The 71750-nt window shown below is 41.3% G+C and overlaps 1 protein-coding gene across 3 annotated transcripts, besides 7 other annotated features; it reads right to left on the bottom strand.

Annotated features, from left to right (window-relative positions):
* Positions 1-24800: 24800 nt before the first annotated feature.
* ABRACL (ABRA C-terminal like) lies at positions 24801-39358 on the bottom strand. 3 transcript variants are annotated; one of them, XM_047419197.1, is made up of 4 exons: positions 38791-39004; positions 34248-34354; positions 33882-33948; positions 24801-25384 (listed from the first exon to the last, which is right to left on the bottom strand). In XM_047419197.1, the coding sequence occupies exons 1-4, from the start codon at positions 38948-38950 to the stop codon at positions 25200-25202; spliced, it is 519 nt and encodes a 172-aa protein (XP_047275153.1). In that variant the 5' UTR covers positions 38951-39004; the 3' UTR covers positions 24801-25199. The 3 variants fall into 3 exon arrangements, with proteins under 3 accessions (XP_047275153.1, NP_067066.1, XP_016866640.1); NM_021243.3 differs by lacking the exons at positions 34248-34354; positions 38791-39004 and adding an exon at positions 39228-39358; XM_017011151.2 differs by lacking the exon at positions 34248-34354.
* Positions 37575-38394: an enhancer, noted in NCBI's record as "NANOG-H3K27ac-H3K4me1 hESC enhancer chr6:139350846-139351665 (GRCh37/hg19 assembly coordinates)". NCBI's record gives its function as "activates a minimal SCP1, AML or CMV promoter by ChIP-STARR-seq in naive H9 embryonic stem cells {active_cell/tissue: H9 hESC(naive)}" and the evidence as "EXISTENCE:reporter gene assay evidence [ECO:0000049][PMID:30033119]".
* Positions 37575-38774: a biological region, named in NCBI's record as "Sharpr-MPRA regulatory region 12009".
* Positions 38165-38355: a silencer, noted in NCBI's record as "fragment chr6:139350885-139351075 (GRCh37/hg19 assembly coordinates)". NCBI's record gives its function as "represses an EF-1alpha promoter that drives an FKBP-Casp9 reporter gene in an ReSE screen in K562 erythroleukemia cells {active_cell/tissue: K562}" and the evidence as "EXISTENCE:reporter gene assay evidence [ECO:0000049][PMID:32094911]".
* Positions 38217-38511: an enhancer, noted in NCBI's record as "tiled region #12009; K562 Activating DNase matched - State 4:PromP". NCBI's record gives its function as "activates a minimal TATA promoter and a strong SV40 promoter by Sharpr-MPRA in K562 cells {active_cell/tissue: K562}" and the evidence as "EXISTENCE:reporter gene assay evidence [ECO:0000049][PMID:27701403]".
* Positions 38405-38774: a silencer, noted in NCBI's record as "silent region_17604". NCBI's record gives its function as "represses an Ori minimal core promoter by ATAC-STARR-seq in GM12878 lymphoblastoid cells {active_cell/tissue: GM12878}" and the evidence as "EXISTENCE:reporter gene assay evidence [ECO:0000049][PMID:35858748]".
* Positions 39035-39194: a silencer, noted in NCBI's record as "silent region_17603". NCBI's record gives its function as "represses an Ori minimal core promoter by ATAC-STARR-seq in GM12878 lymphoblastoid cells {active_cell/tissue: GM12878}" and the evidence as "EXISTENCE:reporter gene assay evidence [ECO:0000049][PMID:35858748]".
* Positions 56741-57493: an enhancer, noted in NCBI's record as "NANOG hESC enhancer chr6:139331747-139332499 (GRCh37/hg19 assembly coordinates)". NCBI's record gives its function as "activates a minimal SCP1, AML or CMV promoter by ChIP-STARR-seq in naive H9 embryonic stem cells {active_cell/tissue: H9 hESC(naive)}" and the evidence as "EXISTENCE:reporter gene assay evidence [ECO:0000049][PMID:30033119]".

Raw genomic sequence — 71750 nt, 5'->3', positions numbered from 1 at the left:
GGGGTCAGGCACAGTGGCTCATGCCAGTAATTCCAGCACTTTTGGAGGCCAAGGCAGGCAGATTACTTGAGCCCAGGAGTTGGAGACAAACCTGGACAACATGGTGAGACCCCCATCTCTAGAAAAAATACAAAAATTAGCCAGATGTGATGGTGCACACCTGTGCTCCCAGCTACTCGGGAGGCAGAGGTGGGAGGATTGCTTGAGTCTAGGAGTTTGCAATGAGGTGAGATTGTACCACTACACTCCCCAGGTGACAGAGCAAGACCCTGTCTGAAGAAGAAGAAGAAGGAGGAGGAAGAGGAGCAGGAGGAGAAGGAGGAGGAGAGGGGGAGGGGAAGGGGAGGGGGAGGGGGAGGAGGAGACTTGAGAACCTATTTTCTTAGCTTATTGGGCATTTATTTTTAATTATCATATAATTCACTTAATTGAAACACACTTGCAAAAACAGGGCACAATCCTCCAGGCATAGGGTGGCAAACATATAAAGAGAATAGAGGCATCTGCCCTTGCTCCTCAGCACGCATAGTATAAAACTGAGCCCAGTCAAGTTGCTTCAGAAAGAGCTTTTTCTTCCAATCCAATACAGAACTTTCTTCTACTCCTTCTTCCTTCCCATGAGGGCCACCGCTCAGTGTCCCCTTTGCCACTTCTCATTCTGCCCACTAAGCACAGTCTCCAGCTTTTATTCCCATCAAGTGCCTGTCTGGGAACAAGATCAGCAAGACTGTTTGAAAGAGGGAGGAAATGGGAGAAAGAAGTAGAATAAAATGGACCAGAAAATTAGAGGGACCAAGAAGACAGAAAAAGAGAGAGTCCTTCTCCCCATGCACCTTCATTACGGAGACTCTTAAAGAGAGAGAAGGGGCTGGAAAGATGAGGCGAAACTGCTCCTGGCTCCTCCCTCACCCCATCTTTCAGGGCTGCGTCCCAGAGCCACTACTCTAAACACTGTCCCAGAGCCCTAGCCCCAGCCTCTTGCCACCTAAGTGTAAGTGTAAACTCTCACCAGGAGATGGAGGCAGGGAAGACCTGCTCTCACTGCCTTGCTGCTGAAAAAAACTTGCAGCCAGGATGGCAGGAAGGAGAAAGCAACAGAGATAAAGAGGGAAATGTAGAGGGGAGGAGAAGAAAAGGAAAAGGAAAAGGAAAAGGAAAAAGGAGGAAAGGAAAATGGAGAGAAGGAGGAAGGGAGAAAGGAAGACAGGTAGGCAGGTGGGCAAGGAAAGGAAGGAAAGACAGGGATCCCAGGAGGTTTAAGGAATGAGGCCTTCTGCCGGGCGCGGTGACTCACGCCTGTAATCCCAGCACTTTGGGAGGCCGAGGCGGGCGGATCACGAGGTCAGGAGTTCAAGAACGGCCTGACCAACATGGTGAAACCCTATCTCTACTAAAAATACAAAAATTAGTTGGGCCTGGTGGCACACCCCTGTAATCTCAGCTACTCAGGAGGCTGAGACAGGAGAATCGCTTGAACCCAGGAGGCGGAGGTTGCAGGAGCTGAGATCGAGCCATTGCACTCCAACCTGGACAACAAAGTGAGACTCCATTTCAAAAAAAAAAAAAAAAAAAAAAAAAAAGGAATGAGGCCTTCTTCCTCCATGGGGAAGGGGGTTTAAGGAATAAGGCCTTCTTCCTCCAGACCTTGTGGAAAGGGATTTGGCAACTCATGTGCTGGGCATGTGTCCCTTAGGGCAGTAGCTACAACACTATGTAGACTGTTTCATCTTGGCTGGCAGGAGGAGGGAAATAAAGACCTTAAAGCCCAATAGCAGACACTGGATCTGTGACAGTAGCCCTAGCAAGGTGACAGCTACAGGCTGTCTACGACAGAGGTCACAATTCAAATGCCTACAGTGCCAGACTGATAACATGACAGTAAAGCCAGCCAAGGGGTGGCTCTGGGGACCCGGGGAGCCCAAGCCCCAGCTGTCTTTACTTTCCTCCTGCCAGATCTGTTTTATTTTTCTAAGAGAATCCAGGAATCCATGTTTTTTGAGAAATCTCCTGATTTTTACATGTCAACAACTAATTCTTACTGTTTTTAAACATATGCATCAAAAGGAAATACTTCTATGGGCCATATGTAATCAATAGGTTCAAGGTCAACTAAACATTTTTTTCTGTTCATATAACTTTGTGGCAAAAGACCTGATCACCCATTTTTGATATTTTCAAGAGGTCTAGGAAAGGGAAATAGGCAATCAGGAAATTAATTGTGAAAACAATTACCTAAGGAAATGGTTAAAATTACATAAATAGGGATACCATCTATGTCTTTCTGTGCACCTGGGAACATAATGTTATTTTGGAGGGGAAAAAAAAACATTTTTCAACTTCCAATAACAACAACAAAAAGAAACAAACTTTTGGAATTCGACCCCTTCATTGATTGAAGGATACTTTTATATGCAGTAGTTTGATCTAGGAGGGTTTGCTATACGTTATGATCTAAAGACATTTTGGAGAATTCCTGAAGACTTAGCTTGCTATCTGATGTTCTTGATATAACATAAATATCTATTCTCCGCTATAACTAAGCTACTTCAGCCAAGATTAGTATGATTGCCCGTGGCCCATGCAACACTAAACCATAAGATCATATATCACTTGGAACAGGATATAAATATCTTCCAGAAGATTGATGTGTTCTGCCTAAATATATAGCGAGGGCCATTTAAGCTGAGTACAAAGCTATTTTAACTCTAAGCAGGATTTATAGATGCTGTGATGGTTAATTTTATGTGTCAACTTGCCTGGGCTATGGTACCCAAATAGATGTTGCTATGAAGGTATTTTTTTGATGTGATTAATTTTTATAATCATTTGGATTAAGTAAAGAAGATTACCCTCCGTAATGTGTATGGGCTTCATCCAATCAGTTGAAGGCCTTAAGGGTAAAAAATGAGGTTTCCCAGAGAAGAAGGAATTCTGCCTCAAGATTGTTAGAATTCCTGCCAGAATTTCCAGCCTGCATGCCTGTCCTAGAAATTTCAGACTCACCAGCCTTGACAATCACATGAGCCAATCATTAAAATCTCTCTTTCTCTCTTCGTCTCTCTCCGTACATATATATGGTCTCTCTCTATATATATATACACACACATACATACATATATACACACACACACATACGTATATATATCATATCTTAGGTATATATATAACGTATCTTAGCTATAAAGGAGACTAGATATTTATGTTATATCAGGAACATCAGATAGCTAGCTACATTTCAAGAATTCTCCAAAATCTTGTTAGATCATATCTCATATATATGTATGTGTGTGTATATATATGTGTGTGTATATGTATGTGTGTACATACTTGTGTCTATATATGTGTTTATATGCATGTGTGTGTCTACACATATATATACACACATACATATAAACACACACACACATACATATAAACACACACACATATATACACACACAAAAACTTATTGGCTCTGTTTCTCTCAAGCATCTTTACTGGCAAAATGCCCATCAGTGAGGTCTGGAAACTGCCCTTCCTCCAGTTAATCTCTCCCACCTATTCATCAGTTCTACTCTAAAGCATTATTTTTCTAATGTAAGATTTATATCTCGGACAAAATGTGAACATGATGAAGTTAATACTTTATAATGTGGCTTTTTTCATGCTGCATTATAAGTTCTAATTCTACCTGCATTATAAGTTCTAATTGTATCTCTTACTCTATAGTGAAATAAGAGCAAAGGACCTAATCTTTATTCAGCAGATACTTTTTTTTTTTTTGAGATGGAGTCTCATTCCATTGCCCAGGCTGGAGTGCAGTGGCGCAATCTTGGCTCACTGCAACCTCCGCCTCCTGAGTTCAACTGGTTCTTCTGCCTCAGCCTCCTAAATAGCTGAAACTACAGGCACACACCACCAAGTCTGGCGAATTTTTGTATTTTTAGTAGAGATGGAGTTTCACCATATTGGCCAGGCTGGTCTCGAACTCCTGACTTCGTGATCCACCCACCTCAGCCTCCCAAAGTGCCGGGATTACAGGCGTGAGCCACTGCGCCCAGCACAGCAGATGCTTTTTATACTTTAGTCAACCAAACTTCTGAAGTAGACATTATTTTTATTATTATCTCCATTTTTACAGAGAAGAAATCCATTTCTAGTGCACATATCTATTTACAGCTTGATGAATTTTCAGTCTGAGCACATGTGTAGCAAGCAGCTAGATCAAGGAACAGAACGAGACCAGTACCCCAAAAGAGTCCTCAAGTACTACATTGTGTATGTGCATGTGTGCATATAAAAATGTATGTGTGTATGTATATGAATGTATATATATGCATGTACACATACAGATATCCACATAAAACCTGCATTTTAACAAGATCCTCAGGTGATGTAACTGCTACCCAGATCAAGACAGAAAATCTTTCCAGGCCGAGCACGATGGCTTACACTTGTCATCCCAAAACTTTGGGAGGCTGAGGTGGGAGGATTGTTTCAGCTCAGGAGTTCAAGACCAGCCCAGGCAATAGAGTGAGACTCCAACTCCACAAAAAAATTTTAAAAATAGCCAGTCATGGTGGTAGGCACCTGTAATTCCAGTTACTTAGAAGGCTGAGGTGGGAGGATTGCTTGAGCCAGGGAGAGTGAAGCTACAGCGAGCCCTGATTGCACCACTGCACTCAATCCTGAGTGATGGAGTAATGCTCTGTCTCAAAATAATAATAATAATTATTATTATTTCCAGCCCTCCAAATAGGCTCCACTTGAATCTCTCCTAGTCACTACCTCCTCTCAAAGGTAATCATGATCCTCACTTCCAGTAGCAAAGATTAGTTTTGCTTGTTTTTATACTATTTATAAACAGAATCATACAGTGGGTGTACCCTTTTTGGCTCCAGCTTCTTTCCCTCAGGCTTATTGTAGGATTCATTTACATTGTTAACATAAAATTGCAGTTCATTAAGCTCAGACTCAGAGATTGCAAACCATCACTTAAATCATATAAGAAAGTTATTTGACCAAGATCACATAGCTGTGGTAAGCAACAGAGCCAAGATTCCAACCCAAGAGTGTCTTAAGCCAAAGTCCATGGCTTTCTTCTGCTCTACCAATGTTTACCAAAATAGCATATGGGAAATAATTTTAGGAGGTGCATGGGTGAAGATTAATAGTTATGCTTTTCTTTTTTTCTCTCTTTTTCTTTTCTTTCTTTTTTTTTTATTTTTTTTTTGAGACAGAGTCTTACTTTGTTGCCCAGGCTGGAGTGCAGTGGAGCAATCTCAGCTCACTGCAACCTCTACCTCCCACGTTCAAGCGATTCTCCTGCCTTAGCCTCCCGAGTAGCTGGGATTACAGGTGCCTGCTACCATACCCAGCTAATTTTTGTATTTTTAGTAGAGATGCGGTTTCACCACGTTGGCCAGGCTGGTCTCAAACTCCTGTTCTCAAGTGATCTACCCCCCACCTCATCTTCCCACAATGCTGGGATTACAGGTGTGAGCCACCGGGCGCAGCCTTACAATTCCATTTTTATGAAGTTCAAGAAGAGGCAAAACTAATGTGCATAACAGATGGCGGAACAATGATCACGTGAGAGAGTGATATTCACTGGGAAGGGGCATGAGGGAGCATTCTGGGGCTAAGAAATGTTTTCTATCTTGATGGGGTGGTAGTTATCTCTATGTGTGGAGGGGGTATAAAAATTTATGGGGCTATATACATAAGACTTGTGCACTTTATCACATATTCTAGAAAAATCAATACAATTCAAAACAATAAATGCATTTCCACTTTTCTTTTAAATTTGTTTTAATTTATTTTTTTGACTTTTATTTTAGGTTCAGGGGTACATGTGCATGTTTGTTATATAGGTAAACTATGGGAGTGACATGGGGGTTTGGTGTACAGATTGTTTTGTCACCCAGGTACTAAGCATAGCAACAGAGAGTTTCCGTCCTTCCTTCCTTCCTTCCTTCCTTCCTTCCTTCCTTCCTTCCTTCCTTCCTTGCTTCCTTTCTCCCTTCCTCCCTCCCTCTCTCTCTTTCTTTCTTTCTTTCTTTCTTTTTTGAGACGGAGTCTCCCTCTTGTCGCCCAGGCTGGAGTGCAATAGCGCGATCTCAGTTCACCGCAACCTCCGCCTCCCGGGCTCAAGCGATTCTCCTGCTTCAGCCTCCCAGGTAGCTGGGATTACAGGTCTGGGATTAACCACTACACCGGGCTAATTTTTGTATTTTTAGTAGAGACGGGGTTTCACCACCTTGGCCAGGCTTGTCTCGACCTCCTGACCTCAGGTGATCCGCCCGCCTCGGCCTCCCAAAGCACTGGGATTACAGGCGTGAGCCACCGAGCCCGGCCCAGATAGTTATTTTTTCTGATCCTCTCCCTCAACCTACCCTCCACCCTCAAATAGGCCACAGTGTCTGTTGTTCCCCTCTTTGTGTCCATGTGTTCTCAATATTTAGCTCCCTCTTATAGGTGAGAACATGCGGTATTTGGTTTTCTGTTCCTGAGTTAGTTTGCTAAGGATGACGGCTTCCAGTTCCATCCTGCAAAGGACATAATCTTGTTCTTTTTATGGCTGCATAATATCTCATCGTGTGTATGTACCACATTTTCTTTATCCAGTCTACCAGTGATGGGCATTTTAGGTTGATTCCATGACTTTGCTACTGTGAATAGTGCTTCCGTGAACGTTCATGTGCACTTCTCTCTCTAGTAAAATGATTTCTATTCCTTTGGATATATACCCAGGATATATAATAGGACTGCTGGGTCGAATGATAGCTCTGTTTTTAGTTCTTTGAGGAATCACCACACTGCTTTCCACGATGGTTGAACTGATGTACACTCCTACCAGCAGTGTGTGTTTTCCTTTCTCCTCAACCTCGCCAGCGTCTGGTTTTTTTTTTACTTTTTAGTAATAGCCATTCTGACTGGTGTGAGACGGTTATCTCATTGTGATTTTGATGTACTTTCTTTAACGGTTAGTAATATTGAGCATTTTTTCGCATGCTTGTTGGCTGCATGTATGTCTTCTTTTGAAAAGCATCTGTTCATGTCCTTTGCCCGCTTATTAATGGGGTTGTTTTTTGCTTGTAAATTTGTTTAAGTCCCTTATTGATTCTGGATATTAGACCTGTATCAGATGCATACTTTGTAAATATTTTCTCCCATTCTGTAGATTATCTGTTTACTCTGTTGATTGTTTCTTTTGCTGTGGAGAAGCTCTTTCATTTAATTAGATCCCGTTTGTCAATTTTTGCTTTTGTTGCTATTGCTTTTGGTGTCTTTGTAATGAAATCTTTGCCAATTCCTATGTCCAGAATGGTATTTCCTAGGTTTTCTTCCAAGGTTTTTAGAGTTTTATTTTTATACATTTAAGACTTTAATGCATCTTGAGTTGATTTGCATACTTAAAAAGTGAATCTACTTAATCAAAAACCCTAAATGAAGAACATTTCCAGTGTTCTATAAGTATTGTGGGAACTAGGAAGATGTGAGTCACTTTGTAAGAGGTATTTGGGGCACATTGCCCTAGACCACAGCAGCCTGTAGCAACAGCAATGCCTGAGAAAGGGAAAGGGGATGTAAACTTGTTTCTCAATGCATAGTCTGGGGGCCAGCAGTGTTGGCATCACCTGGGAGCTTTTTAGACTTGCAGTATTTTGTGGCTCACTTCACACATATTGAAACAGAACTTGCACTTTAACAAGATCCTCAGATGATTCATCTGCCCTGAATGGAAAACAAAAGCACTGATAGAGAAAGTAGGAAGACTAATTGTTTCACTAGCATCAATTTCATCCTCCTAACTGGATTGTAACCTTCTTGAGGACAGCACTGAATAGGATCGGAGCACTCAGATTCCCACTTATGCTTCTTCCTAGCAGAATAACTTTGGCGTTTACTAGATTCCCTTAGTCTCAGAGTATAAAGTGGGAATAATAAAAACAGTATCATTATTAATACATACCTCATTGGATGATGTAAAGATTAAATAAGATAATGTTTGTGCATTGAAAGTACATGTTTTAAAAGAGCTGTAGGCTTCCATGGCTAGATGGTCTGTTAGAGTCAGAAATCTGAACACTGTCCTTTTATTCACACAGCATGCTTGGAGAGGTTTTAAGAATTCCAGCCCCACAACAGATGCTTGCAATACCTTTTGGTGGGTAAGATTCCTAAGAGAGAAAAAATTAGGTCCCCTCATTTTTACCCTCTGGAACAGTGTTTCTAAAACTTTCACATTCAGAACAATCAGCCAGATAGCCTGTTATGACAGATTCTTGAGTTCTATCTGCAACGTCATGCTGATCCTGGCAGTCGGTGGATCAGAGTTGGAGTAGCATTTATCCACTGTATTAGTATACTTTGTACTTGGTGTTTGTTCAACACATTACTTTCCTTAATTTTTTTGTTTTTTGAAGACAAGGGCTTGCCCTGGAGTGCAGTGGCATGATCTTGGCTCACTGCAGCCTCTAGCTCCTGGGCTCAACTCAGTCCTCCCACCTCATCCTCTTAAATAGCTGGGACTTCAGGCACGTGCCCCTACACCCTGCTAATTTTTTTTTATGTTTTTTTTGTAGCCAAAAGGTCTCACTCTGTTTCCCAGGCTGCTCTCAAAACTCCTGGGCTCAAGCAGTATCCCTGCCTCGGTCTCCCAGCGTGCTGGGATTATAGGCATGAGCCACCACGCCTGTCCGCTATTTCTTTATAGTGACGATTAAACATATATAGGCAATGTATAATTGGTAGAACATAGTCTACGAAACAGTGTGTTAATTGTGGGCAGTGAAGAATCATTGAAGTTGTGAAATTTGTATTTTAAGTAGATCATTGTAGTATGGCAAAATGGTTAGGAAAGAGAAAGCTATTTTGACTAACTGTTCATGATATGAGATATTGACTGTGATATACTTGTACGTTCAATGTTTCTTTAGGTATACTTGACTTATTCATTGAACTCCTATCCACTAATCTCAAAAGTATTCCTCGGGATAGTCTCCACTCCTATCATTTGTCCTCCTATTCATGAGACGGAAAAATTATGACCATGGTACAGAGTTGTATCTAGGAAATGAAGAACTAGAACATTGAATTGAAAGGTTTTGAAAGGGTTCATAATTTCTTTTCATTTTCTATTAATGTCTTCCTTTAAATTCTCTTAATAATAAAACTCTTTTTTCTAAAAATAAAAATAATAATAATAATAACATTTGTGGCCAGGTGTGGTGGCTCATGCCTATAATCCCAGTACTTCAGGAGGCCGAGGCAGGCAGATCACGAGGTCGAGAGATTGAGACCATCTTGGTCAACATGGTGAAACCCCGTCTCCACTAAAAATACAAAAATTAGCTGGGCATGGTTGCACACACCAGTAGTACCATCTACTCGGGAGGCTGAGGCAGGAGAATCGCTTGAACCTAGGAGGCAGAGGTTGCAGTGAGCCGAGATCATGCCACTGCACTCCAGCCTGGAGAGAGAGATGGTCTCAAAAAAAAAAAAAAAAAGTTTGTAAAGTAGCTAGTACATTGCCAAGTACGTAGTAAAATATTAATAAACGTTAGCTATTATTATCACCTCCATTCATGATGAATGAGGTGAAGGACATTTGTTCATTTGTTCAACAATTTTTATTTAGCACCTATTATGTGCCTGGTATTGTTTTAGTCACTGAAGACACAACTCTGAACGAAACACACGAAAAAAACCCCTGCATTGTTGGGGCTCCTGTTCTGGTGTGAAGGATGGTGGTGTGCAGCAGATGAGACCCTCCAAAGAGAAATATAGGAGGCTCTCAGGAAAATCTCCTAATTGAGCCTTGAGATATCTGGCATCACTGTGTACTGATTTTTCCTCCCAGATGGGCTGTGACCACCGTTAGTAAAGTTAGTAAAAGAAGTGTGCCAAGATCTTTTCACACCTTCCCTAGAGACAAGCTGCAATGAAAGAAAATGTAGCACCTGCAAATCTCTGGCTTAAAAATTCTTTTTAAAGACATCTTTCTTGTTCTTTTGATGTTTGTGTCTCTATAAATAAATTCGGAAGAAATGTCTCTATTTTATATCTCAAATAAAGAAAAATAATGACAGAACATCATATGGGCCCATGATTTCTGCCCCAAGGAGGTGATAACAAGGTCATAATCCTCCCCACACAACTGGAACAGTTGCCCAGGTGGGCAGAACTACCTTGTGTTCACCCCCTGTCTAAATGAACCACACCTGCTCTGGGATGCAGGCCTATCACAGCTATCCACGTCTGGAAGAGGGCTGAAAGCAATGCAGATAATACTTGACTATTTAGCATTTGATTTGATGGGTAACAAAAGGAGAAGGAACTCTTTCGCACTTCTCGGTCTCTTGGTGTTCTTCAATTTTTGTCCTATTGTATTTGAAAGAAACCTGTAGTCTAGCCCAAAATGAAGAGTCATCTTGGATTCTGGCAGATCCTAAAAGAGAGGCTAGTAAGTTGCTTTGGAGGGCCTTTTTCTAGTCTTTTCTCCCTGCTCCTCACCCCCATCTCCCATTACATGGGCCACTGCATAAAAAGCCTCTGAGAACACCTAAACCTGTCCAGAAAATCATTCCTGGGCTCAGACCTTCATTCCCAGCATTCTTGTCCCTCTCTTCTCATGTTGTCACCTTTCAGTTTGGGTTGGGTTGAGCCCTGTAGAAATGCTAACAGCAGGGAGTAATTAGACCTAGAATATAAATAGTCTAGGGCCATCTATGTTTTTGCTCAGTTAACAATCTAGGAATCTGGACTCAAATTCTGGATTCAAGTAACCTCCAATGTCAGACTATTTGGATTGCAGGAATTGATATCCTAATTCACTCAATTTGGAATTTCCCACCTCCCCAGATACCACGTTCTTAGAAACCCAAGCTATAGGGTTGTTTGCTTCCTTAGCCCCAGAATTACCAGATCCTTGCTTTCTCCTTTTTCCTCCTGCTTCACACTGGTCTATCTGCATGCTTTGCAGTCAAGTCTTCCTGAATCACGACACCTACACTTCCAAGTATTTGATAATAAAAGTGAAGTTAAGATTTTTACAGTAACCTAATAATTTTCAATGGAATTTTGGCTCTTTAGGACATTTCCCTAAATATCACCAACATACAAGTAGACACCCTTTGTTAAAAGTTTTACCAAGCTATTTGCTTGAACATTGTTTTTATTTATTTATTTATTTTTAGTGACAGGGTCTCACTCTGTTGCCCACACTAGAGTGCAATGGCACTGCCCTAGGTCACTACAGGCTTGAACTCTTGGGCTTAAGTGATCCTCCTGCCTCAGCCTCCTGAGTAGCCGGGACTACTGGTGGGTGCCACCACACCTGGCCTTTTTTTTTTTTTTTTTTTGAGATGGAGTCTCACTCTGTTGCCCAGGCTGAAGTGCAGTGGTGCAATCTCAGCTCACTGCAATCTCTGCCTCCCCGGTTCAAGAGGTTCTCCTGGCTCAGCCTCCCCAGTAGCTGGGACTACAGGCACGTGCCACCATGACTGGATAATTTTTTTGTATTTTTAGTAGAGATGGGCTTTCACCGTGTTAGCCAGGATGGTCTCGATCTCCTGACCTCGTGATCCACCCACCTCGGCCTCCCAAAGTGCTGGGATTACAGGCCTGAGCCACTGCACACGGCTATTTATTTATTTATTTATTTATTTTGTAGTGACAAGGTCTCACTATGTTGTATACACTGGTCTCGAACTCCTGGTCTCAAGAAATCCTCCCACCTCGGCCTCCCAAAGTGCTGGGATTACAGGCATCAGCCACCACACGCAGCCTAAACATTGTATCTCAAACTATTTGGACTATAGTTCATCCAAGTAAGGAAAATGACTCCATGCTCTACCAAGTCTGATTTTCAGTAAGAGAAAGAACTGAGTGATAAAAGTAAGCCATCACTCTATAAGCAAACACAGTGGGTTTTCTCTGTACAGCTACTCTAGCAATAGAGTATGAATTATCTACATCTCGAGTTCTAGTTTTGGGAAAAATTAAGCCCCAAATAGCACTGCTACAAATATATGTCACTACTTGCAAATGTCTAATCAACCAACCAACAAATTTAAGTAACAAAGCTAAATTCAGTTAGTCACTAAATAGCCAGAATGGTAGCAGCTGAAAATCATGACCAATTCAAGAAAACGATGATGATACACTGTTAACAAAGAATCCTTTCAAAAAACTCTAAGAATTCCAACCATCATCATGTGCATATGCAATACAAGCTCCACAACATATACACATGTGGTATTGGGAGTCAACCAGACTTGTCAGTAGACTACTGAATTCAATTTTTCATCAACTCTAATAGTACATTACTTTTAGTTTATAAATAGCTATGTTTAGCAACCCTTAGCTTTCTTAGTATGTTACTAGTGAGCGCCTCTTACCCCTAAGTAAGATGAAAGTCACTTGTACCTAAGCACCAAAAAAATAGCTGGCATGTTTCGATCAGTTTTGAGCTCCTCAAGAGGACCCTACGGTGGACCCCATTTTGAAAACCATGGCACTAACCTAGAATATGCAAACTAACGCTTCCTTGAGGCCACTTGCTGCCGCATTCCTCCTTTATTGATATCTCTGCTCCAAACCTACTACATAAACTCCCCTTTCTTAATTCACTGTCTAATTTTCTCTTTGTTATCTAGTCTCTCTCAACCCACAGTTTGAGGCCTCTCTAAACTTCCACCTTTATCAAAATCTTCCATTTCTTACTCTTATTCTTTAATTACCTGGGGAATGTTCTATTCAACAACAGCTTCATCAGCCAGACCTGTCCGTGCTGGAAACCCTATCAGCTACAGCTCTCTGGGAGAACAGCTACCACCCTTTCTCCCCCTGCAGCAAACTCCTGTGTGTGTATGGCTCTTGTTCCCTGATTCGCACATACCTAAGACTAGATTGTTCTTTATTCATCCCCAAACTTTTCACTTTTGGCAAAGGTTTATTTTTATTTTTCTAATTATAAAACATTGCTCTAAAAATTCAGCAATGAGATGAAAGGTTTGTTATTTCATAAAATATAGGAGACGTGTTACCTTTCTGCAACAAAGTAGTCATTTATTATCCAAACATTGTATGATAAAAGCTGCCAAAACACTAACAATTTTTAAAAAACTACAGAACACCCCCAATCAAAGAAAAATAATTGCCAACCCATATTCTTGTTATTTCAAGCTGTAAGTAACCATGGCACATGAACTTCTGATGAGCAAAACAGCAACCACAGCAAACAAACTCTTCTGCCTCATTCATTCATCCATCCATCCGTTCATTCATCCATTCATTCAACAACTATTTATTAAGCACCTAGTATTTCTAGTGCTGCTGTAGTCATTGGAGGGTCATCAGTAAACAGTCTTTGTAGGATAGACAAAAGTACAGTGAGTTATGAGAGACAGAGATTTGGCCTTCAAACAAAAATCCACCAGAGGAGAAGCTAACAATTGTAAATGTGTCTCTGAATTTAGTCCCATAACTTTCAGTAACCTTCGTTTCCTCCCCTTGAAGGCAGATGTAGTTACACCTTGGCCAGTGACTACCTCCTCCATTGATTGTAAGTCGCTCTCAAGGCCCAGGTTATCTTCAGAACTTCATGAAACAAATAATGGTAACAATTACAACTCCAGCAACAATTTTCCTACCAAAAGAAATAATAATAACAACTAACATTTATTGAGCAATTACTATATTTCAGACGTTTAATCCCCACAATAATCCTAAGAGTTAGGAATAATTATTTTCTCCACATTACAGATAAGAAGAGACCAAGACTTAGCGGTTATTAGATTTATCCACCATTCCAAGCAAAAGATCTATTTTCTTGATCTGCTCAATGCTTCCTGGCTGGTATGGAGAGTCCTAAGCTCTGTAGTTGACTCCAGCTCCAAAAATATTTCATCGTTATCAGGGCCCTTTGTAATAATACTCCTTGCTTCTCTCTGCAGCCAGCTGTCAATAAGCTCCTTTTCTGCAGATTACAACATCAACAGACAATAAATATTGAATATACGTGTAGACTGTTTACTATTCTAATCAAATAGTGCATTCCTCAAAGTTAATTTGGTACCTATTTTAGGAGACACATAATTGATATTGAATTGTATGGCAATAAGATAAACTGTTCCAATAAATTCTGTGATCCTCCCCCAAATAATTATCTTGTGTTTTTATTCCCATTTTTAAAAAACTTTCCAAGATCTATCATTTTCTGCTATGATGTGCAGTTTCTTCACCTTTTCTTCCTACATGTCCTCTTCTGTTTCTTCAGAACACACTCATGTGAAATAAAACATAAGGAGCCTAGGTTATATTTTCCAGTGGCCTAAATCCCACATTTCCCAGTGACGAGATCTTCCTGGGTTTCTCCTGGCACACTATACCTTCTTTCTTGATCCTCCTCTCTGCCAGGATGCCCTAGATGCTGAAGGATTGAGAGACAGCAGAAGTCAGGCAGAGCTTGCCTTGAGAGGGCTATAGATGTTTAGTATGCTGGAGAGTCACATGACAGTGATCTCCACCACCGATGATGACAAAGTGAGCTAAAAATGAACTCTGGATTGCCTGCATTTGCGATCTGGGAATCTAAGAGCAAAAAAATTAGAGAAAACATTTTGGACTGCAAAAAGGAGAGGTTTTCCAGATAAGTATGGCAAATCAATTAGCACTTTAATATTCTGTTTCTCCTGAACCATTTTTAAATGCAGCAAATACATGAAGAAAGTCACAAATTCACAAGGACAAAGAAAATATGAGAGGCGACAATAGCTGATGAGCAACATCAATAATCTTTTGAAGTTAGGAAAGCAGACAGTAGAGTAGGAATAGACTTAAGAAAGCTGCCACCTAAGCACCTATGGGTAGGGATACCAGTAGGAATTGAGCCAATCTACCCTCACAGATGCCTAGTGAGGCTCAGAACCCTTGTATACCTGGTATTTTCAGGGAACTCTCAAGGCAGGAAAAAGATATGTGATTGGAATTAGGGGGTTGGTTGCTCATCTGTACACTACATTGTTAGACCTGCCCCCGGTCCCATTACCCTTCCCTTGAATTCAAGTAACTCCTCCTCCTCCTGACTACACACAGAGATCAAGGTCTCCAAAAAAATGGAGAGAAAGTATTTCCATACCAGAGGATCCCAGGCACAGTAGACAGCAAGTGTGGGAAGCAAAGCTGAAAAGAGAGAAGTGAATACATTTTGTTGATTGAACGGTAGGGCTCCAGTTTCTTCCCCTGCTTCCAGAATGCCTGCACCCACGAGATATACCCAAGCAGAAATTAGCAGAGCTCTTCGGAAACAACCCCAAAACCCTACAATTTTGATGTTTGGAATTTTCACAATGAAAAGCTTGCTTACCAACTGACTACCATATAACAAAGCTCACTAGTATCTGTTGGCAAAATCTGGCCACCAATACAGAGCCTCGGATCAGTTTCCCAGTGACTCACTGTTATATATGAAGAGATAGCCAAAGATCTCTAGATATTTGAGGAAACATTCAGCATAAACACACAAAAATAGAGATACAAACAAATAAATTGACAAAAAAGGACTTCATTTGAACAGACAGGAGGCAGTAGAAAACATCAATGAAGTCATGATTAACATCCTCAGGGAGATGAAACAAAAGTGTCATATTCATGAAACAGGAACAGAATGCTATCCTTTAATAAAAGTGATGGAAATTAAAATTCAAAAATGGAGTTAACTCTTAATTTTTAACAAGAAAGCAAAGTAAATTTCTCAGAAAAAAAGAACAAAAAACCCCACAAAAGACAAGAGGGAAAACTTAGAATATTAAAATACCAATTCAGAAGTGCCAACATCCAACTATTAAGAGTTCCAGGGAGAAGAAAAAAGAAGAAGAAAATGGAGAGAAATAAATTATCAAGGAAATAACATAAGAAAACATCCCTAAACTAAAGAACATAAGTTTCCATATAAATAAAAGATAAAAAACAATGAATGCCCAGGTTTAATATGGCAGAACATTAGGACCTAGGGATTAAAAGATTCCAAAAATTCCCACAATTTTAAAAAGTCACATAAAAATGATTAGGGATCAGAATGCTACCTGACTTATCAGCATCAGCACTGGAAGGTAGTTGACAATGGATTAATCTATGATGGCTACTTTTCCTCCTAGAGCTTTCCTTTCTTTCTCAAATCTCTTTCCCTCTCTCCCTCTTTTTCCAAGGAGTCATGCTACCCCAGAAGTTGTTGGCAGCTATTTTTTGACCAGGAAGGAAGCCAGACTTAGGAAGAAAGCCAGACTTAGAAAGAAATAAATAAAACATATTACAGATGGCAGAATGGAGAAAGAAGGAAATCAGGATTTAGGGGCAACATCATTGACTTGCTTGATCAAATCATCCCCAAGGTCCTCCCTCTCTCTCAACATTATGTTACATGTGCCAGATAGTTACTCTATAGCGATTTATGGCTCAGCCTCAGAAATCATTAGGATCATTCCACTGTATTCTACTTGTTGAATCAGTCATAAGTCTGCCCAGATTCAAGGGGAGGAAATGTAGAACAACCACGGGTTCTGAGAACTGAAATGAGTAGTAGACCCTTAGGCTCAAATGCAGGCGTTCATGATCTAGGCAGTGTGTTTATTGTACCACAAAAGCATTCATAACCCGCGGACAAAGCACCCTAAGGAAACAGAGTTATTTCAAGGAATCCAGGAAACCCTATGTGTACCAAGCATTATTAACTTAAAAAAAAAATCACAAGATCTATAAATTTGGAAAAGGAGACTTTATTTCTTATAAAGGGTTACAACCTGCAAGGTGGCCATCTGGCAAGCTGGGAGGGCTACACCAAAGACAGGCACTTTGAAGGAGAAGGGATTGGGGTAGAAGATATATGATGAATGAGTTAGCTAAACATACATATTCAACAGGAGCTATGGATATTCATGAAGGTGGTCCTGATGCAGGCTAGGGAACAAACATGCATGTTACACACGACCCAGGTTCACCTGCGGGTGGAGACAAAACATTTAAATGCATTACAATTAGTCCGAATTGTGTCTTTTCAGGACATAATTTTGCTCTCTTCAAGACACAAAGACACAAGTGTGCAGCCTCTGTAAACTGGCCAGAATCAGTCCACGGTCAGTGGTCTTATCAGGACAAAGTTACTGAAATCGGTCTCTTGCCCAATCAAAGATGTAGTTATGGCTTGTGGGAAAAGGGTTGGGGGTCAGTTAGTCAGCATCTGGTGGAGCTGCAAATTGTTATAACATTGTGTCTCTCAAGGCCAGTGCTCCTTTAGCTGAGAGAAGAAGAAAAGCCTCCTGGATGTTAGAACATAGTTATTCTTTAAATGCAAGAGTGCATGACTTAACCCTTGCCTAGCATGGCCTCTTGTTTATAATTTGGTATCTTATTGCCACAAAGAGTGTTCTGTCAGACTTATGATCTCTACTATAACATTAATGCTGGCAAGTTGTTGTGTCCAAACTCTTTAGGAGTTTAGACACAACATAATAGGAAGGCATAATGGGGTGTGTCTGACCTCCTGTCCTGACATGCTGGGAACTCACTTTTTAAGTTTTTTCTGAGGTCTTCCCAAAATGGAATTCATTAGGTCAGTAGGGGGTTTAGGATTTTATTTTTGGTTTATACATTTTCTGTAGATTGAATAAATAATGTACCTTTTATACATAAATAAATGTATTATTATCTTTAAAGTATAAGTATTAACTTTATGATTAGTAACTCATGTAAAACCTTTGCTAGGCCAGGTGCGGTGGCTCATGCCTGTAATCCCTGCACTTTGGGAGCCCGAGGCGGGTGAATCACCTGAGGTCAGGAGTTCAAGACCAGCCTGGCCAACATGATGAAACCCCATCTCTACTAAAAACACAAAAAATTAGCTGGGCGTGGTGGTGTGCGCCTGTAATCCCAGCTACTCAGGAGGCTGAGGCAGGAGAATCACTTGAACCCAGGAGGTGGAAGTTGCAGTGAGCCGAGATCTTGCCACTGCACTCCAGCCTGGGCAACAAGAGCAAAACTCTGTCTCACAAAAAGAAAAGAACAAAAAAACAACAAACAAACAAACAAAACCTTTGCTAAAGGTAAAACAGCTTTTTGTATTTTTGTACTATGTATTATTATATTATGTATTTTATTCATCATAGATACTGCAAGTACAACAAACAGGTGGGGGTGACATTTTTTATGTTTAAAAAGGGTGATCATATCTTCCAAATTGAAAGTTACTGTCTTCATATTCTACCATAAATCCCGGAGAACGTCTGAGAAGAGGCTTGTTAGAATGCAATCACAATGCCTGCCGGATCTATAGGCACTGCAGAGGCAGCTCAGCTCCCTGATCCTGTTGCAGGAACGCTAGACAGCCATTTGCCCAGCTCTTCTCTCCCCTAACCACAGCCATAACTGATTGGACCAGGGGTAGGCAGCCGACCCAGCCAATCCCGGGCTGATCAATGACCTATGAGGTGGCTTGGAGCATAAAGTTATCAACTAGGGACAAACTGAGCTACTCAGGATTTTTCTATCTATTTGAATTCATACCTTGTACAGTTTAAGACCACTAGCAGCAAGAACCAGCACCAATAAATCAAAATAATGAGGGAACAAACCAAAGATTAAATAGAAGCTATGAATTAGAGAAAAGATAGAGGTTGAGGAAGCTAATTAGAAACATAAAGAGAAGCAAACAGAAAGAACTGTGTTTTAGTCCATTTTTACACTGCTGATAAAGACATGCCTGAGACTGGGTAATTTATAAAGAAAAAGAGGTTTAATGGACTCACAGTTCCACGTGGCAGGGGAGGCCTTACAATCATGGTAGAAGGTGAAAGGCACGTCTTACATGGCAGCAGGCAAAAAAGAGAATGAGAAGCAAGCAAAAGGAGTTTCCCCTTATAAAACCATCAGATCTCATGAATCTTACTCACTATCACAAGAACAGTATGGGGGAAAACCGCCCCCATGATTCAATTATCTCCCACTGGGTCCCTCCCACAACACGTGGGAATCATGGGAGCTACAATTCAAGATGAGATTTGGGTGGGAACACAGCCAAACCATATCAAACTTGATCTGTGAAAACAACAGAGTGGTGTTAACCAGGAGGCCCCAGTGCAGTAAAGGCTGGTTCTTCACCAGAGCTGCCCATCAGAATCAGCCTGGGAAACTCTTCATGGAAATGCTTGGGCCCCATCCAGATCTACTAAATTAGAATCTCCAGACTATTCATTCATTCATTTATATTTATTTTTATTTTTTTATTTTTTTTGAGATGTAGTCTGGCTTTGTCACCCAGGCTGGAGTGCAGTGGTGTGATCTCAGCTCACTGCAACTTCCACCTCCCAAGATGAAGTGATTCTCCTGCCTCAGCCTCCTGAGTAGCTGGGATTACAGGCATGTGCCACCATGCCCGGCTAATTTTTGTATTTTTAGTAGAGATGGGGTTTCACCATGTTAGCCAGACTGGTCTGGAACTCCTGACCTCAGGCAATCCTCCCACCTCGGCCTCCCAAAGTGCTGGGATTACAGGCGTAAGTGAACACACCCAGCTGCCAGAGTATTTAGATGTTGAAAGAGCTACAAAAGCCATTCGGACACGTTCTGGTTAAGAGCCCTCAGTCTGTAGAGGTCCCATCATGGTAAAGGGTCCTCTGTTGGCTTTCAATGGAGTCCCATATCTTCCTAGTTGCCCCGTATACATCCTGACGGTTAAACCCTTTTACCTGGCTAAGTGAATCTCCATTCCTTCTAGCCCAAAGTGTCTAACTAAAACGTTCAATAAAAGGAGGACTACAAAAAAGAATTATTCTTTAAGGAACCTTTTGTTGAGGCTGCTAGAGATAAAAACAACAGTAGAGGAATTTTCAGATAGATCAGCCTTCCAGAAAAGTCTGGTTGTTTCAGATTTCTCATCATAAAAGGCTTCTGAGGAGCTGGTTTCCTTTGAAGAGTTATTTATAACCTTTTTTAAGAAAGTGGAAACCCAGAGATTATTTGCCTATAAATAAATTAAAGGTACACGTATTTCTCTTGACTTTTTCTAGATTTATGAGGCTATAATGAGTCCAATGCCTCATGCCACAGAGAAGCCAGCTTGTTCCTTTGCCATGACATGTTTGTATTTTGTCTGTCAGTTCATTGAACTGTTCCTCCTTATTGTCTGGAATTGTAGGAATTGTGCTCAGACACTAGGGAACTCTGGGATGTCAGTGTTTCCTTACGACAAATTCCTCAAATCCACATTTCTGTAACTTTTTTTTTTTTGCTGACTCGTAAATGTTATAACTGCTGTTGATGGTAGAATCCTAGATTCTGAAATAATTTCTTTTCAAAAGTTAATTTTACCTTTTGCCATGGTAGCTTCAGTGACTCAGCCATTGTACTGAAAATGAGATAACAACGTCAGACATCTTTAAATTATGTTAAATAGGCATTTGTTGGAGCCTCAGTTTATCCAGTTTGGAAATTATCTAATCTATTCCACCTTTTCAACCCTGCTCAATCACTTGCCCCACTCCTCTTTTCTAATTTTGGCTATTGTAATGGTATATGGACAACTATCAGCTGATGGAATGAAAAGACAATTGCATCAATATATTAAGTTACCTGGTCTGTAATTTATTTAATTAATTAATTAATTTTTTTTTTTTTTTGAGACGGAGTCTCCCTCTGTCGCCAGGCTAGAGTGCAGCTGCACGATCGTGGCTCACTGCAACCTCCACCTCCCGAGTTCAAGTGATTCTCCTGCCTCAGCCTCCCCAGTAGCTGGGACTACAAGGTGTGTGCCACCACGCCCAGCTAATTTTTGTATTTTTAGCATCAGGGTTTCACCATGTTGCCAGGACAGTCTCGATCTCTTACATCGTGATCCACCCACCTCGGCCTCCCAAAGTGCTGGGATTACAGGGATGAGCCACCGCACCTGGCCATTAATTATTTATTTCTTTAGAGGCAGAATTTCACTCTGACACCCAGGCTGGCGTGTAATGGCACTGTCATGGCTCACAGCAGCCTTGAATTCCTAGGTATCCATGAAAGCCTCCCAAGTAGTGGAGACTGTAGTGGGTCACGCCACCACGACCAGTTAATTTTTTAAATTTTTTTGTAGAGATGGGGTCTTGTTATGGTCTGGAAATCCAGCACTCAAGTGATCCTCCTGCCTTGGCCTCCCAAAGTGCTGGGATAAGTGTGAACCACTGTACTCAGCCAGTAACTTATTTTTAAATTGTAACTCCAGGACACTAGGGTATGCTTGGACTTTCTATGACAGAAACTTAAGAAAATTCAAGACTGCAAACGTGGTAACTTTAATCAGTTTTCAATGAACAGTCATTCACTATGAAGATGATAAGCTATACTTATAGATTGTCTTATTTAATCTCAATACACAAAATAGCAATGTTACAGAACTTAAAAATTAAAGTTTCTTTATAATTAGTGGTACTTATCAAATATTTTATGTAAGTTTTTTTACAGTTCTTTGTAACTCACCATTATTAAGACATACACTTAGAATTGTTTCTTCTGTCCTAAAGGTTCAAAATAATGTTCCCAACCTTCCTTTCTGGCCTCAACTGTTGTTACACTACTTTCCTTCTGTACCTCAAATTACTTGCCTTTCTCTGACTTTGTATGCAGTAGTGACTCTACCCCTAAAGTCCTACCCTATTATTCTATTGCTTTAAAGCCCCAGGAAATGTCACTTTATCCATGAAAGCCCTCCAGGTCCCCTCAGGAATGATTCTTTATCTTTGCACCCATATCTCTATATCATTTACCCAAAGCTTCTTTTATACTGTTTATTAATAATATATAGTACTAATTGGGGTTTTTTGAGGACTAGAATAGAATTTTGTTTATTCTTATTTTGCTTTGCTTTAGTCCTTCCTAACGCCTAGAACAGTGACTTGAACAAAGTAGAGGTTCCATATTTTCATTGCGTGAATAAAGGAATGTTGGTATACAACTGTTGATAATCTCTAATTCCCAGCCAACTGTAGCCAATGGCACTTATTACTGAGATAATTAACTGCAATGCAGCTTATGGCCAAGAAAGAGTATTTTCACTGTGAATATAGCTCAAAAAAATCAAATCTATGATTTAAAATTTTAAGACCATGATCCAATAAAACAACTATGTATATGTGAAGTTGATACAAAGAACTAACCATCTTGAATCTAAAGGAAAATACATAAAACTGTATCGTGGATATCAATGGTAGATAGAAATGATATTCTGTCAGTTTTCTTACAATAACTGAACAATCACATGAATATACCTTTTCTGGAAGATGTTCATTAAATGTTAAATCATCAAGGGTTAAAACTAAACTTCATTTGATGCTCGCCAAGAAGACATTAAACAAATCATGACAGATTAACAATTTCAACTTCTATAGATTTTTTAAGATTCTTTTTGATTACACAAGGTCAGCTGCCTCATAAAATTCTGTTAGATGTCTTTGGGCTTCCTACATTGCTTCCATCTAAAGGTTGCTTCAATTTCTCAGCCTAGACTTTTACAAAGCCTGTAGATTGTTTGTCTTTTGTGTTTTCTAAGTGCCTGATAATTAAAATTTCAATTTAATGCTAATGAGAGTCAGAAGTAGAATTATCTATACAAATCAAAATTAAGGTGAAAATCAACCATGAACCGTAATTCCCAAGTCTCTGTCTACACTCCTATGCCTTTACTTAGCCTGGGTTCTAGAAGAAAATCCTCACCTACTTACTACACATTTCTACTTTAAGTACCTCAAGTTTACCATGCCCAGATCAAACTCCCTGAAACTAGCCCTCCTTCTCCATCCAATTTTCCCACCTCTGTTAATTAGTTCATCATTCTCTCAGTCACTGAGGGCATATATGATGGTAGCTTTTGACCATCGCTTCTCATTCACCTTTTCATTTTTTGCCACATAATTGTAAAGATTCATTCTTCAAAAGGTCTCTTATTTCTACAGTGAACCCATGTCGTTCCCATGTAGCCAACATCGTTTCCTTTGGAAAACTACCCTTTTCTTATTTGAAATGAGGTTGTGAAGCACAATAACTCACCCCATCCCCACTGAGAAACCAGCATGTTACCTGTGGCCTGTCAGTTCATGGTGTCTCATCTCCTTGGTAAATGCCATTGGTCAAAGGGGTAGGTTTATACTGCAGTGGAAGCAATCAGAATTTCCTTCTTGGAATTCATAATTAGATATTATAATAAATGCTCCCTCTACTAGAATTGCTAATCTAGAAATAAGTGAATTTGCAACTACTAGCAGCATCTTCCCAGCTATCTGCAGGGAGTCTATTTACAGTAGAAAGAGATCAAACCAGAGAATGCATGAGAGCCAATATGGAAAGGCAGAGAGTTTTGACATTGTTTAGTCCCTGGAGCCAGCCACGCTCAAAGTCTACGCCATCCCTGGAATTGCCAGTTAGATGAGTCCAATTTCAAAATTCAGACTCTACAACTTTCTACCTAGGTGAACTTGGACAAGCTACTTAACCTTTCTGTGCCTCACTTACCTCATCTATAAAATGGAAGGTACTATTAGTACCTACCTCACAGGGTTATATGAGAATTGGCATTGTAAATGCTCAATAAATGTTAGCAATAACCGTCAAGTGCCAGTGAATTCTAATGTTTGATCTTTGAATTGGGGTCCTGTCACAGCAGAAAGAGTACAGATGAGAGGGCTTTGATTTTAAAAACATGCTTGGAGTTCATTCTTCCCCCGCCTTTGCGTTATGGTCACCCCCATGAGATTCCTGAGCAACATTTCAGCTGGCTTGTCTGACCACTTCTTCACTCTCTACAATCCACCTGAATCACTAGTGTGAGGGCCATCTGCACTAAACATCACTGTCATCATGGAATGTCCTGGCTCCAGTTTCTGTTCATATTCCTCTTCCTGATTTCCCAGGTCCCACTTTCATTGTCCAATGAACGACCTCTCTCCCCAGCATTCTGGTCGGCCTCATATCCTGCCTTTCACGAGATCATGCCTTGCCAATTTGTATCCTTCTGCCTTTCCTTCAGTCATCACCCTCATCATCCCATCTTTTTTTCCCTCGAGATAATCAGCTGCAATCATTCCTCCATGCAAGTTCTGCCCCCTCCAGGATATCTCCCCTGGCCATTGTGGCTTTCACTGCTTTTATTCTCCTTGGCATTCCAAGTCATGTTAAATTCTGTAACATGCAATCAGAGATTATCCCATATTGTTTCAGATGGGTGTAACCCAACTAGAATGTGAAGTTTTTAGGTTAGATTTTTTGGCATGTCCCCAAACTCAGCAATAAGCACACAATCAGCCTCAAAATAAATATTTTGTATAGGGTCTAACCATAACACTAACCATTCCTCTTTTTTTTTTTTTTTTTTTTTTGTGAGATCAAGTCTCGCTCTGTCGCCCAGGCTGGAGTGCCGTGGGGCGACCTCAGCTCACTGCAACCTCCACCTCCTGGGTTCAGGTGATCCTTGTGCCTCAGCCTCCAGAGTAGTGGGTATTACAGATGTGTGCCATCACGCCCAGCTAATTTTTGTATTTTTAGTAGAGATGGGGTTTCACCATGTTGGCCAGGCTGTCTCGAACCCCCAACCTCAGGTGATCTGCCCGCCTCAGCCTCCCAAAGTGCTGGAATTACAGGTGTGAGCCACCGTGCCCAGCCCTTCCTATTACTTAAATTTGGTAGTTTTGAGAGAATTTGTTTCAGAGTAACACAACTTTTACTGCAGTTACCTAATCTTGATGCAAAAACTCAATTCTGAGAAGCACACAAATACTTAAATGACAAAATAAGGCAAATTTAAGACAGTTACATGTCTTTATTACATAAACATCATAATATTTCTCATAGGAGTTGGTCTTCAGTTTGCTTGTTGCTTTCGCAGAATGTCAAATATCTATAGAAAATGTCTAATTATTTATGAACAAACATTCCCATCCCTGCCCCGCAAAAAATCTCATTGCCTGCAATTCCTAACCAGATTCCTGAGAAAAATAATAGGATTTATTTTATAGCATCATACATAGATTTTCTTTCAAGATATAAAAAAGGACAGACTTCTAAAACATGAATCTCCTTTCGTTTACAAAGTTCTATAAAAATACATTAAGTATGTTCAAATGTTTGTTCTTTCACTTTATATTCCAGTTTACCAGAAACAAAAAATGGCAGTACATAAAGATATGTAAACCACATTAATCTTGCAGTAATATAATGTCAACATCATCATGAACACCTTGCAGAAGCAGCTCTCCTGGATATGTTACAATCTTCCTTCGTTTTGCAGCTTTAAGAGTTCCTACCAATGCTTCAAAGAGGTTGGCACATTTATCATCACGGAAGAGGACCCCAAATTTCACGCTTAACTTTCCATCAGCATCTAGTTTGAGAAAATACATTGTTAGCAAATGCAAAGTCTGTTTCATACCCTCAAGTATGGAAGACTTACAAAATCTTTAATAAATTTATAACTATGGGCTATCCAAGGTTGCAATTTAACACTTAACAGTCATAAATTCAACATATTCTCTTCCCTGATCCAAAAAGTAATGGAATAAATACATGCTATATGCCTCTTGGCCTTAGGATTATCCAGACAAAGACTGAGAACCAACATTTACAAAAGTTGAATGTGCTACAGTGCTAATACTGCAGATGAATTTCTCTCCCTCTATTTTTATTTGTTAATTGTTACGTGAGTTTTTGAATCAATAAACACTACAAATGAAAGAGAAAACCAGGATCAAGAGCAGTGTTTCTCTAAGTGTGTTCTGAACACTCGGAATCCCCAGGGTGGGAGTGGGGGGCTCCTTAAAAATGTATAATCATCAGCCATTCATCAGGACCACTGAATCTGAATTCCCAGTAGTAGACTCAGAAATCTGTATTTCATATGAGCCCTAGATTATCTTATTTGGAGGCCAGTTTTTAACATATACATTGAAAGTTAAGATAGACCAAAAGTAGATCTGTTGTTAAACATCAATAACCTGAAAACCTGGAGGCAAGGGTAATCTGGGAGACACCTCCCTATCCTTGGGCGATTCCTTTGACCACTTGACTGAATCCCTGACCTCTTCCTACCCCTCTACTGCAGGTTCTTCCCTTCCAAGGTTACACCCACTGTCAAGACGATGGCCATCACAGTGAGGGGAGGACCATTCCTTGACCAAAGGTTCTTGAGTTCCCATGCTCCCTGGCTAGAACTTCCCACTGGATGCTTGGCAAACTCCTACTGTGAGCGCAGCACTGTGTTAGACACTAGGGGCAGACATAAGGAGGTAGAGAATCACTTTCTAGAGAGAATAACTTTCTAGCTTTCAAAGCAATGACTTCAATTCCCATGAGGAAATAAGAACTATACACATAACAAGTAAAGCAACAGTACAAAGCAGTATGTGATTGGATGCCAAATGAGAAGCAAAGAAAATACATCCCGGCCGAGTGCAACGGCTCATGCCTGTAATCCCAGCACTTTGGGAGGCCAAGGTAGGAGGATACCTTGAGCCCAGAAGTTTGACACCAACCTTAGCAACATAGTCAGACCATGTCTCTCCTAAAAAAAAATATATATATATATATATACACACACACACACACACACATATATATATATAGAAATATAGAAATATATATATATATATATAGAGAGAGAGAGAGAGAGAGAGAGAGATGGGTCTGGTGGAATGCACCTGTGATCCCAGCTACTCAGGAAGCTGAAGCAGAGGGCTGTTTGAGCCCAGGAGTTTGAGGCTGCAGTGAGCCATGATCGTGCTAGTGCACTCTAGCCTGGGCAGCAGAGTTGAGACCCTGTCTCATAAAAAAAAAAGAAGAAAAAAAGAAAATATATTTTACAGTTTAGAGGAGGGCAAGATGTCTTTGGGCAAGAATGGTAAGGAAGACTTCATGGAGGAGACAGTACTTATTCTGGACTTTAAAGGAGACAATAACTTGGAGCTTTTTTCTTTTTCCTCGTCTTCATTGTGATGATATACATGAGCTTTTTAAAAACCTAATAGTCCTCAGTTGAAATCTCTGCCATCTACTAGTCATTTGGCCTTGGGCAACTTGTTTAAAGCTCCCTAAGCCTTGGCTTCCTCCTGTGTAAAATGGGGACCTGAACATCTTTTTCTCAGTGCTGCCAGGAGACACAGTTCGAAAGCACCCAGCACAGTGCCTAGCACACACTGAGTATCAGCAACCAGGGGCTCTGTTGTGACTGAGACAAATGGGGAGAGTGTGCCAAGCCACAGGCAAGGCTGAAAACGAGTAAGGTGGCTGGGGGAACAGTGACCAGCGTGAAGTTTACTCACCTGAAGTAGATAATCTAAGATGAGGAGGACAAAAGATGTTCTAAAGGGAAAACAGGGAATCTGACCATGTTTGGCCTGGAAAGCAAAGATGCACCTCTTTGATTTTTCAATTTCTACCTACATGACACTCTGTGCAACAGGAACCTGTCACTGATTACAGGTAGAAGTGGAGCTGCTGGTAACCTCAGGCAAGTCCTCCAAGCTCTCTGAACTTCAGGTATCCATCAAATGAGGGCAAAAATACCTCTCACAGGGCTGTTGCAAGGATTAACAGACATAATAAAGATAAAGCCTCTTATAGAGTCCCCAGCATACAGTAAATTCTCAACTTTGGTTAAAATTTTTAAAGGCACCAAAGACAGAAACCTGAGTGTAATCTTGGAGTTCTCATGCCCCCTCACCCCTCAATCTGACAAATGTTTGGGTGATTCCACCTTCTTTGTGCCTTCTGTGGCTGCTGCCTCTCCTCTCCAATCACAGTTAATTCCTTGGTTCAGGCCCTGAGTGTTTCTCACATGCATCACTGCAAGCTGCTGACTGAGAACTCTGTACCAGCCTCCTTTTCTGCATTTTTGCCCCTCAATACATCCTCCACATGGGTGTGGAAGAAAAAATGTGGAAGAAACTTTATGAGATGCAAAGCTCATTGTTACTCTTCTACTTTAATCCCTCTTTGGTTCTTTTTTCTTTTTTTGAGACAGGGTGTCGATCTGTTGCTCAGGCTGGAGTGCAGTGGTGTGATCACAGCTCACTGCAACCTCGAACTCCTGGACTCAAGAGATCCTCTTGAGCCTTCCAAGCCTCCCACGTAGCTGGGACTACAGGCGTGCACCACCAAACTTAATTTATCTTTATTTTTAATAAAGACGAGGTCTCAAACTCCTGGGCTCAAACAATCCTCCCGCCTTGGCCTCCCAAAGTGCTGGGATTACAGGTGTGAGCCACCTCATCAAGGCTACTTTAATATTTCAATGGCTCCCTATGACCTTCTAAATAAAGGGAAGTCCATGGCCTCACAGAAGAGGCTCTTCATCCTCTGGCCTTGCATCTATCACTTGCCTGGTCTTCTGCCATATCACTGCATGTACCTCCTGATCCAGTCACAATGAACTGCTTGCTGTGCCTAAGATGATATGACAGATTCTGCCTTTGTAACAGTGCCCGTGTTCAGCCGTCTGCCCAGAAACCCAGAAACTTCTTCCTAGCTAAATTCTTTTTCTTCAGGAATGAATTCAAATGCCACCTTTTCTAGAAGTCCTTCATGATCCACTCAGTTGAGTGAATAGCTCTTCTTATAAAACTGAGTATATATCTATCAAAGCACTCACCATCATTTATAGTATTAATAGCTAACATTTATTGAGTACTTGCTATGATCCAGAACTGTTCGATGTATTTTACAGTCATTAAAATTCACTTAATCTGTATTTCATGGAAGATAAGACACAATTGATTACAAGAAGCATCATTATTTTATATTATAATTAAACTGCCAATTTAACCATAGCATGCCATGTACTATAAGATGTATTTTTATTTTAGAGATTTTTTTTTTCTTTTGAGATGGAGTTTCCTTCTTGTTGCCCAGGCTGGAGTGTTATGGTGTGGTCTCGGCTCACTGCAACCTCCGCCTCCCAGGTTCAAGTGATTCTCCTGTCTCAGCTTCCCCAAGTAGCTGGGATTACAGGCACCCGCCACGAGGCCCAGCTAATTTTTGTATTTTTAGTAGAGACAGGGTTTCACCATGTTGGCCAAGCTGGTCTCGAACTCCTGACCTCAGGCAATCTGCCTGCCTTGGCCTCCCAAAGTGCTGGGATTATAGGCATGAGCCACCACACCTGGCCTATTTTAGAGATTTTTTAATGTGAAGAAATGTGTCCTTGAAATAGAGTATTATTGTTTTACAAATAAGGAAAACAAGGCACAGAAAAGTTTAGTAAAGTAGCCAAGGTCACACAGCAAGTATGTAGAGGAGCTGGGATTCATTTCCAGAGAGTCCGACTTTACAGCCCATGTTAATCACTTCCCTCTAGGTACTTCCAGTTTGTCTGTCTTTCAGCTACCTAAAGAGGACCTCAAAGATGGAGATGGAATTTTGTTCATTTTTACATCTCCAGCACTTGAGCACAAAGGGGACACTAAAAAAAATTTGTTGAATGAAAGAATTTAAATTTCCAAGTGCACTCTCCCCATTTAATCTTTTTTCGCTATATGAAAAATGAGACTTTAAGGAATTTGACTTTCAATGAAAAGATAAAACTAAATTCATCAGTTTTCATCCTCAGCTCATACATCATATGTAGACTAAAGCAAAATCACTCCAGATACAACTTAAATAATTAACCATAACACGTTCAAAGATAACACATATCTATATATGCTTTCAAACTCAATAAGTCATCTTTTGCCAGGAATGAGAAAGTCAAGGTATCCTGATGAAGCTGCAAAATTAAAAGTATTTCCATGCTTATAGAAGTTACGATAATTATCTTAAGTCTTCTAATGTGAAAGCTGCTAATTTTGAAGTGGAATTTCAGTTTGCCTTACCAGAATAATGACACTCTTCTAGTAATGTAAAGGTTAGAATTTAAAAACTAATTGAATATGACCAATAAACACTAGGCTGATATGGATAAAGAAAAGAAAATCCTACAAATCTTTGGAAATATGCCTGTAACACCTATAACTATCCAAACAATAGTAATGCACGGCTGGGCCCAGCAGCTCATGTCTACAATCCCAGCACTTTGGAAGGCTGAGGCGGGTGGATCACATGAGGCCAGGAGTTCGAGACCAGCCTGGCCAACATGGCGAAAAACTGTCTCTAGTAAAAATACAAAAATTAGCTGGGGGTGGTGGCAGATGCCTGTAATCCCAGCTACTCAGGAGGCTGAGGCAGGAGAATTGTTTGAACCCAGGAGGCAGAGGTTGCAGTGAGCCAAAATCGCACCACTGTACTCCAGCCTGGGTGACAGAGCAAGACTCTATCCCAGAAAAAAAAAAAAAAAGAGAAAAAGAAAAAAACAATAATAATGCTGCCAAGAGTAACATGACCTCACTGAGCTCAGGAAAAATCAGGAGTGTGGGAGGAGGAACAGGAGGGACATCACTATGGAAAATAAGACTCATCAGGCCTCCATCAAGTGGGTGTGGTGAAATGCGTGGGAGAAAAATTGAGTTAGGGAAGACTGTTGATTTCTTTGATTAGGAAACTAAATACATTATGGCCAGATGAAGTGGCTCACGCCTGTAATCCCGACACTTTGGGAGGCTGAGGCAGGCGGATGACTTGAGGCCAGAAGTTCGAGACCAGCCTGGCCAACATGGCAAAACCCCATCTCTACTAAAAATACAAAACTTAACCAGGCGTGGTCGTGGACACCTGTAATACCAGCTACCAGGGAGGCTGAGGCACAAGAATTGCCTGCACTCAGAAGACAAGAGGTTGCAGTGAGCCAAGATGGTGCCACTGCACTCCAGCCCGGGAAACAGAGTGAGACTCCATCTCAAAAAAGAAACTAAATAAATTATATTTTCCAATGTCTTCTCGGTGTTCTCTTCAAACAATACATTCATTCCCATTCCAAAAACCAACTCATGGATTTCCCCCTAAACTGACCTGCCCTCCACTTCAAAGTCCTACCTGAGATGCAAGACTTCATTGAGTGCCCCCAACTACTACAACTTCCAATAATCTATTTTGAAGGGACCATATTGCATGTCAGCACTTCATAGTTCAGCATACCATTTTTTTTTTCGGATAATTGCCTCATGAGTTTTTTATTGTTTTTGTTTTTGTTTTGAGACAGGGTCTCACTCTGTCCCCCAGGGTGGAGTGCAATGGCTTGAACACGGCTCACTGCAGCCTCGACGTCCTGAGCTCATGCAATCCTCCTGCCTCAGCCTCCAGTATAGCTGGGACCACAGTTGCATGCCACCATGCCTGGCTAATTTTTTATTTTTTTGTAGAGATGGGATCCCACTTTGTTTCCCAGGCTGGTCTTGAATTCCTGGGCTTAAGCGATCCTCCCACCTTGGCCCCCTGATGTGCTAGGATTACAGGCCTGAGCCATGGCACCTGGACTATGAGATTTTATCTGTTTTCATCAACTAAGTAGTAAAATCCCTGAGGAAAAGGAACACACTTTATACCACTTGTACTACACAGTTATTAGCATATATAGATACTCAATAAGTATTAACTGATATGATTCAACTCAGTTGTTGACTAACTTAGGTATGGACTTAGAGTCCATACCAGCTTTAATATGCCTCATTTATCATTTCTTGGTACATTTCAGTAATGACGACTCGGGTTTGATATAGAAATAGAGTGACTAAGACAAAAAAGAGGGAATAGTAGGAAGAATAAAGGCCCCCGAAGATATCCATGTACCAATCCCTAGAATCTGTATGTTACCTTACATGGCAAAAGGGACTTTTCAGATGCAATTCAATTAAGGACCCTACGACAGGAAGGTATCCTAGATTATCTGGGTGAGCCCAGTGTAATCCAAAAAGTCCTTAAAACAGAAGAAGGAGGCAGGCCAGGCACGGTGGCTCACACCTGTAATCCCAGCACTTTGGGAGGCCGAGGCAGGTGGATCACTTGAGGCCAGGAGTTCATGACCAGCCTGGCCAACATGGTGAAACTCCATCTCTTTTATGTTTGTTTGTTTGTTGAGACAAAGTCTTGCCCCATTGCCCAGGCTGGAGTGCAGTGGCACAATCTTGGTTCACTGCAACCTCCGCCTCCCGAGTTCAAGCGATTCTCCTGCCTCAGCCTCCCTAGTAGCTGGGATTACAGGCACATGCCAGCATGCCTGGCTAATTTTTTTCTGTATCTTTAGTAGAGACAGGGTTTCACCATGTTGGCCAGGCTGGTCTCGAACTCCTCACCTCATGATCCAACCGCCTCAGCCTCCCAAAGTGCTGGGATTACAGGCGTGAGCCACTGCGCCTGGCTGGTAAAACCCCATCTCTAATAAAAATACAAGAAACTAGGCCGGGTGTGGTGGCTCACACCTGTAAACCTAGCATTTTGGGAGGCCGAGGCAGGTGGATCACCTGAGGTCAGGAGTTCAAGACCAGCCTGGCCAACATGGTGAAACCCCATCTCTACTAAAAATATAAAAATTAGCTGAGCGTGGTGGCAGGTGCCTATAATCCCAGCTACTTGGGAGGCTGAGGCAGGAGAATCGCTTGAACCCGGGAGGCGGAGGTTGCAGTGAGCTGAGATTGCACCACTGCACTCTAGCCTGAGTGACAGAGTAAGATTCTCTCTCGAAAAAAAAAAGAATTAAAAGTGGAGGATGTCAGTATGATGCAATGTGTGGACTCAATCAGCTCTTGCTCGCTTTGAAGACAGAGAAACACAGTCATGAGCCAAGGCAACTTCTAGAAGCTGGAAAAGGCAAGGAAACTGATTCCCTCCTGGAACCTATAGAAAGGAGTCCCCGGCCAACACCTTAATCTTACTCCAGCAGGACCGTTGTCAAACTCCTGACCTACAGAACTCTTAAGATATTAAATGTGTTGTTTTACATCACTAAATTTGTGGCAATCTGTTACAGCAGGAACAGAAAACCACTGCAGGGGACATTTGATATTAATGGCTTAATGGAATTTTCCAAGTGTGTCCTGTTACTTCAAAGGATTTGTGATTCAGGAACAGATAGTGCTTTAAGAAGAATCAAACTATAATGACACAAATCTTGAGAGCTTGTGAGGTACTTTCTAGAACTGTTTTTCACTTACATGATGTAATTTTAAAACTTCGAGTTCTATTATCCTAGTTGTTGCTGAATATGTCTATTATTCTTATTATTTTCAAAATGCCCCCCAAATTCTTGCATATCTCATCTGAGATGTACCAAATACCTAAAGCCGCAAGTATAATAGTAATTTTCATTACGACTTAGGAAGAAGACACTAACACTACCAATTTTGCATGTCACTATCTTCAAGGAAGCTGCCTAGTTATTGCTGAAGAAAAAGATAATTTTTCTTAAACACTACCTAAAGGATGATTTATTTTAGTTACATTACTTAATATCTGATTATACAAAACTCAAGATTTGGAGAAAATAAAGACAATTTAGTATAATTTAGTATAATTTCAATGTAAATCCCTAGTCATTTAGAAGTTTGTAAAATGATGATATTTTAGATAAGATGATTTGAAAAAAAAGAAGTTTGTAAAATGATGGCAGAACAAGGCAGAAAACATGAATTTTAATAGTATGACAAGTAAAAATTTGAACATGATTCAATTACCAAATTTCAATGCAGTCAAATACAAGAAGCTTGGTAATTTGCTTTCTATCGAAAAATAATGAAATATCTCAACTATTCCCTGCATCAGAATCACAATACCCCAAAAGCCCCGTGTCTCCAGATGTCAATTCCTGGCTAAGGGCAGTTATAACCTGGGGCTGTGGGCAGAGCTCCCAGACCTGTGTCCTGAAGCCCTGGGTGACCCCTTCATAGGCTTCTCCAGCATGCCAGTCTCACCTGTTCCAAGGTAAAGCCAGGAGAAATACTCTATCTCTGTCAGATACTTACTTTTTGAACCCAAACGATGAATTTCCTCCACTAAGAGGTTAACCTCGTGATCCACATTCATTGCTGCCTGGGAGAGAAAAAAAGGAAGTCTAAATTATCACCATTACATTCCATTAAGCACATCCAAATCCAAGAGCCCTTTGTCTTGTTCAGGTCGCGTCTGTCACTATTAATTTACCATGTTCCTTTTCCTAAAAATATTTGTGTGATGCATGTGGCACTGAAGTGTCCCCATTTTCCCTCTACCTTTGTAACCGCCCCCTCAGCTCCCTGCACTCCTATTCTCCACGTCTGTGGGGGAGAATACAGCCATTCTCCTTGCACCCACGATTCACTACAGCCATTCTCCTTGCACCCACGATTCACTATGCGTAGGTCCTCTTCATGGTATCCTGCCAGGCACCAAAAATACAAAAGGTGTGTAGCACAGGATCTGCCCTCGGGGATCTCACATTCTAAAGGCAGATGAGGGCCTGCAATGAAGAGCAATGAGACGAATACTCTTTGAGTGGTGGGTCCAAGGCATATGGAAGCACAAAGGAGGAAGCAGCAGGAGGCTTCCTGGAGGTCACTGGGGAGGACTGGTCCAGCCAGACTGGTGGGGTAGGGCACTCTACACAGGAGGAAGTGCATACACAAAGCAAGGCAACAAAGGAGAAAACACACGGCACACTTGAGGCAGGCCTAAGCTGGGGGCTGGGCACCCCAGAATGAACTGACAAACACTCCCTGCCCTTCAGGAGCCTGTAGTCTAGTGGGGGAGGCAGATCAATACAACAGCAATTTTAATACCATCCGGTCAATCCAGTGACGTACAGGGACGTCATGGCCTTCTCTGGGCAGTGCCCAGTAAATCCGATTGCAATAAATAGCTCACGGTGAAGTTCATTCATCTGCAGATAAGGAGGAGTTCAGAATAAAACAAAAGCTGAGCCTTACCTTGGTTCACTAAGTCCTCCACGAGCTGGGTCCCGCACACTGTTCCAGCCTCTTCCACCCCCTTGAACTCTAGGCTGTAGCCATGTGGGACTTTTTAATCTCTCAAATGCCCCCTTGCTCTCTCACCTCCAGCCTTCACACATACTGTGGCTTCAACCCAGACTATAGCTATTCCTCCTTCCAGGAGCTAATTCACACACATCCTGCTCCAGCTTAAATAAAAGCCTTCCCTGAAACCGTGGAGGAGGAGCACCTCCCTCACTGTGTGTTCCCATAGCACCGGGTGCCCCTCTTCATTTCACTTAATTGGAATTACATTTCTGGACTTTCACTTCTACAGGGTAAGCTCCCCTCTGCAGGGATCTGACTATAATGCTCACTGCTCTATCATGTCTGGCACTAAGAGTAGAGGGTAAAGAAATATTGACCTCATGAACTGAAAAGAACACGCAAAGGCATGAGAGGGATTGGAAGTACACCTGCAGGATGTCAGGAAGTATGAGCAACTGGGTAGAAGATGCATCAGTTCAGTCTGTTTTCAAATCATAATTTTTTCAAATCATATAAGAGACCAAAAAGGGGGAGTTGTGTGTATGGTTTCCTTTGGGGTGATAATTTGGAAGAAACAACTTTATCCAGATGGATTGTAACTAATTCTTGCTAGCTGTTAAAAACAAGAGTGACACCTATGACTATATACCACCTGCTTACATGATATTGATTGGGACACTAGATTTTCTATCTGCTAATTATTAAAAGTGCCACTACCATCTGCTCTGTTGCTTGTGCGAATATTATAATTTAAGAAGCTTAGATTGCAATAAAACGCAAAATATTCAATTAAATGCATCTTCATAAAACTTAATATGAAAATTTATAGTGTTCAAATATTGAGGACTTTGTGTTGGTGAAGTCATATCTGTAACATTATATGCAATTCAAGACTAAAAAGCGAAAATATACACAGAGTACACAGGCACGAGGCCTGAACACCATGCCATGAGAATAAAAGTAGGAAAGCCCGGGCGCGGTGGCTCGCGCCTGTAATCCCAGCACTTTGGGAGGCCGAGGCGGGTGGATCACGAGGTCAGGAGATCGAGACCATCCTGGCTAACACGGTGAAACCCCGTCTCTACTAAAAATACAAAAAAAAAATTAGCCGGGCGTGGTGGCGGGCGCCTGTAGTCCCAGCTACTCGGGAGGCTGAGGCAGGAGTATGGCGTGAACCCGGGAGGCGGAGCTTGCAGTGAGCCGAGATCACGCCACTGCACTCCAACCTGGGCGACAGAGCGAGACTCCGTCTCAAAAAAAAAAAAAAAGTGGGAAAAAACTATTAATAGCAGTGTGGTGGGCAACTGTTGTTTTGTCTGCCCAGCACCCATTTCCCATTCTGGCACCAGCAGTCTATGTTTTGTTTGGATAAAGCCTTTCCCTCCTTATGCTAAACCCATGTATCCTGGGTAGAGTCTTACCCTGGGCCCAGAAGCAGTTCAGGGCCAGAATGATTGGTTTGAGGCATGACGTAGCTGAGCCCATCCAGAACAATGAGGTTCAGCCCTGTGATTTTGCTAGAACTATTAGTAAAATGACACTCTCCTTTCACTGGGTTCTATGATATTAGTTTATAGTCCCTGATGTCAATGGCCACCATGTGAGAACAGCTTGCCAGGAGTAAAGCTAACACAAAGAAATGTCCAGCCATATAACAATGACTGAGCCTATATATGACCCTGGACTTTCCAACTACATGAACCGGTATCTTTCCTTTTTGCTTGTGTTGGTTTGATTGAGTTTCTATTACTTGCACTCTAAAGAATCTTGACCCATAAAGTTAGCTTAGAGAAGAACTGCTGCTTTAAAAACAAAACAAAAAAAACTAAAGCTCTTTTTTATGTACTTATATGAATAGTCTTTGTGTTCCTCTACTGGGTAGGATGGGTAAGTGTAATAGAAAGGCAGATTTGAGAGCCATATAAAAAAGTTATCTAGCAATTAAAATTGCCCAACAATGAATAAAGTTTGCACCCTGTTCCTAGAAATATTAATGCAGACATAGTAAGGATCTGTGAGGGATGATGAGGAAATTAGCCTGTACTGGACAGAGGGAGAATGAAAATGTCCAAAGAAATTAAGGAACTTTCCAATTCTCTGATTCTCTGATTCCCGACCCCGGAAAGATGTTATCTCTTTAACACCCTTCTTCGCTCCTTCCTCCCACCTCCAGCAACATACTTCAGACTTAGCTCTCATTGAATAATGAGCATCAAAGGGGAAATTCATCTATTATATATAGTACGCATACCTGCATTATAGTAAGCAGATGTACGTTCATCCAATTTTAAGCATGAAAGGCAACCAGCGTTTCTTTATAATTAATTACACATCAGGCTCCTTATCTACGTTAATTCATGTAGTTCTAAGAACCTTGCAAGGCATTTATTTACCTCTATTTTAAGGATAACGAAACAGGGGTTAATGCCCCACAATTAAATGCTGTCTCTACCACATCGTGGTGGCTGTTTCCCCGCTTCCTCTTCCTCTTTTGCCATTATGCAAATACACTAAATATAATAGTGAGTGGTATTTGTATGAAACGTGACATGCTGAGCTCTTACCAAGGCAGAACACTTACAAAGCAAGAAAGGCTCCCTGCCCAGACCACCATAAATAGGAAAATAACAGGTTTAAAAACAATTGCTAGCATACATAATTTGACGTTTTATTTATTTATTATTTAGGAAGGAGAGGGACAAAGGGGGAAAAATACCTATTGTGACACAATCCTTTAAAGACCCATGGCCTTTTATAATAAGGACAGAATCCCAGGACTGCAGAGAGCAAGATGAAGAACAATGAAGGGGGCGGAGGGTGAAGAGAGGTTGATGGGTATAAACACAGAAGAAATAAGACCTGGTGTTGCATTGATCAGTGGGGTGACTATAGTTCACATTAATGGATTGTACACTTCCAAATGGCTAAAAGCAAGTTAAGTTGAATGTTCCTAGCATAAAGAAGAGATAAATATTTAGGGTGATGGATATACCAATTACCCTGATTTGGTTATACGAATGTAACACATTCTCACGAGTACCGTGAAACTATGTCTAAGAAAAAAAAAAAGAAAAGAACAATGAGGAGAGGTGAGAAGCAGAGCAAGTCTAAAGGGAAGAGCTTAATGGTGAGCGGCTGGACCAGAAGACAGGAAAAGGCTCCAGGGAAGGCGAGGTAGATGACGGCCAGGCACTCTAATTGTCGCAGAATCGATTTCGGCTTTGTGCGTGGGAAACACAAAGGAAGCGGAAAGTCGGAGGACTGGGCAGAACCCGAAACTCACCACCAATACACACTTTAGAATGTATTTAAGGACCCTCAGGGCATTGTTATTTTTCAAAAGTTTGGAGGCAATGCATGGAGATTTTCTAATATCCAAGGAAATAAAGCCTACTGGAATAGGTATGTCCGGAATCAGGAACCAACTTTACACACTCGGGCTGGGCACGTTTTCCCAGCCCTTCTTCGCAATCGCGGACAAGCAGCTGGTGCGGGTCAAAGGGTGACTGGGCTCCTTACTCCCTCCGGTCTGGGGCGCGCTCACTCCATATTTGGCCATTCTGCTACCAGCTTGGGGTTCTGCCTGGTAGAGGTCCCCTAACCCCGTGCCCTGCAGCCCATCATCACACGGTCACCGCCGGCACCAGTGCAGGGCTGGGGAGCGCGGGGCTGGGCCCCCCGTGGCGGGGCGGCACCGCTGGCGCCCGGGAAGGGCCGCGTCCCGGAAGTCTTTGTCTCCGCAGCTCCCGGCCCGGCGCCGCGGGTCTGCCTCCCCCGTGGCCCGGGCGCCCCGAAGCGCCGCGAGAGCGAGCACCCAACCCGGGCGACGAAAACGGACCCTGCCCCGGGCTCCACGAGCCCCTGGTGTCCCCTCACGACTCTGCACCCCCTGATCTGGAGCGCACAGAGCCGCACCCACCTCCGGCGCTGCAGAGTCCACTGCCCTGAGGCCACCACGTTCCTCGGGGCAGCCTCTCCTCTCGCCCCCAGCCCTTCCCCACCCAGCTCTGCAGAACTGGCTCCTGAACCACCGCCAAGTGCAAAGCCGACACGTCGCACCGCGGTAAAAATCGTTCCATTTCTGCCGGCTTCCCAGTCCGCCCCCGGCCGGCGAAACGTCACGTGAGCCGAGTGCGGAAGTCGACCCGAGAGGTGGGGGCGTGGGCGGCGCGCGCCCCACGGGACCCCAACCCGCGAGGTCTCGGCCCAGCCGGTCGCAGCTTCCGCGCGCCCTGAGCCCCCTCCCGGCCCCCTCCTGACCCGACTCTCACCGCAGCCCGCGGTGCCCGGCGGCGCACCACGGACACCCAGTCCATCCCTGCTACCTAAGCCACATCTGCCCGGGCGCTCACGCACCTCTCTGCGCGGTTTTCCTTCCCGCCGGAGAACTGGCGCCGCGTGGGTCTGGACCCGGTTACCTTCTTCAGTGCACTGGGGAGGGTGAGGCCAAGGAAGGAAGTGGCTGAGGCAAAGAGAAAGACGGCTGTGGAGGAGGAGGAGCAGGGTAGGGGGAAAAGTAAGTGTTTCTGCGCTCAAGAAAGGGGCCGCCCACACTCCCAGGGACAAGCCTATGAGGAGGAAACTCAGGGGAGGAGACGTCCAAGAAAGGGGCTGACTGCAGACAGGTGAAGCGCCCTGGGCTCCTAGGAAAACGGGCCCAGAGCCTGGATTACCTCACTTTTCCACCGTGCTACTCAGAGCCAAGGATCCCAGGATCTGCATCTGATCCTGGGCGTCGATTTCCTGATGGATTTCTCTCCCAACGTAAGAAACAAAGCGCCCTCAAATTGCTGAAGGCTGCTAGAAAGAACGTGGCATTCATGGGTTCCGGATGCCGGGGGCCTCCAGAAAACTACGACTCATGACTTAAAAATGGCTTAATTCGCAAAACAAAATGCAATCTTGAAAGCCAATTTGTCAGACTGCAAAGAAATTTTACTTGGACATAGATAGTTGTTGACCCTGGGTCAGTATCGGTTTCTTCCCTTGTTCATTCATTATTTCATACATTTAACTTCATAATTCAATTTATTCATGCTCCCTTTGTTTTAGTCACTGTTATTTTAATATATGCGTGTGTGAGAGAGAGATGCTTACCGTACCCAGAGAGTCCTTTTGGAAAGGAAACAGTTACCCAAACTATTTCTAGAGCAGGGGTTGCACAAATAACTACAAAAAACGTTCCTTACCCCCTCCCCACCCCCAGCCCAGCTAATTTAAATTAAGAGTGATCGCGTGACCCAAGAGCGCACAATCCGTGATGTAGTCATCATCCTGTGAGGTGACCTGGAGCAAACAGTTCTCATCAAACACGGACTCTGATAGTTAGTAAGCCAATCAGACACTCCCTTGGAAATGGAAAGTGGAGAATGCAGAGACGGAGCTGTCTGATGTAAGAGAAAGGTTGGAGCTAAGAGAGGGTAAGGCAGAAGGGGCCAAAATGGGCTTCGGATGCAAAACATTTGAGTAAGCAGAAACCAGGAGAATGTAGCAGCAGGTTGGGTGGAGGCACAAGTGGTAGAAGCCAGTCAAAGACAAGCTGAGACCAAGTGATGGAAGGAGAGCAACAAAGACCTGCTTCCCAGGGGCATGTGAGTGTTCAGTTCCCTGGGGCTGCACTGGATCCATCCACTTCCCACGCTTCATTCTAGTCTTTACGGTGAATACCTGTCTCCTGGGTGTGACTGAAGGAGTCTCTGTTCTGTAATCTTCAACAAAGGTCTGATTCTTCTAAGTGTCTCATGGCAGATAAAGTTTAAGGTGACTCCAAGATCTTTTCAGACCTATTTTTTTCTTTTACTTGTTTTATATTGTTACCAAAATGATTGAGGCCTATTTTTTTCTCACCAAAAGAAAGGTGAGAAGTTATAGTTTATATCTTTCACAGTCGACATAAGGCAAAAAATATATAATTCAAGAAAAATATATTTAGCAATTATCGAAGCAGGACCTCGCTATTTTGGCCTGTGACAGGGATCACAATTCATCAGTCAGATAATATCCAATGATAGGAATAATGAGTCTGGAGAGCACCGCTTCTGTTATGATTAGGTAATTAGTATTGCCCTAATTGCCAACCAAAGAAAAAGAAATAGGTTACTTTACCTAAAGAAGTAAACATCCTTGTTAATATAAAAATAAACTCACCCAAAAGATACTTTGTTTACACATGTGCTAAACTAAGTATAACACAAGCTTTATGTTAATCTATAAGGAATTACAATTTAAGAAAATTGTTTTGTCGGCTGGGCGCAGTGGCTCATGCCTGTAATCCTAACACTTTGGGAGGCCAAGGTGGACGGATCACCTGAGGTCAGGAGTTCGAGACCAGCCTGCCCAACATGGCAAAACCCCGTCTCTACTAAAAATACAAAAATTAGCCAGGCGTGGTGGCACATGCTTGTAATCCCAGCTACTCTGGAGGCTGAGGCAGAAGAATCACTAGAACCCAGGAGGCGAAGGTTGCAGTGACCCAAGAGCGTGCCACTGCACTCCAGCCTGGGCAACAGAGTGAGGCTGCATCTCAAAAAAAAAAAAAAAAAAAAAAAAGGAAAGAAAAGAAAAGAAAAGAAAAAAGAAAGCTGTTTTGATAAAAGAAATATTAAAAAATCTTAACTAATATTTTTCATATCCAATCCTAGTCCTTCAATTTCCAAATAGACTTTTGTTATCTATTCTTATTCCCTCAGGAATATCATCATGTACAATGTAAGCAATGTGGAAGTTTAACCTAAAAAGAAAATAATACAATTTATCAAATTAAAGAGTATTTAATATATTTTAAATAAATGTGCCAGCCACAAAGTGCCAATACTAAATCGTCCAAAGTAGCCCATGACCTGTCCTTTGTCAAACAGAACTGCAAGTAATGTACATTTGAAATATTAAAACAATCCTTATCCATGTATTTAATTGCATGCATTGTAATTTAATTGCATGTATTTAATTCGGACCAGCACTGTCCGAAGGAAATAAAATTGTGAACAACACGTCCAATTTAAAATTTCTAGTAGCCACATTTTTTTTAAAAAGGTGAGATTTATTTTAATAATATGTTTTATTTCACCCAGTATATCCAAACTACTATCATTTCAACCTGTAATGGATATTTTGAAATTATTAATAAGACATTGTACATTCTTTATTTCATACTAAATCTTGTAAGTCTATTTTGTATTTTACATTTACCCAACATTTCAGGTGCTCAATAGCCTTCTATGGCTAGTGGCTGCTGTATTAGACAGTGTAGCTATAGACAATTCCAGAATAAAGCGTTATATTATATGCTAATACTTTACTTAAAAACTTATTACATGTTCCTGGAAGGAGAAAAATAACACTATGATATTTAAACACTCATGGAAAATCGAAGTCATTATTTTAAAAATGCAGTTGTCTGCACTGTAATGAATAGAAAAAACTTTTCTATTTTTTCCTCTATCTTAGAGGATCTCTAGGATGGCAATTCCATCCTGGGTATATACCCAACAGAAAAGGGAGATACATTCACCAAGAGACATGTACAAAATATTCACAGGAGCACTGACTGTGCATATTTCTTTCTTCTTCTTCCTTTTTTTTTTTTTTTTTTTTTTGAGATGAAGTTTCGCTCTTGTCACCCAGGCTGAAGTGCAGTGGCGCAATCTTCACTCACTGCAACCTCGGCCTCCCAGGTTCAAGTGATTCTCCTGCCTCAGCCTCCTGAGCAGCTGGGATTACAGACATGCACCATCATGCCAGCTAATCTTGTATTTTTAATAGAGATGGGTTTTGCCATGTTGGTCAAGCTGGTCTGGAACTCCTGACCTCAGGTGATCCACCCACCTCAGCCTCCCAAAGTGCTGGGATTACAGGCATGAGCCACCATGTCCGGCTGTATTTCTAAAATACATAATATTTCTAAAATACAGTGACTCAATCCCCCAATAACATCAGAATAAATTGATAAATGTGGTACATTCATATAATGGCCTATTATCCACCAAGGAGAAAAACAACCAACAGCTGCATGCAACATGATGAATCTCACAAATACAGTATTGAGTGAAATGAGGGTGACTATTATTCCTTTACACAAAGTTTTAAAAGCAGGTTAAACTAATCAGCAGTGTTGGGAGTTAGGATAGTGGTTATTCCTGTTGGATAGTGAAGGGTAGTGACTGAGAGGGGGCACGATAGTGGCCTTATGAGGGGCTGATAATGCTCTGCTTCTTGACCTGTGTACTGGTTACATTAGTGTTTTATTTTTAAGAATTCATTAAGCCAAATACTTTAGATAAATATGTATACATATATATGTATGTATATATATGTATGTGTGTGTATATATATATGTGTATTTTTTCCTGTTTTAAAAAATAAAACATTTTTTTAAATAAAGTGTAGTTGTCAGGCTATGCTTAAGAAATATAGAAAATAAAAATGAAGAATAGAGTATCATGATCAAGCAAGGCATATTCCAAGAATGTAGGGATTATTCAACAACATTGAGAAATGTAATAATCCCATATGGCCTTATCTCCAACTTTTATCTCATTCCTTAAAATGAGGTTTCTCATTTGGGCTTGTCATTCTAGTTCAGAATGTCATCACCTTGTGCTCTCATTTATGAGGATAGCAGTAATAATGATGGTTACATGTCTTGGGCACTAGTTCTTGATCCAATTGTAGTATGGCTTGAGTGCCTTAGATGATACGCAGAAGTAAAAGTAAACTCTGTGCCCTTAAGAAATAATGTAAAAAGAATTATACGCCATAAGCAAGTGGGATTTCTCCCAGGAATGCACAGTTGCTTCAACTTATAAAAATTAATGTTAAATAATTAATTATATTAATATATATAAATTAAATAAAGAGAAAAATCCACATAATCATTTTATTAGATGCAGAAAGAGCATTTGACAAAATTCATTATCCTTTCATGATTAACTGGGAATACAAGGGAACTAGAAATGGAAGGGAATTTCCTCAACCTAATGAAGGGCTGCTACAAAAAAAACACAGTAACATCATACTTAATGGTAAAAGACTGAAAGCTTTTCCCCTAAGATGAAGAACAAGACATGGGTGTCTGCAAAAGAATCCACTAATAAGCTAATAGAACAAATAAACTAATTCAAAAAGATTGCAGGATATAATATCAATATATAAAAATCAGATGTATTTCTATATACTAGCAATGAAAAATCTGAAATGAAAATTTTTTTAAAATTCTACTCCAATAACATCAAAAGGAATTTTTGCACAGGCAACAAAAGCAAAAATAGACAAAAGAAATGATATCAAACTAAAAAGCTTCTGCACAGCAAAGGAAACAACCTACAGAGTGAAGAGACAACCTGTAGAATGGGAGAAAATATTTGCAGACCATACATCTGATCAGGGGTTAAGACCCAAAATATGTAAGGAATTCAAACAACTCAATAGCGAGAAAACAACCTGATTTTAAAATGGGCAAAGGCACTGGGCACACCTTTAATCGCATGTCTGTAATCCCAGCACTTTGGGAGGCCGAGGAGGGCTGATAGCTTGAGCCCAGGAATTCAGGAGCAGCCTGGGCAACACTGTGAAACCTCTTCTCCACAAAAAAAGGCAAAAATTAGCTGGGTGGGTGGTGCATGCCTGTAGTCCCAGTTACTCAGGAGGCTGAGATGGGAGAATTGATTGAGCTCGGGAGGCAGAGGTTGCAGTGAGCCAAGATCATGCCAGCACACTCCAGCCTGGGTGAAAAAGGGAGATCCTGTCTCAAAAAAAAAAAAAAAAGGCAAAGAACCTGAGTAGACATTCCTCAAAAGAAGCCATACAAATGACCAACAGGCCTATGAAAAAAATGCTCAACATCACTCATCATCAAGGAAAAGCAAATTAAAATCACAATGAGACATCACCTCACACCTGTTAGAATGGTAATTTTCAGAAAGGCAAAAGATAACAACGTGTTCCGAGGATGTGGAGAAAAGGGAACCCTCATACACGGTTGATAGGAATGTAAATTGGTACAGGCATTATGGACAAGAGTATGGAGGTTCCTCAAAAAATTAAAAATAGAGCTATCATGTGATCCAGCAATGTCACTTCTGGGTATATATCCAAAGGAAATCAGTATCTTGAAGAAATATCAGGCCAGGCACAGTGGCTCACGCCTGTAATCCTAGCGCTTTGGAAGGCCGAAGCGGGTGAAAGATTAGAACTCTTTTTTTTTTTGAGACGGAGTTACGCTCTTGTTGCCCAGGCTGGAGTGCAATGGCGCAATCTTGGCTCACTGCAACTTCCACCTCCTGGGTTCAAGTGATTCTCCTGCCTCAGCCTCCTGAGTAGCTGGGATTACAGGCATGCGCCACCATGCCCGACTGATTTTTGTATTTTTAGTAGAGACGGGGTTTCTCCATGTTGGTCAGGCTGGTCTTGAACTCCTGACCTCAAGTGATCCGCCCACCTCAGCCTCCCAAAGTGCTGGGATTATAGGCGTGAACCACCGCACCTGGCCTAAAAGATTAGATCTTAAAGTTTCTTACAACAAAGAAATGATAAGTATGTAAGGTGATGATATGTTAATGAGCTTGATATAATCATTTTACAATGTAAACATATTCAAAACATCACATTGTTCACCTAAATATATTTTTTGTCAATTATACCTTAATACAAATTTTAATACTCAGAAAAAGAGAATAAAATGCTTAGTAGTAAGTTTAATTAAAGGAATGCAAAATTTGTACACTGAAGACTACAAAATATTGTTGAAAGAAAACTTTATTTAGAAAATCTAATCAAATAGAATGACATCCCATGTTCATAGATTGAAACACTTAATATTGTGGTGATGACAACACTCCCTCAAATGATCTACAGGTTTGATGTTATCCCTATCAAAATTCTAACTTACTTTTCACAGAAATTGACAAGCTGATCCTAAAATTTATATAGAGATGAAAGCGACCCAAAAAGTCAAAACAATCTTGAAAAAAAAAACTAAGTTAAAGGACTCACACTCCCTGATTTCAATTTGCTACAAAGCTACAATCAGTGGTACTGGCATAAGGATAAACATATAGATCATGGGATAGAATTGAGAGTCCAGTAATAAACCCATTCATTGATGGTGAACTGATTTTTCACAAGAGTGCCAAGACCATTTAATGGGGAAAGATGGTATTTTCTTTTTATTTTTCTTTTCTTTTCTTTTTTTTTTTTAGGGAGACGGAGTCTCGCTCTGTCACCCAGGCTGGAGTGCAGTAACGCGATCTCGGCTCACTACAACCTCCGCCTCCCGGATTCAAGCAATTCTCCTGCCTCAGCCTCCGGAGTAGCTGGGATTACAGGCATGTGCCACCATGCCCGGCTAATTTTTTTGTATTTTTAGCGGAGACAGGGTTTCACCATATTGGCCAGGCTGGTCTCGAATTCCTGACCTTGTGATCCACCCGCCTCGACCTCCCAAAGTGCTGGGATTACAGGCCTGAGCCACCGTGCCTGGCCAAGATGGTATTTTCAACAAATGGTGCTGGGTCACTGGATATTCACATGGAAAAGAATGCATTTGACCCCTATCTCATACCATTATATTAAAACTCAAAATAGATTAAAACCTAAATGTAGGAGCAAAAATGATAAAACTGTTAGGAGACACAGGTGTAAGCTTCATGACTGTAGTTTAGGCAATATTTTCTCAGCTATGACACCAAAAGCACAAGCAACCAAAGAAAAAACAGATAAATTAGATTTCATCAAAATTAAAACATCTGTGCCTCAAAGGACAATAAAGTGAAAAGACAACTTACAGAATGAAACAAAATATTTACAAATCATACAACTGATAAAGATCACATATCCAGAATGTGTGAAGAACTCTTAAAACTCAACAATTTTTAAAAATCCAATTTTAAAATGGGCGAAGAATTTAAATAGACATTTTTCCAAAGGAGATACACAAATGGCCAATAAGCACATGAAAAGATGCTTTACCTCATTAGTGATCAGAGAAAGGCAAATCAAAACCACAATAAGATACTACTTCACACCCACTAGGATGGGTATAATCAAAAAAATGAACAATAATGAGTCTTGATGAGGATGTGGAAAAACTTAAGCCCTCATACATTACTGGCGAGAATTAAAATGGTACAGCTTCTGTGGAAAACAGTTTGGCAGTTCCTCAACAAGTTAAATATATATTTTACATTCTTTTTTAAGTGTTACATACATATATTATATATAGGATACATAATAAATATATATATATATTAGAGACAGGATCTCACTCTGTGGCCCAGGCTGGAGTGCAGTGGTATGATCATAGCTCACTACAGACTCCAACCCTTGGACTCAAGCGATCCTCCTGCCTTAGCGCCACGCCTCAACCCTTAAGTAACCAGGACTACAGGCACACTCCACCACACCCAGCTAATTGTTTACATTTTTTTGTAGAAACAGGGTCTCATTTTCTTGTCCAGGCTGGTCTTGAACTCCTGGCCTCAAGCAGCCCTCTCATCTTGGCCTCCCAAAGCCCTGAGATTACACACATGAGCCACTGTGCCCAGCCTAGATTTTTCATTCTTTGATCCAGCATTTCCATTTTTGGTTATATACCCAAGAGTACTAAAGGCATATGGGCTGTGCACAGTGGCTGATGCCTGTAATCCCAGCACTTTGGGAGGCCAAGGCCGGTGGATCACTTGAGCCTAGGCACTCAAGACAAGCCTGGGCAACATGGTGAAACCCTGTCTCTACAAAAAATACAAAAATTAGCCAGGCATGGTGGCACGTGTCTCTAGTCTCAGCTTCTCGGGAGGCTGAGGTGGGAGGATCACCTGAGCCTGGAGAGGCTGAGACTACATTGAGCCGTGATCACACTGCTGTGCTCCAGCCAAGGCAACAGAGTGAGACCCTGTCTCTAAATAAATAAATAAATAGAATGAAAGCATATGCACACACAAAAACTTGTACATAAATGTTCATAACAGCATTATTCATAATGGTCAAAAGGTAGAAACAACCTAGCTTGTGAAGAAATAAAATGTGGTACATCTACACAATAGTTTATTACTCAGCCATAAAAAGGAATAAATGCTGATACATGTTATAACACAAATAAATCCTGAAAACATCATTCTAAATGAAAAAAGCCAGAACAAAAAGGCCACATATTGTGTACCTTTATTTATATGATAGCAGATAAATTCAGATCAAGCAAATCCACAGGAAAAGCAGGTGGATTTGTGGTTTTCAGAGGCTAACAGGAGGTAAGCAGTTATTTGGTGCAGAGTTGGTGTGTGTGTTGGGGGGAGGTGATTTAAAATGTTCTGGAATTAGATAGTGGTGAAGATTGCACAATCTCGTGAATACACTAAAAACCGCTGAATTGCACAGTTTAAAATGGTGAATTTTATGATATGTGAATTATATCTCAATTTCATGTTTTTTTTTAAAAAGAAACAATGGGAAGACAAGACTAATAGATGATTAATAATTAAAAGCTAAATCAGAGAGCAAATAAAGATAATTTAGCTGAATTTTTTTTTTTTTTTTTTTTGAGATGGAGTCTCGCTCTGTCACCCAGGCTGGAGTGCAGTGGCATGATCTCAGCTCACTGCAAACTCTGCCTCCCAGGTTCACACCATTCTTCTGCCTCAGCCTCCCAAGTAGCTGGGACTAGAGGCACCTGCCACCACGCCTGGCTGATTTTTTGTATTTTTAGTAGAGTAGGGTTTTCACCGTGTTAGCCAGGATGGTCTCAATCTCCTGACCTCGTGATCCACACCCCTTGGCCTCCCAAAGTGCTGGGATTACAGGCGTGAGCCACCACGCCCAGCCTGAAAAAAATCTTGAAAAAAAGGATTGATTAGACTGTTCTAGGAAGTTGTTGCATGTCCCCACTGCTGCTTTATTCATTCATTCATTTATTTACTCATTCATCAAATATTTATTGGAAACCATCATGTGGCAAGTCTCATGTGTCTCCCTCCCAAAACTTGGTCAAAGACAACAAACTCCTCATATGAAGGAGGATCATTCTTTGTCAAATGAAGATGAGGACTCTTCTAAACTGGCTTATTATACTATATATCACCATTATTTCTAGAATTTTCATGGAATTTTCCGGTTTTTCTTTTATCCTTCCTCCATATCTTGCTTTATTGTTTTTTTCTCTTCTCTAACTCCCAAATTGGAAACAATGTCTTCAACAAAGCTCTTTAATTGTAAGATGTGGAAACATATTAAACTAGCTCCAGTAATTGAGTTATTGAAAGGTTACAACAGAAATTCTCATGGACATCCAAGAATAAGAAACAAAAACATTCAAGTGACCTTGGCCTTAGAATGGAAACGTTAGGACCAAAGCATTATTGTCTCCCATGAGACAACTCTCTCTCCCTCCCTCCCTCCCTCCCTCCTGTCCTCCTTTTACTACATGATTTCTAATCCCTACCAGCTCCCCCATAACTGATGTTGCAAATGGCCTTGGTCTCCTATGGCACAGCCTGTACTGACAACCCTACTGGTAATGGTTCAACTCACCATTACCAAATGAATACAGTCTTTTAGTATCTTAATTCCAGACTTTTTTTTTTTTTTTGGAGACAGGGTCTCACTCTGTCACCCAGGTTGGAGTGCAATGGCACAATCATAGTTCACTGCAGACTTGAACACCTGGGCTCAACCAGTCCTCCTACCTCAGCCTCCCGAGTAGCTAAGACTACAGGCGCACCACCATGCCCGGCTAATTTTTTATTTTTTATAGAAATGAGGACTTACTACGCTGTCCAGGCTGGTCTTGAACTCCTGGGCTCAAGCAATGCTCTCACCATGGCCTCCCAAAATGCTGAGATTACAGCATGAGCCACTATGCTTGGCCTCCAGATTCTTTAAAGAGAGAACCTAACTGACCTAGTTTGGATGGATTGTTAGTCACGCTCCCCCCACGCCCTGTCAAATCTGCTATGCCCGCTACTAGGGCTGCTCCTTCCAAAAGAGATGCATGAGATCGTTTCTCTGTGAAGGACCTGTGGGAGAGGAGTCACCCCTACATATGTCTAACACAGAAAACAGCAACTCTTATTGTTCAGTAAGTAGCTACTAGACCCACATGGATATTTTCTTTTTTATTCCTTTTTTAAAACATTTTTTAGAGACAGGGTCTTGTTATGTTGCCAAGGTTGGTCTCAAACTCTAGCCTCAAGCGAGCGTCCCGACTTAGCCTCCTGAGAAGCTGGGACTACAGATGAGATACATGGCACCTGGCTCTAATTTTCATTTACACTTAAATTAGTTAAAATGAAATAATATTAAAAATTCAGATCCTCAGTCATAGTAGCCACATTTCAACTGCTCAATTGCCACAGGGGATTAATGACAACTGTATTGGATAGCACAGAAATTTTCTACTGTCTGAGAAAGTTCTACTGGACAGAGTTGTTACAGATGGTAAAAACAACAACAACAACAAAAAAACCCCACAGGAACATTGCTAAGAGTTCTAAGATGATAACCACTATTTATTTTCCAATTCATCCCCCACTTTCAACCCACCAGCTAACACATTTACAAATAACCTTTTTTTCTAAGCCTCCTAATCTTCTGATAAGAAATCTAAACGATTACCCCAAAATAATCCATCGAAAAGGCAAAATCTAGGACAGCCCTAGTCAGTTTGGGACAACTAGTCACCCCACCCATGTTTCACTTCTTTTTTGTAAACTTCTTTCATTCAGTATACAGTCCTTCTACTTCGTTTTTTCTGAGTCTTTGTTGTAGCTCCAGTAAGAGAGAGGCTACATTATCCTTTTTTGAGCCTAGGCCAAATGGTCAGTGCTGCCAACTGAGAATAAAATTTCCAGATCATTAAATTCAGTCATGAGGGCTTAAGTGCTAGGTGCAAAGAGCAGCCAGGCAGGCAGCTGTGGTGATCACAGTGGAGTCAGGGGTCAAGGAGGGCACCAAGAAGCACAATTTCTAACCAAATGTCTAAGGTGCTGTCTCGGGAGTCTACAAAGCCTAGAGTGGAAGGGGTTAATGCCACAAAGCATTGCAGTGGCAATTAATCTGACTACATATTAGGATCACCTGCCAAGCTTAAAAAGCAGTACCTAGGACTCACTCAAACCAATTAATTCAGAATCTCTGGGACACCCACGTTTTAAGGTTCCCAAGTAATTCTAATGCGCAGTTAAGATCGAGAACTACTTGGTCTAGACAAGCTTGTATAGCCAGCAGCCAGTGAAAGCTCACAGCAGCAGCTGCTCCAAGGAATTCAGAAAAACTTCTGCTGCTTTTCAGCTAGAAGGGCTCACTGATGTCTTTCTAATGTATCCCACAGAATGTAAAGTATCTCTGCTGCTCTCTTCCTGGGCTCCATCATTCATGGTATCCCTAGGAGGGGCACTCTCTCAGGATGAACAGAGGACAGACTTATACCTCGGCAACGCAGAGGCCCAGCCACATTGCAAAATTTAAGGGGTGCTCAGGAGTGTCTCTTTCACCATAAAATATCTCTACACCATGAATTTTCACCTGGAATTCCAGTATTTACACATACAGATTGCTGTCTGTATATGTATATACACACACACAAACACGTCAAATAAGCATGCAGTTTCTGTAGAGACAGGCAAATAACAGTGATTGAAATAAGCCTGGCTGACTTCCTCTTTTGAAGGGGGAGCTCCTATTCAGCTGCATGTGGGAGTGTATACCCAGTGTTACTAGACTGTACCATTTTTCAAGAAAAGATAGAAATCTGGATTTTTTGAAAAACCAAAACTTTCCCTTTAGAAACAGATGCGGCAACTCATTAAAATGTTTTAAAAACAATGTCCAGGCCCAGTGAAATCTTACTGCAGGCTGGAAAAAGTCCCTTCAAAAATAGAAATGTCTTTGTGAGTAGCAATGGAAGATTTCCTTTCTCTTATCTCTCTGTTGGGAAATTTTTCTTTTTCTACAAAGCAAATATTTCCTTCAGTTTATTCATGAATCCCTCCCTCAATCCTGCTGAGGGCTCAAGATTCCGTTTTCTCTTTGTCTTGAGATTTTCAGAAAGTACTTGAAGTTTGCTGCTTCTTTCCTTCACCACCTACCATTTATTTCACTACTTGTAATCTGGCTTCTACCTTCACCTTTATTCTTCCTTCTTTTTTTTTTTTTTTTTTAAGATGGAGTCTTGCTCTTGTTACCCAGGCTGGAGTGCAATGGCGTGATCTTGGTTCACTGCAACCTCCCTCTCCATTTCAAGTGATTATCCGGCCTCAGCTTCCCGAGTAGCTGGGACAGGAGCCTGCCACCACGACCAGCTAATTTTTTATTTTTTTATTTTTAGTAGAGACAGGGTTTCCCATGTTGGCCAGACTGGTTTCAAACTCCTGACCTCAGGTGATCCACCCACCTCAGCCTCCCAAACTGTTGGGATTACAGGTGTGAGTCACCGCACCTGGCCTACCTTCACCTTCTTACTAAAGCTGTTCTCTCTAGCCTAAGGTCACTAATGACTCCCAACTGGCAAACACAACAGCTTGTTCCCATTTCTTAATATTCTGCAGCTCTCCATAGCACTGGACATTGTCACCAGTCCCCTCAGTCACGGTCATCCCTCAACATGGAGACTAAGTGGTTCAGGCATACTGCTGGCTTGGAATCTGGGCTGCTGGAGATCGGGAAGAGCCCACTCCAGCTTCCTTGTGTCAGAATCTCTAGAGAGCTTCTTAGAAATGCAGAATGTTAGACTTAGAAATACAGAAGTCTGCATTACATGAAGTTTAAGATGCTCTGTTCTGGGCTACCCTTCAGTCTAATGTCAGGTTAATTTTCTGAAAGTACAGCTTCAAAATTTCCACATGGTCTATTAAATCAAATATAAGCTTTTCCCATCTTTTAAAACCTTCCACAACTTGACCACTATTACCTTCCAGAGTCCTGACCCTCCATTGCCATCTGTGATACACCACGGATCTATCAAACTGCACTATATCCTATTCCTGCATCTGGTCCAGACTATAGTGAGGGCATGGGGTGGAGACCAGTTTTGTTCTGTAAATGTTTATTTAGTATGTTCTTGCCTTCCTGCCTTTGCTCTGATTGTTCCCTCTGCCTGCTGAGTCCTCCCCTCCCACCTTACCTTTGCCTACTGAAATCCAAGGCCAAACTTCAGTGCCAGCTCTGGCACTGAAGCTCCATGTGCATGTACAAAGCAGAGGTGACCCAGTCACGCGGGCTGGCTGTAGTTCTGTTTGCATGTGTTCTTGGAAAAATTACAAACCCCTATGAGCCTCAGTTTTCTATTCTAAAACTTAGTGATAATGAAATCTGCTTGCAGAGTTGTTGTAATGGAGAAATAAAATTGTGTGTGTGTGTGTGTGTGTGGTTTTTGTTTGTTTGTTTGTTTGTTTGTTTGACACAAAGTCTCACTCTGTTGCCCAAGCTGGAGTGCAGTGGCGAGATCTTGGCTCACTGCAACCTCCACCTCCTGGGTTCAAGCGATTCTCCTGCCTCAGCCTCCCAAGTAGCTAAGACTACAGGCACATGCCACCATGCCCAGCTAATTTTTGTATTTTTAGTAGAGACGGGGTTTCACTGTTTTGGCCAGGCTGGTCTTGAACTCCTGACCTCGTGATCCTCCTGCCTCGGCCTCCCAAAGTGCTGGGATTACAGGCGTGAGCCACCATGCCTGGCCAAAATTGTGTTTCTTATTTAAAGTATCCTTCCTCATTGCAAAAGGATTTGAGGAGAAATGAACTAATATAGAAAGCATACCCAGCCCTGCTCCTCTTCCTCCTGTCCACTCCGCTTGGTGTCATATCCCCCTCTTGGGAGTCTTACAGCACTTTGAACTTCTTCTGGAACAGTTATCTCGTGTCACTTTTTTTTTTTTTTTTTTTTTTTGAGATGGAGTCTCCCTCTGTTACCCAAGCTGGAGTGCAGTCGCACAATCTTGGATCACTGCAACCTCCACCTCCCGGGCTCAAGTTATTCTTCTGCCTCAGCCTCCCATCTCATACCACTTTTATGTAATGCAAATATCACCCTCACCTTGACTGTACTCAAGTTCATGATTCCATATCCTCTAGGAAGTTCAATGCTCTTCCTTATATTTTTGGAAATTCTTGGGATGTATGTTCTCATGCTTTCTGCTGGTTCCGAGTTCTCTAATTCCAGTTACTTCTCACATTTCATGGATGTTCAACCATTTCCCCCAAAAAACAGGCATGGAAGAGCTCCATTTCTTAATTTATTCCCCATATCAACCTCCCCCCACCCACCCAAGAAAAAAACTAGCATTTGGGGCTGGGCATGGTGGCTCAACCCTGTAATCCTAGCACTTTGGGAGGCCGAGGCGGGCAGGTCACCTGAGGTCAGGAGTTCGAGACCAGCCCGGCCAACGTGGTGAAACCCCGTCTCTACTAAAAATACAAAAATTAGCCAGGCATGGTGGCGTGTGCCTGTAATCCCAGTTGCTGAGGCAGGAGAATCGCTTGAACTCGGGAGGCGGAGGTTGTAGTGAGCTGAGATCGCACCACTGCACTCCAGCCTGGGCCACAGAGTGAGACCCTGTCAAGAAGGAAGGAAGGAAGGAAGGAAGGAAGGAAGGAAGGAAAGAAGGAAGGAGAAGGGGAAGGGGAAGGGGAGGGAAGGGAAGGAAAGGAAGGAAGGGAAAGAAAGGAAAGGAAGGAAAGAAAAAAGAAAAGAAAGAAAAGAAGAGATGTCCTACCTATTTCAAAATCCCTTCAGGTGCCCCCCACCCCACCTGTGGACTTGCTCAGGGCCCCTGCTCCTCCCAGCTCCAGCCTCCTACCTGCTGCCAAGCCCTGTCCTCACCAATCCCTGTCTGTTTCCAAGTTCCTACTCCTCAGGCACCAGAACTTCCAGTTCTCTCCTTTGTTACACAGAGCAGTTTAGTTTTCTAGTCCAAAATCCAAACCCTCATTAATGTGCTCTGCTGGGAACACAAAAACAAACAAAAACAAAGCACCTTTGCCTCTGACCCTTGGGCATCTTGGAAGACCTAGCAGAGGCTTCACAATTTATCTTTTTCCCCTTTATTTCATTTTTCTTTCTTCTTTTTTCTTGCCCATCTCCAGCACTAAATCTCTATCAGTGAAAGTAAGCTTTATAGCAACTTGTTTTCTCAGTGATGTGAATTATGGCAACCCTCTTAGAAGACAAAGGTGCTAAATGTGATGTTTTAAATAACATATTTATTTAAGCTTGTATTGGAACTTGTACCATAGTCGTTTCCCCTTTAACTTAGACTACAGTTATTGAGGGTGGACAATGTCTTATTCATTTTGTGTCTTTGCAGTGCTTGGCCCCATGCCTGACAGGGAGTGGGCGCTCAATAACTGTTTAGTTGAATGGACTTGAGGGTGGACTATCTAACCTCTTGACCCTCCTCAGGGCTATTTGAAATGAAAGATTAGATGTATGAATCAATTATCTTAGCCATTATAGACTAAATATCTTTTTAAATTTTCACCAAAATTTAAACAAATTTCTAGGGAAGAAGTAATGTTTTAAAATTTACTATGTATTAAATACATATAATTATCTGCATTTGTATTCCATTTCCACTGTCTTTTTAGTGAGATCAATGTCTAGTATCTCTACCCTTGCTGTCTCTGGATCATATTCAATTGAAAGAAGCCACTAAAATTTGTAAAAACTAGTTGCATACATTTTTGATGGGCTAAAGTGGCAAGTAATCACCACAATAAAAGTTTCATTGATATTCTAATTTCCAATACGATGTGAATTTTAAATATCATTAATTGCATGTAAAATTATTCATAACAGCTGCCTTTTAGCTATCAGTTATTAGTAAGTGGTCATAATACACATTTATTAACTCTTCCTGAGAGAAATTACAGAGACAACAGAATTATGGGTTGATATTTTGTGAACATAAATTTAAAAGATCTACAACAGTAAATTTCTTAAGTCTTTTGGCAGTCTTTTCTATATATTTAATTGAGGGATAAAACAGCAAAAACATGTGAGGGAGGAACATAGACCGCATTCTTTTCTTCTTGGTCTTAGCAGTGTTGATTAAAGCTGTTTAGGGTGTTCTAAATATAAGCCCTTGGAATTCTTTGATAGAGATTTTTTTTTCTAGAACGAATTCCAATCTCTTCACTGATTTCTTAAACGCTCACAACATGGTTTTCATTGCCACAAACTTCCTTAAAATAGCTAATTGCCTTCCTTGGGCTTATGAAGTCCAATTGAGTTTGACAGGTTATCACTCAAATATTTAGATTTCAATTTAAAAATTCAAACATCTAGATGTTTCTAGATGGGTTTCTTTTCTAAGTATTTAGGTGGCTTTGGGGTGCTCCTTCACGTATGACACATATCAAGAAGACTGATTAATGTTAACCAAGTGTATAGAAGATTTTGTTTGTTTGTTTGTTTGTTTTTTGAGACAAGGTCTCACTCCGTTGCCCAGGCTAGAGTGCAGTGGTGCCATTTCAGCTCACTGCAACCTCTGCTTCCTGGGCTCAAGTAATCCTCCCACTTCAGCCTCCTGAGTAGCTGGGACTACAGGTGCATGCCACCACGCCCAGCTAATTTTTGTTTTTTTGTTTTGTTTTTTGTTTTTTGGTAGAGACAGGGTTTCGCCATGTTGGCCAGGCTGATCTCAAACTCCCGGGCTCAAGTGATTCGCCTACCCTGGCCTCCCAAAGTGCTGGGATTCCAGGTGTGAGCCACTGCGCCCAGACAGAAGATTGTCTTTGAAACATCAATATTAGTATACAGTAAGAACTTCAACTGTAAGAAAAATTATGTTATCCATCTAGGGTCATCTATGATCTACAAACAGTATTGCTGTACATTCAAAATCAGATTGTCTTCAAAAAAGTGGTTTTAATATTCATAGAATTAAAAACAGAATAACTTGGATTTCCTAGTGGTTAATCTAATTCCCAAGATATTAATAAGATTTAAAGCTTATGAGAGAAAAGAAGGACGATGAGTAGGTATGAATAGTAATGCAAAAATTTAATACTAGTATTTTGGCAGTTCAGTTATAGTTGTCAATGGTAATTATAACCATTAAACAAACATTTATTAAACAAATATTTATTGAGTACCTGCTGTGAACTTAATAAGTCACTTTTTCTCCCTAGTAAGGGGTTTTTGGTCTGCTATCTAAGACCATTCACTCTCTGGTATCTACTAGATAATGCTTGACCTAAAATTCTCTAAGTCCCTTATTAAACTCTCTCTTCTCAATACTTCACAATGATCTTCAGAAGCTTTTGTCAGGTTGTTAAACTATTGTTCTGTCCCCCTCAAGGGCAGAGAACCTCTGATAGCTAGCTAAATCCAAGCTGATTTGCAAACCAATTAAGGCTAAAGATGCCTTGAATACACATGGGGTGAGGCAGCCATTTGTGTGGAAAGATTTGAGATAAGAAAGATCTTCTACTAAGAATACCAGTTGCTGGCTGCAGTGGCTTATGCCTACAATCCTAGCCCTCTAGGAGGCCAAGGCAGCAGGATTGCTTGAGCCCAGGAGTTTGAGACCAGCCTACACATCATAACAAGATTTCATCTCTACAAAAAATTAAGAAAAAGGCCGGGCACAGTGTCTCATGCCTGTAATCCCAGCACTTTGGGAGACCGAGGCAGGCAGATCACGAGGTCAGAAGATCGAGACTACCCTGGCTAACGCGATGAAACCCCTCTCTACTAAAAGTATAAAAAATTAGCCAGGCATGGTGGCATGCGCCTGTAGTCCCAGCTACTCGGGAGGCTGAGGCAGGAGAATCACTTGAATCTGGGAGGCAGAGGTTGCAGTGAGCCAAGATTGGGCCACTGCACTCCAGCCTGGGTGACAGAATGAGACTCTGTCTCAAAAAAAAAATTAAGAAAAAAAATTAGCCTGGAGTGTTGGAGTGCACCTGAAGTCCTAGCTACTTGGGAGGCTGAGGTTTGGAAGATTTTACTTTTTAATGATCAAATGTCTATTTAACCATGTTTATAATGAATTATAAGTGACTTTAAGCACATCATTATTAATTGACTGTATATCATTGTATATTTGCATCAGTTTTATTTGTGGCCCATAATTTTCCAATAAGCCACTGCCAAATGACATGTATTGAAAAACACCTCAAATTTGCTGTATGGTAACATTCAATTCATTATATGCTCCCAATGGGTCTATACTATGGAATTAACTTTCATCATACTTACATACTTACTCACTTATCATATTTAAGTGAAGTATAATAACTTATTGTGCTATTTTGCCATTTATAGATATTGTTTTAAGATATATAAAATGTGTAGAGGCCCTTATTCCTGTAAGTAAGCTAAATGTTTCAAGCTAGAAGTTTACTGTAGCTTTTTTATTCTCTTTAGGTTTTTATTATCAAAAGGTTTTTGTTTTTTGTTTTCCCCAACAAGAAAAAGTAGGTCCAGAGAAGCTGGTGCCTTCATCCAACACTTGTGAGATGTTAAAGCACACACTTTGGTGCCCAACAGGCCATTAATAAAATTCCAGCTCCACCACTTAATGTGTGTCCTTGGGCTCAACGTCTCATATCCCTCATATATAAAATGGGAATAATAACACCTTCTGTGTAGAGTACTCGTGAGGCTTAAGCATACCTAGACCTTCAAAGCAATTATTCAATGAATGGTAGCCATTATTATTGTGTACTTTGTGATTAAATGATGAACCTAACCTCACACCTGTAACCCCAGCACTTTGGGAGGCCAAGGTGGGTGGATTGCTTGAGATTAAGAGTTTGAGATCAACCTGGACAACATAGTGAGTGAGACCCCTGTCCCTAAAAAAACAATTAAAATTAGCCAGGTGTAGTGGCATGTGACTGTAGTCCCATCTACTTGGGAAGCTGAGGTAGGAGGATTGCTTGAGCCTGGGAGGTTGAGGCTGCAGTGAGTCATGATTGTGCCACTATACTCCAGCCTAGATGACAGAGCAAGACCCTGTCTGAAAAATAAAAATTAAAAAGATGAACCTTGCCTGCCCAGGCCTTGGAAGACACCTAGTCTAGGGTGAGGCCAGGCAGACTGTTATGGAATTGGTAGGTGGGATTTTTGTGTTGTAGCCTAGGTCCAACACAAGAAAGTTGGTGCCATGCTCCTTGTACTGACTTGCATGCTTTAGGGATCCAGGAAGCTGAAGTAAATTGCCACGCTGTCACAGCAGGAACTTCTGATCTTGCACAGACATGGTAACCCAATTTTCTATTTAGCTATAGAGGGGTTAATATGGATTATATAGAAACCCCCTTGGCCTTCTTCTCATCAACTGGATGAGACATTCCAGGACTTGCAAAGAGGTCCTTTCAAATAATATCAGGTGCTCAAGGGGATAATTAAGAGTGTGTCTTAAGCCCACGAGTTTGAGCTCTCATTGTGTGCCAGAGCAGCTTACTCAACAGCCTGGTTTTCTACCTGTACAGCAGAATACAGGAAGCTGTTCCTCAGAAATTGCTAGAACGCTAGTATGGTTCAGGAAACTAATGAGCATAATTACTCAAAGGAACTTGACAGGTGGACCCTACAGGTAAGCTAAACTGGAAACAGGGTAGTGGTACAGATAACCTTGACTTTGTCCTAAAGCTCAGGGATAGAGCCTGAATCTCTCCCTTCCCTTTGGGCAGAGGAGAGGAGAACTTAGCCTGATTAGGACACTGGCCAAGGAGCACAAGGTAAGCTGGGGCTTCACTGGACGGGAAACACAGAAGCTATAGGAGCAGAAAAAGTCAAAATTATGCAGGACAGCTGATATGGTATGGGAGTGTCCCCATCTAAATCTCAACTTGAATTGTATGTCCCAGAATTCCCACGTGTTGTGGGAGGGACCCAGTGGGAGGTAGTTGAATCATGGGGGCCAGTCTTTCCCATCCTATTCTCGTAATAGTGAATAAGTCTCACGAGATATGAAGGTTTTATCAGGCATTTCTGCTTTTGCTTCTTCCTCATTTTTCTCTTGCTGCCGCCAAGTAAGACGTGCCTTTCACCTCCCACCATGATTCTGAGGCCTCCCCAGCCATGTGAAACTGTAAGTTCAATTAAACCTCTTTTTGTTCCCAGTTTCGCGTATGTCTTTATCAGCAGCATGAAAACGGACTAATACGATGGCCAAGATCCAAAGGGCCAGAAGTGTAAAGAGCACCAAATCTAGGGGTTTAGTTCAGAAAAAAGGCAGCTAATATAAGAAAAGGCAGAATATAAGCAAGGCAGAATGAAATGTGGTAGAGGGGTACAAAAAGGGAGAGAAAGGAATGGAGTTTCTGAAACATTTTCTAGAATATCATTTAATGACTTGTTGCAGGGACTGAAGAGGTGTTGATGGCAAATGCTGTGTGTGGGTGAGCACAGATTAAAGGGTCTGGGATAAAGGAGGCAGGTAAGAGGGAGGTCAGTTATTATCTCAGCCGAGGCTGGTTTTAAACTTCTGTGGTTCAGCTCTTAATCCAGAATGGGGAACTTCCCACCTCTTCCCCTTCCCCACCAAAAGCAAAGCCCTTGTGTGGATATTCTGGTCATGGCAATTTTGGTGAGGAGTCAACCATGGTAATCACATGGGGAGTAAGCCTGAAGGAACTTCACTCTGCTGAGCGGACCATGGGTGGAGTCAAGTGTGCATTGGTGTGGACAGGAAGGATGACTGGTTTGGTCCCTGTGTGTAGACAAAGGGGTTCTTTAGTAAGTCTGTGTCTCTGAGATTTAGCCTCTTATTCATGGGCCCTTAAACAGTGCCCCCTTTTTATGTTTTTTTGTTTGTTTGTTTTCTTTTTTTTTTTTTTTTTTTGAGACAGGGTCTCACTCTACCACCCAGGCTGGAGTGCAGTGGCACAATCTCAGCTTACTGCAGCCTTGACCACCTCCAGGCTCAAGCAATCTTCCCACTTCAGCCTCCCAAGTAGGTGGGACTACAGGCGTGCACCACCACACTCGGCAGATTTTGTTTATTTTTGTAGAGGTGATGTCTCACTATATTGCCCAGGCTGGTCTCCCACTCCTGGGCTCAAGCAATCACCCACTTTGGCCTGCCAAAATACAGGGATTACTAGGGTAAGCGACCATGCCCGCCTTGGTGGTCCTTTCTGAGATCTGCTCACCTTGCTCCTCTTGAGCAATGATGCAAAGCCTTCTTAGGCCTCTTCTCCAGGATCAACTCCTGATTCCCAAAGGTTCCTCTGGTAAGCCCCTCCCATGGGAAACCCCTCTCATGGGACAAGCCTTCCTCCCCTACTTCTTTTTTCTCTCTGAGGCATTGCTTGTCTTCCTTTACATTGCCTTTTCTTCCTGTGACACTTTCACAATATATTTTGAGAATTTAGAAATTAGTTTACTAATTAAAAACTGAAAACCTCACATTCCTTGAGGGAAGGGAGAGCTTAACTCCACATCCTCCCTGGCAGTGAGGTGGAACATTCGTATTCCATCTTTCTACTGCAGACAAGCAAGGGAAGACAGGTTTCCACAGGGAGCAGTCTGAAAGTTTGTAAGCTACCGCAAAATGTTGACATGAAAGGGGATCAAAGGCCTTTAGAGGAGAACCAGACATCCTCAAACCAGGAACAAAACCAAGTTTGGACTTAGAGCTAGAAGCAGGGGTGGGGAGCTGCATAGATAGGAAGCGCCACAGAGGGGAGAAAAGTTAAATAGCATGTATTTGTCTTCTCCACTGAATTATAAATTCCTCAATGGCAGGGATCATGTTATTTGACTTTCTGTTCTCAGCATCTTGTAGTTATTAACACACAGTATTGTAAGCATTGGTATTAGGCAAAAACAATCAGACAAACAAACAAAACACATAACAAATGCTCAATAAATATTTATGAAATGAATTAAACTGACCAAACTGTTTTCATGGTAGGAATTTATACATATGTTCAAAGCCCCAGGCTGCCTTAAAATTCCTAGCATCTCAGATAACTTTTGAGGATTCAAGAGTTCATTGATATACATTCTTTTTTTATTTTTTATTTTTTTATTTTTATTTATTTATTTTTGGAGATGGAGTCTTGCTCTGTCGCCCAGACTGAAGTGCAGCAGTGCGATCTCATCTCACTGCAACCTCCGCCTTCTGGGTTCAGGGGATTCTCATGCCTCAGCCTCCCGAGTAGCTGGGATTACAGGCACGAGCCACCGTGCCTGGCTAATTTTTGTATTTTTAGTAGAGATGGGGTTTCACCATATTGGCCAGTCTGGTCTTGAACTCCTGACCTCAAGTGATCCACCTGCCTCGGCCTCCCAAAGTGCTGGGATTACAGGCGTGAGCCACCTAACATACATTCATTTAATGTTTCAATACATCTTGAAACGTTAATTGAGATTCCACAACCTTTTGGGGATTCAAAATATATTGAAACATTAAATGAATGTATATCAGTGAAGGTCCTGAGAACTAGGAGAAAGACAAAAGGAAATAGGCAGATAAGTACCTTGGTATAGAAAAATAAAGTAAGTGATGACTCTTTTGTTCCAAAGGCTGTTGCCTTTTAATTCCACTCTACTTGATCTAACTAGAGCACAGCTAGAAATGTGGAATAAATAATGCTTATCTCCAAAAAGCATTTTTTATCAAAATGATGCAGGCAATAGGGCAGGAACTACAAAAAGGAAAATGTCACGTAGATTCTGGGGTCTGACTGGTGTGGAGAATCAATCACTTTGCCAAGGCTCAGTCTGGTCAGCATAAGGATTTGCGTTGTGGGAATATTGTTTTGCTTTTCTCTTTATTTCATCCTTCTGTCCATTTTTCTCACGCTCTTCCATTTCCCTTTGCTTCCAAGGCCACCTCTAGTTCTATTCTCCACTTCCCCATCTTCAATGACCCAATATGAAATGTCATCATGTTAATCTTGTTAACTCTCACATGTCCTGCTCAATCTGTCAAAGTTTAGATAGTCATCCTGCAGTTCCTTCCGGAAGGAGGGGTCAAAAGATGAAACTGACCTACTTCTGGCCACTCCAGGCCTGTGCAGGACAACTTTGCTGTATATTCTAAAAGTACTCTTTCTCTCTATTAGACCATGCACCATGCCGTATCGTAATTACTTGTTTACTCATAGTGAATGTCACCATCATTTGCTTCTTTGCTATTTAAAGCAAGAAATGATTTCTTTAAATCTTCAAATTTAGAACAGCGCCTGACATACAGTAAGTATTTAATAAATGAGTGAAAGGGATGAAGGGAAGAGAGAAGGAGGGAGCAAAGGAAAAAAGGAAGGAACAAAGGAGGAGGAAAAAAGTTAATTAGTTGGGAAATTCTATTCAAAAAAGAGAGTAAAATTTGACACTAGATGACTTGCGGAAAGCAATTATTCATAGGCAAACAAAATCACTGTAACTGCTCCTCAGCCTGGTCACTTGAAGTGAACTGGCTAATTAGGGAGCATATCTTGAGTTAGGTCAGAGAGACTAACATCATAAGATCACAATATGTTGCAGCCTGCAGAGTAAGGTAGGAAATTTAAGCAATTATTTATTTTTGTTTTTTTAAGGGTCCTTAATTCTACAAATATAACCATCAACAACAAACACTAAGCCGAACTAACCAAATAACAAACTTCATTTTGTTTTTCAGGCAACTTAAGGGAAGTTTTATTTTTGACTTTGTAGCTGCATTTCTCTAGTTCTCTTATTTCTCTTTGTACATATAATGATTATCTTAATGACTACCTTCCTCACAAATGCCTTTGAAAGTGATCCACTTTAGGCCGGGTGCAGTAGCTCACACCTGTAATCCTAGCACTTTGGGAGGCTGAGGCGAGTGGATCACCTGAGATCAGGAGTTTGAGACCAACCTGGCCAACATGGCAAAACTCCGTCTCTACTAAAAATACAATAAGCTGGGTGTGGTGGCATGCACCTGTAGTCCCAGCTACTCGGGAGGCTGAGGGAGGAGAATCGCTTGAGCCTGGGAGGCGGAGGTTGCAGTGAGCAGAGATGGCAGCATTGCACTCCAGCCTGGGTGACAGAGTGAGACTCAGTCTCAACAAAAGAAAGAAAGAAAATGATTCATTTTAAATAAATCAGTTTATTGAATTAGAAGAGGAGATTTTCCCAAAAAAACTACTTTGGTAAAATAAATAACTTTCTGTCTTTAAATCAAAGTATTGTTCCAGGAAACATGGGTTTTGTGAATCCTGGGGCCACTGAGACTAAGTATTCTTATTGGCTTCTTACTGGATTGACACATTGAATGTCTTTATTATATGTCCCCTTCTCTCTTCCAACCAAGAAATCATGTAAGCTGATCTCAACCCCTAACCTCCATTGACCCCCATGACATCTGGGAGAAGAGCAAGGAAAAGAGGAAGTGCTGGAGGCTGAGCTATAAGTGAAAGATACTGTATTTCTTAAATGATTACAATTTAACAGAAAGATCCTGAGATATGATTAGTGACAAAATTAAGTCCAACCCACTTGCTGCTACTGAGGAAGATTATATTCCCTGGAGAAGATTTTTAAAGCTACATATAGTGTTTAGAATGTTTGGTCCCAACACACTTATGTACCTGCATCAAAATAATTTTTAAAAAAAGACAAGTAGATTTTAGGCACTAAATGCTTACAGGCTATAATGCTTGTTGATAGTACCCAAATTACTAGACATGGTCAGGCTTTCTTTGTGCAGTGGATTTACAGAACAGTAACAACTTGAAGACTAGGAGGAAATGGATATTATAGATGATAATGACATGTTGTAAATAATTGTTTATGTCTTAATAAAGGATCTCCTCCTGGTTGTTTAAATTATTTGAACAATAAGCAAGAACAAATATAAATAATCCAGATTTTAATTAATTATGTTTGTCTTTGATAATGTTGCCAGTTGTTAAACACCACTTAGATAACAATTTTGACATACATTATCTCTTATGGTTACTCTGACCAAATAAGGCATCCCTTTTTACAGAAGAAGAAAATGAGGCTAAGAGACATTAAACTTGCCCCAGATTATTCAGCTAATCATTTCCAGAATTTGGCTTCAAACCCAGGTGTATTTTACTTCAAACTAGGACCATTCTGTTTCTCTTTCAACTTGTTGCCTTCTTATTGTTACAGCCAATCAAGATTTATATTTGTTTTTACTTTCCACAGTTTTAGTTTTTAAGATTGCTCAGAGACAACCACCAAGAGTCCTTGGAAATTGAAACATGGACAACAGCAAAGCATGCCATAGTTTAAAACGGAAATAGGCGCGGTGGCTCACGCCTGTAATCCCAGCCCTTTGGGAGACCAAGGCGGGTGGATCACCTGACGTCAGGAGTTCGAGACCAGCCTGACCAACATGGAGAAACCCCGTCTCTACTAAAAATACAAAATCAGCCTGGTGTGGTGGCACATGCCTGTAATCTCAGCTACTCAGGAGGCTGAGGCAGGAGAATTGCTTGAATCCTGGAGGCAGAGGTTGCGTGCGGTGAGCCAAGATCGCGCCATCGCACCCCAGCCTGGGCAAACTCTGTCTCAAAAAAAAAAAAAAGGAAATAGACTTTACAAAGCAAATAACCTATAGCTCTAAGCACCACAAAGGGTTATGAAACATATAACCATATAAAATATTTTCATGGCAGGACCATGGGGAATTAAAGAAAATAGTGAAGGTTATAGAAGTAGCACAAAGGTCAGTTTACTTTTTGTTGTTGTTGTTGTTAATAGTTTGAAAAGATCAAGTTTTTGGAGATGATCCTATCCAAGTGCAAAGGTTTGGCTTTTGAAAAACTACTAATGGTAAGCAACATGCATTTAGCTTTTCCTACAACTACTTCTCCATATTTCAGTCCTAATATTATAAAGACAAAGAGGAAACCACTTTGACTTTTTTCAGGTTAAAAATTCAAAATCCTGAAAGCACATGCAATTGAGAATATTTACAAAGGAAACTTAAAGGAAAATTGCCTTGCATAGGGTAGATAAGTCATAACCATTTGTTGGTTTGACTTTTATTGGAAGGAAAATGCTTTTTTAATTTTTGGTTAATCTCTCCTGATAATTTTATTTATACAAAAAGTTGATTTATTTTTCCTCTACCAACAGTTTCATAAACGTTTCCATGCCTTTGCTCCTGATGAATCTAATGCTAATATGAGATCTTAAATTTATCTGGCATTTCTATTTCATGATTAAACTACTGATTTATAAGTGCAACATCCAAAAAATAATAAGTTTATGATTCTCTCCTAGTTAGGTAATGGAAATATATCCCATTAGTAACATTGCCTCATGTGGTTTCTAGAGAATAACAGTTGTTTTTCTTAAGTTAGTCTTATTGTATCATTTATATTAATGACTTCAGAAGAAGAAAATAAGTAAGATTCATAGTTGAGCACACAAGACTTGTTACAAAAGATATAACAAAGAAATAAGGGAGGCTGGGCACGGTGGCTCACACCTGTAATCCCAGCACTTTGGGAGGCTGAGGTGGGCGGATCACGAGGTCAGGAGATTGAGACTATCCTCACTAACATGGTGAAATCCCGTCTCTACTAAAAATACAAAAAAAATTAGCCGGGCGAGGTGGCGGGCACCTGTAGTCCCAGCTACTCGGGAGGCTGAGGCAGGAGAATGGCGTGAACCCGGGAGGCGGCGCTGGCAGTGAGCCGAGATCGTGCCGCTGCACTCCAGCCTGGGCGACAGAGCGAGACTCTGTCTCAAAAAAAAAAAAAAAACACAAAAAACAAAGAAATAAGCATACAATGTCAAATAAACGGATGCATTTTATACATAAATGTATTTATATAACATGTATATATATACTATGTATAGTATATTTATACTATATATAGTAATTATACAATGCATTTATTTGATATATTTGATTATATGACATATAGTAATACATACACGTATATAGGATGTAATGTGTATCTATTTATATGTGTAACACATCCATTTATTTGACATTGTACATGCCTTTTTTGTGTATTTTAAACAAATGATGTTAAGAAGGATATTCACTGAAATGAGGTTGCCTGTAGTTGGTGGAATTACAGGTAATTTTTATTTTTTATTTTCTAAGTTATTTTGAGTTTTTACAATAAACATGTTTATTTTTACAAAAATAATAGATTTCTCAAAAATAAAAAACAAATTATAATTACAGGGAATAAATTACACTCCATCCTAAATTCTACATCAAACAAGAAGCATACATTAAACACCTGGATACCATGTTGTTCTGAGACAGAGTCTTGCTCTGTCACCCGGGCTGGAGTGCAGTGGTGCGATCTCAGCTCACTGCCTCCTGGGTTCAAGTGATTCTCATGCCTCAGCCTCAAGTAGCTGGGATTGCAGACATGTGCCACCATGCCTGGCCAATTTTTGTATTTTTAATAGAGACTGGGTCTCACCATGTTGGCCAGGCTGGTCTTGAACTCCTGACCTCAAGTGATCCACTCACCTTGACCTCCCAAAGTGTTGGGATTACAGGTGTGAGCCACCTTGCCTGGCCCCAACTCCAAGTCTTTCTTTATGAGAAAATGCCACAGATAATTCAACAACAACTATTCTTAGCAATTTACCATCATGGTGTCTTCCCAAAGCATCATTCTTGATTTTTACAGAAACAAAAATCATCTTTTTGTTTGCATACTTAATGTGTTTATGTAACATTTAATCCAATTATAATAATTACAATAATAAGTATAAGAGGATGGTAAGCACCAGCTAACTCAACTAATGGGAGCAGAAGTGTGTAGGTGGCTGGCTTAGATCGGGTTTCCCAGGAAACCTGATGGAGATTTGGAGATAAGAGGTTCACTGGTAATTGTCAGGAACAACACTCATAAGGAAGAGAAGAAATCCCAAAATTGGGCAGAGGGAAAACTGTAATGTGGTAGCAATGGAGGCCCCCACCAATCCCTGGAAGATCTCTGAAGCAGAAATGACGCTTCAAAGTTGTCCCAAAACAACAAGGACCTTTAGGCTCCTAAATCCACTGACTAGTCATTGGATGTGGACTGCCCCTGTGGCAGAGGTATAACTTGAGTAAGACAACTTCCTTCTCCCAAGGGCATTTCCTGGAGAGGGATTCAGCTGTGGGTCCTTGACATCTCAATACTTTCAGTAGCTAAAAATATGAGCGCCTCAGTCCGGGTGGGTGTGGTAATCTGGGTTGCATACCACAGCCTGCAGCCACCACAGCCTGTGCTTGCACCACACAGATCCACATGCTTTATATATTTACTCCATATAGGAATAACTCTTCTAGCATTCTGATTGGTCTCATTTCCTGGAAACTGTTAGAAGAGGGAGGTTAGTGGAATGAGCTACATTTGCCACCCCTGCAGCTCATGGCAAGGCCACATCTGATCCTCATTGTCTCCTTTCTGCTTCTCATTCTACATCCCCCTCACCCTTAGCCAACACCTCTGCTGCTCTAGGTGGCTCTTCTTGCAGGGTGACCCAGACTCTCATCCTCCTGGTGGTCTGAGTCCCTTGTCACTACACCCTTCTCTGACTATGGCAGTTACACTTATCCATTTACCATCAACACTGAACAGGGCAGTGTAAAAAAATTATTCAATGACATTTGTTAAACCATGGTAAAGCAGACTTTATTCAGGACCATTCAGAGAGGCATAGGAACCACTGCAATCAGATTTTGCAGTAAGGCAAAAAGATTGGGCTCAACTCCAAATGCAGCCTGGGCAAAGTGGGAAATTATAGCCAAGGAGCAGAGTGGGGTTCAGTGGATGGAAATTACATAAAAGAAACATCAGGGGTAAGGGGGATTCTCTGGCTGAATTGACTGAACAGGATTCTTGCTAAAGACAGAGCAGGATGATCGGACATCACGTGGGGAGAAAGTGGAAGATGAGGAACAGGATCAGCTTTCCAGGTTGATCAGATTGATCAGAATCAGCTTTCCAGGTTGGTCAGATTTTCCAGGTCGATCACATATTGAGGGTGGGGGCTTCTTGCTAAACTGACTTAGCATGTTCTTTGCTAAAACTGGATTTTACAAGGAAGTGCACAGATGGGCCTAGGAGAAGTTTTAGGAGCCTGACTAAAGTTTGGCCAAGCCAAAAATTTTTATCGGGGGTAACAAGAGATACCAATCCCAATAGATCTCTTAGGTGTTTAACTTATTCTTTCCTGCCTTAATTGTGTAAATTAAGTGTTATTTCCTTCTGATGAGTAAATTCAATTACCCTCAGGTGTGTTAATTATTTTGTTCCCTATTAAGGAGCCCTTAGTAACCGGACTGCATTTGTGGCTGAAATTTTAATGGGACTAGTAATAAGCCTCATAGTGGAAGCACTCCTCTTTGACAACTAGGACCTCCAGACGCCCAAAGCCTAGGACTGAGGGGACAGGAAGAGGTCTCCAAGTGGGTCACTCCTAACAAAGGCAAGTGGGGTCAGTCTAACTTTCACCAGTTGGTTCTCTGTCTCATAGAGAGCCCACTGATCAGAGACACTGTAGCATATACAGTCATTAATTTAGGGTCTTCTCTTGGCAGAGTATCATCTCCAAACTGACACACAGCTACACCTTCAAAAGACCATTCTATCACTCTCCTGGTCAGCAGCTTCCATGGGGTATAGTATGTGAGAGGTCCCATGGTCATGTGTCCAGTGATGTACATGTAAGCCACCTAGAGCAGCAGAGGTGTTGGCTGAGGGCGAGGGGATCTAGAATGAGGAGTAGAAAGGAGACAACGTGGATCAGTTGTGGCCTTGCCATGATCTTCCAAACTGTCTCCTTCCAAGCCCCTGACCAACCAGCCAACTCTTTGTTACTGTCCCTGGGTTTAAAGTATATTCTCATCTTGGTCCACCTCTCACTGATGTGAATGGGGTCTCTTGTTCTGAAGCAATATTACACAGATTCCAGGTTGGTGATATAAATATTCTGCTAAAACACCCTCCGACAGTGGTGCCGGCTGAGGCCCTGAGGGCAGAAAAGCAAACATATGCCTAGAATATATTTGATTATGGTAAAGATAAATCAACTTGTCACCAAGTATCCGATTGGTCTCCTTGAGGAATGATCCTGTGTCGGGAACCGAACTTGGGTCTCGTTGCTGGCAGGTTGGACATATGGTCTTGGTAAGTGGGAGTCTATGGTGTAGGGCCCATGTGTAGCTTCCACTGCTGCTGCAGAAGCCATTCAGTTCCCAAACCCAGTGTACCAGCATGGGGGTGGCTGATTGCAGGGGCTGCCTGTCAGCAACTGGCCAGGTCGTTTTGTCAACTTGATTGTCTTGTGCCTGCTCTCTACTTGGTTGTCTTGGGTGTGAACATGTAGTACAAAGATATTCCCATTTCATGTCCCTTCCATAGGCTCAACCACATGCTTTTCCCCCAGATATCCTCCACTCTAATTTTCCAAACTGTCTCCTTCCAAGCCCCTGACCAACCAGCCAAACCCTTTGTTACTGTCCCTGGGTTTAATGCATATGCTTATCCTGGGCCACTTCTCATACACAAAGTGAATGACTAAGTGCCTTAACTGAAACCCTCTCCAGTAAATTTCCCCTCACTAATGTTCTTTAGGCCCCCAAACAAGTTGGTCTAACCCAATTTTTAACTATTCTGTTCTGTAGAAGACACTCCTAAGTGAATAAAAAGTCAAGCCACAGAGTTTAGAAAATACTTGCAAATCACGTCTAACCAAAAAAACTTGTATAAACAATGTATAAAGGATATTAAAACTCAACAATAAGAAAACAAAGAACTCAATACAGGCCAGGCACAGTGGCTCATGCCTGTAATCCCAGCACTTTGGGAGACTGAGGCCGGTGGATCACTTGAGGTCAGGAGTTCAAGACCAGCTAGGCCAACATGGTGAAAGCAGTCTCTACTAAAAATAAAACAAATTAGCCAGGCTTGCTAGTACACGCCTGTAATCCAGCTACTTGGGAGGTTGAGGTAAGAGAATCGCTTGAACCCAGGAGTGGGGGGTTGCAGTGAGCTGAGATTGCACCACTGCACTCTGGCCTGGGCAACAGAGCGAAACACTGTCTCAAAACAAACAAAAACAAAACCAAAAAAACCCGCAATATAAAATGGGAAAAAATTTTGAATAGACACTTCACCAAAGAAGATATTCAGATGGCAAGTAAGTACATGAAATGGTGATCATTTGTTTTAGGGAAATGCAAATTTAAATCACAGTGAGATGCCACCACACACCTATTAGAATGACATTAGAATGATTTATGAGGTTGTAGAACAAAACTAAAATTCGGATGCATTTCTGGTGGGAATGCAAAATAGTTCAGCCATTTTGAAAAAATGACTTTTTAAAAAAATAAAGTTAAACACGTTAAGCATTCACCAAACAATCCCACTCCTAGGTATTTTATTAATAATCACCCTAAATTGGGAGTAACCCCAATGTCCTTCAACTAGTGAATGGATAAACTGTAATCATCTATACAACAGAATACTGTTTAAACCACTGATGCAAGCAAGAACATGGAAGAATCTCAAATGCATTAATCTATGTGAAAAAAATCCAGACTTAAGAGGCTACATACTACATGATTCCATGTAGATGACATTTTTGGCAGAAGAATAGGAACAACAAACAAATCAGTGGTTGCGGGGGGCTGAGGGTAGAGGGTGGAGCTGAGTACAAAAGGGCAGCACAAAGGAATTTTTTTGGATTGTGGAATTCTATATCTTGATTTTGGTGGTGGCTACATGACTGTTTGCATTTGTCAAACTTCACTGTACGTAATTTATTTATTTTAAAAACGATATTAGAGATTTTCAGTTAAAAAACAGCTGATGCATTTGCCGGCAATAACCAACTAGTTGGTTTTACCTGAAAATCAGCATTTTAAAATCTGTCTATATAATATAGACCACCTGTATTAAAATAGCTTTCTCATGATGTCATTTTTAAAACTGATATTACTAAAAATGTATAGGAAAGATTAGACTT

Source organism: Homo sapiens, chromosome 6 (assembly GCF_000001405.40).
Source record: "Homo sapiens chromosome 6, GRCh38.p14 Primary Assembly".
Taxonomy (NCBI): Eukaryota; Metazoa; Chordata; class Mammalia; order Primates; family Hominidae; genus Homo; species Homo sapiens.
Note: the sequence above shows the minus strand (reverse complement) of the source record. Positions and strands in the feature narration are given on the sequence as shown.

Bases quoted from the DNA above. Each gene is read 5' to 3' on its own strand.
- ABRACL (XM_047419197.1), bottom strand. From the start codon at position 38,950: ATGGAACGATTTTTACCGCGGTGCGACGTGTCGGCTTTGCACTTGGCG. The intron at 34,355-38,790 runs GTGGGTGCGGCT...TCTTCATTGCAG, and splicing joins TGGACTCTGCAGCGCCGGAG to GCCCTCATCTGCCTTTAGAA. The intron at 25,385-33,881 runs GTAAGTATCTGA...TTCTCAAACTAG, and splicing joins TCATCGTTTGGGTTCAAAAA to ATGCTGATGGAAAGTTAAGC.